Raw genomic sequence first — 72,089 nt, 5'->3', positions numbered from 1 at the left:
GTTCCAAACACACCCCATGCACAACTCCACCGGGGAAGGGACCAGAAAGGACTTCTGTTGGTACTTTTTACAATACCCTGGTAGGCAGCTGAAAGGCACCACGACAGTTCTTCTACCTGCTTTCTGGGCTGAGATGGGGAAGCGCTGAATTTTGGACTCGGCTGGTGACAAAATGTTCCAAACACACCCCATGCACAACTCCACCGGGGAAGGTGTCAGAAAGGACGTCTGTTGGTAGTTCTTACATTGCTCCGGTAGGCAGTTGAAAGTCACCACAAAACTTGTTCTACCTGCTTTCTGGGCTGAGATGGGGAAGCGCTGAATTTTGGACTCGGCTGGTGACAAAATGTTCCAAACACACCCCATGCACAACTCCACCGGGGAAGGTGCCAGAAAGGAGGTCTGTTGTTAGTTTTTACACTACCCCGGTAGGCACCTGAAAGACACCAGCAAACTTGTTCTACCTGCTTTCTGGGCTAGAGATGGGGAAGCGCTGAATTTTGGACTCGGCTGGTGACAATATGTTCCAAACACACCCCCCATGCACAACTCCACCGGGAAAGGTGCCAGAAAGGACTTCTGTTGGTACTTTCTATACTACACCTGTAGGCACCTGAATGGCCCCACAGAACTTGTTCTACCTTCTTTCTGGGCTGAGATGGGGAAGCGCTGAATTTTGGACTCGGCTGGTGATAAAATGTTCCAAACACACCCCATGCACAACTCCACCGGGAAAGGTGCCAGAAAGGAGATCTGTTGGTACTTTTTAGATTGCTCGGGTAGGAAGCTGAATGGCCCCACAAAACCTGTTCTACCTGCTTTCTGGGCTGAGATGGGGAAGTGCTGAATTTTGGACTCGGCTGGCGACAAAATGTTCCAAACACACCCCATGCACAACTCCACCAAGGAAGGGGCCAGAAAGGACGTCTGTTAGTAGTTTTTACATTGCTCCGGTAGGCAGTTGAAAGTCACCACAAAACTTGTTCTACCTGCTTTCTGGGCTGAGATGGGGAAGCGCTGACTTTTGGACTCGGCTGGTGACAATATGTTCCAAACACACCCCATGCACAACTCCACCGTGGAAGGGGCCCGAAAGGACGTCTGTTGGTACTTTTTACATTGCTCCGGTAGGCACCTGAATGGCCCCACAGAACTTGTTCTACCTGCTTTCTGGGCTGAGATGGGGAAGCGCTGAATTTTGGACTCGGCTGGTGACAAAATGTTCCACACACACCCCATGCACAACTCCACCGGGGAAGGTGCCAGAAAGGAGGTCTGTTGGTAGTTTTTACACTACCCCAGTAGGCACCTGAAAGACACCAGAAAACTTGTCCTACCTGCTTTCTGGGCTGAGATGGGGAAGCGCTGAATTTTGGACTCGGCTGGTGACAAAACGTTCCACACACCCCCCATGCACAACTCCACCGGGGAAGGGGCCAGAAAGGACTACTCTTGGTACTTTTTACCTTTCTCCGGTAGGCACCTGAATGGCCCCACAGAACTTGTTCTACCTGCTTTCTGGGCTGAGATGGGGAAGCGCTGAATTTTGGACTCGGCTGGTGACAAAATGTTCCAAACACACCCCATGCACAACTCCACCGGGGAAGGGGCCAGAAAGGAGTTCTGTTGGTACTTTTTACAATACCCTGGTAGGCAGCTGAAAGGCACCACGACAGTTCTTCTACCTGCTTTCTGGGCTGAGATGGGGAAGCGCTGAATTTTGGACTCGGCTGGTGACAAAATGTTCCAAACACACCCCATGCACAACTCCACCGGGGAAGGTGTCAGAAAGGACGTCTGTTGGTAGTTCTTACATTGCTCCGGTAGGCAGTTGAAAGTCACCACAAAACTTGTTCTACCTGCTTTCTGGGCTGAGATGGGGAAGCGCTGAATTTTGGACTCGGCTGGTGACAAAATGTTCCAAACACACCCCATGCACAACTCCACCGGGGAAGGTGCCAGAAAGGAGGTCTGTTGTTAGTTTTTACACTACCCCGGTAGGCACCTGAAAGACACCAGCAAACTTGTTCTACCTGCTTTCTGGGCTAGAGATGGGGAAGCGCTGAATTTTGGACTCGGCTGGTGACAATATGTTCCAAACACACCCCCCATGCACAACTCCACCGGGAAAGGTGCCAGAAAGGACTTCTGTTGGTACTTTCTATACTACACCTGTAGGCACCTGAATGGCCCCACAGAACTTGTTCTACCTTCTTTCTGGGCTGAGATGGGGAAGCGCTGACTTTTGGACTCGGCTGGTGATAAAATGTTCCAAACACACCCCATGCACAACTCCACCGGGAAAGGTGCCAGAAAGGAGATCTGTTGGTACTTTTTAGATTGCTCGGGTAGGAAGCTGAATGGCCCCACAAAACCTGTTCTACCTGCTTTCTGGGCTGAGATGGGGAAGTGCTGAATTTTGGACTCGGCTGGCGACAAAATGTTCCAAACACACCCCATGCACAACTCCACCAAGGAAGGGGCCAGAAAGGACGTCTGTTAGTAGTTTTTACATTGCTCCGGTAGGCAGTTGAAAGTCACCACAAAACTTGTTCTACCTGCTTTCTGGGCTGAGATGGGGAAGCGCTGACTTTTGGACTCGGCTGGTGACAATATGTTCCAAACACACCCCATGCACAACTCCACCGGGGAAGGGGCCCGAAAGGAGTTCTGTTGGTACTTTTTACAATACCCTGGTAGGCAGCTGAAAGGCACCACGACAGTTCTTCTACCTGCTTTCTGGGCTGAGATGGGGAAGCGCTGAATTTTGGACTCGGCTGGTGACAAAATGTTCCAAACACACCCCATGCACAACTCCACCGGGGAAGGTGTCAGAAAGGACGTCTGTTGGTAGTTCTTACATTGCTCCGGTAGGCAGTTGAAAGTCACCACAAAACTTGTTCTACCTGCTTTCTGGGCTGAGATGGGGAAGCGCTGAATTTTGGACTCGGCTGGTGACAATATGTTCCAAACACACCCGATGCACAACTCCACCGGGGAAGGTGCCAGAAAGGACTTCTGCTGGTACTTTCTATACTACATCGGTAGGCACCTGAATGGCCCCAGAGAACTTGTTCTACCTGCTTTCTGGGCTGAGATGGGGAAGCGCTGAATTTTGGACTCGGCTGGTGACAAAATGTTCCACACACCCCCCATGCACAACTCCACCGGGGAAGGTGCCAGAAAGGAGTTCTCTTGGTACTTTTTACATTGCTCGGGTAGGAATCTGAATGGCCCCACAAAACCTGTTCTACCTGCTTTCTGGGCTGAGATGGGGAAGCGCTGAATTTTGGACTCGGCTGGTGACAAAATGTTCCAAACACACCCCATGCACAACTCCATCGGGGAAGGGGCCAGAAAGGAGTTCTGTTGGTACTTTTTACAATACCCTGGTAGGCAGCTGAAAGGCACCACGACAGTTCTTCTACCTGCTTTCTGGGCTGAGATGGGGAAGCGCTGAATTTTGGACTCGGCTGGTGACAAAATGTTCCAAACACACCCCATGCACAACCCCACCGGGGAAGGTGCCAGAAAGGAGGTCTGTTGGTAGTTTTTACACTACCCCAGTGGGCACCTGAAAGACACCAGAAAACTTGTTCTACCTGCTTTCTGGGCTGAGATGGGGAAGCGCTGAATTTTGGACTCGGCTGGTGACAAAATGTTCCAAACACACCCCATGCACAACTCCACCGGGGAAGGGGCCAGAAAGGACGTCTGTTGGTAGTTTTTACATTGCTCTGGTAGGCAGTTGAAAGTCACCACAAAACTTGTTCTACCTGCTTTCTGGGCTGAGATGGGGAAGCGCTGAATTTTGGACTCGGCTGGTGACAATATGTTCCAAACACACCCCATGCACAACTCCACCGGGAAAGGTGCCAGAAAGGACGTCTGTTGGTAGTTTTTACATTGCTCCGGTAGGCAGTTGAAAGTCACCACAAAACTTGTTCTACCTGCTTTCTCGGCTGAGATGGGGAAGCGCTGAATTTTGGACTCGGCTGGTGACAAAATGTTCCAAACACACCCCATGCACAACTCCACCGGGGAAGGGGCCAGAAAGGACGTCTGTTGGTACTTTTTACACTACCCCGGTAGGCAGTTGAAAGTCACCACAAAACTTGTTCTACCTGCTTTCTGGGCTGAGATGGGGAAGCGCTGAATTTTGGACTCGGCTGGTGACAATATGTTCCAAACACACCCCATGCACAACTCCACCGGGAAAGGTGCCAGAAAGGACTTCTGTTGGTACTTTCTATACTACATCCGTAGGCACCTGAATGGCCCCACAGAACTTGTTCTACCTGCTTTCTGGGCTGAGATGGGGAAGCGCTGAATTTTGGACTCGGCTGGTGACAAAATGTTCCAAACACACCCCATGCGCAACTCCACCGGGGAAGGTGTCAGAAAGGACGTCTGTTGGTAGTTTTTACATTGCTCCGGTAGGCAGTTGAAAGTCACCACAAAACTTGTTCTACCTGCTTTCTGGGCTGAGATGGGGAAGCGCTGAATTTTGGACTCGGCTGGTGACAAAATGTTCCAAACACACCCCATGCACAACTCCACCGGGGAAGGGGCCAGAAAGGACGTCTGTTGGTAGTTTTTACACTACCCCAGTAGGCACGTGAAAGACACCAGAAAACTTGTTCTACCTGCTTTCTGGGCTGAGATGGGGAAGCGCTGAATTTTGGACTCGGCTGGTGACAATATGTTCCAAACACACCCCATGCACAACTCCACCGGGAAAGGGGCCAGAAAGGACTTCTGTTGGTACTTTCTATACTACATCGGTAGGCACCTGAATGGCCCCACAGAACTTGTTCTACCTGCTTTCTGGGCTGAGATGGGGAAGCGCTGAATTTTGGACTCGGCTGGTGACAAAATGTTCCACACACACCCCCCATGCACCACCCCACCGGGGAAGGTGCCAGAAAGGAGTTCTCTTGGTACTTTTTACATTGCTCGGGTAGGAATCTGAATGGCCCCACAAAACTTGTTCTACCTGCTTTCTGGGCTGAGATGGGGAAGCGCTGAATTTTGGACTCGGCTGGTGACAAAATGTTCCAAACACACCCCATGCGCAACTCCACCGGGGAAGGTGCTAGAAAGGAGTTCTGTTGGTACTTTTTACAATACCCTGGTAGGCAGCTGAAAGGCACCACAAAACTTGTTCTACCTGCTTTCTGGGCTGAGATGGGGAAGCGCTGAATTTTGGACTCGGCTGGTGACAAAATGTTCCAAACACACCCCATGCACAACTCCACCGGGGAAGGTGTCAGAAAGGACGTCTGTTGGTAGTTTTTACATTGCTCCGGTAGGCAGTTGAAAGTCACCACAAAACTTGTTCTACCTGCTTTCTGGGCTGAGATGGGGAAGCGCTGAATTTTGGACTCGGCTGGTGACAAAATGTTCCAAACACACCCCATGCACAACTCCACCGGGGAAGGGGCCAGAAAGGACGTCTGTTGGTAGTTTTTACACTACCCCAGTAGGCACCTGAAAGACACCAGAAAACTTGTTCTACCTGCTTTCTGGGCTGAGATGGGGAAGCGCTGAATTTTGGACTCGGCTGGTGACAATATGTTCCAAACACACCCCATGCACAACTCCACCGGGAAAGGTGCCAGAAAGGACTTCTGTTGGTACTTTCTATACTACATCGGTAGGCACCTGAATGGCCCCACAGAACTTGTTCTACCTGCTTTCTGGGCTGAGATGGGGAAGCGCTGAATTTTGGACTCGGCTGGTGACAAAATGTTCCAAACACACCCCATGCGCAACTCCACCGGGGAAGGGGCCAGAAAGGAGTTCTGTTGGTACTTTTTACAATACCCTGGTAGGCAGCTGAAAGGCACCACGACAGTTCTTCTACCTGCTTTCTGGGCTGAGATGGGGAAGCGCTGAATTTTGGACTCGGCTGGTGACAAAATGTTCCAAACACACCCCATGCACAACCCCACCGGGGAAGGTGTCAAAAAGGACGTCTGTTGGTAGTTTTTACATTGCTCCGGTAGGCAGTTGAAAGGCACCACGACAGTTCTTGTACCTGCTTTCTGGGCTGAGATGGGGAAGCGCTGAATTTTGGACTCGGCTGGTGACAAAATGTTCCAAACACACCCCATGCACAACTCCACCGGGGAAGGTGTCAGAAAGGACGTCTGTTGGTAGTTTTTACATTGCTCCGGTAGGCAGTTGAAAGTCACCACAAAACTTGTTCTACCTGCTTTCTGGGCTGAGATGGGGAAGCGCTGAATTTTGGACTCGGCTGGTGACAAAATGTTCCAAACACACCCCATGCACAACTCCACCGGGGAAGGTGCCAGAAAGGAGGTCTGTTGGTAGTTTTTACACTACCCTGGTAGGCACCTTAAAGACACCAGAAACCTGTTCTACCTGCTTTCTGGGCTGAGATGGGGAAGTGCTGAATTTTGGACTCGGTTGGTGACAAAATGTTCCAAACACACCCCATGCACAACTCCACCGGGGAAGGGGCCAGAAAGGACGTCTGTTGGTACTTTTTAGATTGCTCGGGTAGGAAGCTGAATGGCCCCACAAAACCTGTTCTACCTGCTTTCTGGGCTGAGATGGGGAAGTGCTGAATTTTGGACTCGGCTGGCGACAAAATGTTCCAAACACACCCCATGCACAACTCCACCAAGGAAGGGGCCAGAAAGGACGTCTGTTAGTAGTTTTTACATTGCTCCGGTAGGCAGTTGAAAGTCACCACAAAACTTGTTCTACCTGCTTTCTGGGCTGAGATGGGGAAGCGCTGAATTTTGGACTCGGCTGGTGACAAAATGTTCCAAACACACCCCATGCACAACTCCACCGGGGAAGGTGCCAGAAAGGAGGTCTGTTGGTAGTTTTTACACTACCCTGGTAGGCACCTTAAAGACACCAGAAACCTGTTCTACCTGCTTTCTGGGCTAAGATGGGGAAGTGCTGAATTTTGGACTCGGTTGGTGACAAAATGTTCCAAACACACCCCATGCACAACTCCACCGGGGAAGGGGCCAGAAAGGACGTCTGTTGGTACTTTTTAGATTGCTCGGGTAGGAAGCTGAATGGCCCCACAAAACCTGTTCTACCTGCTTTCTGGGCTGAGATGGGGAAGTGCTGAATTTTGGACTCGGCTGGCGACAAAATGTTCCAAACACACCCCATGCACAACTCCACCAAGGAAGGGGCCAGAAAGGACGTCTGTTAGTAGTTTTTACATTGCTCCGGTAGGCAGTTGAAAGTCACCACAAAACTTGTTCTACCTGCTTTCTGGGCTGAGATGGGGAAGCGCTGACTTTTGGACTCGGCTGGTGACAATATGTTCCAAACACACCCCATGCACAACTCCACCGTGGAAGGGGCCCGAAAGGACGTCTGTTGGTACTTTTTACATTGCTCCGGTAGGCACCTGAATGGCCCCACAGAACTTGTTCTACCTGCTTTCTGGGCTGAGATGGGGAAGCGCTGAATTTTGGACTCGGCTGGTGACAAAATGTTCCACACACACCCCATGCACAACTCCACCGGGGAAGGTGCCAGAAAGGAGGTCTGTTGGTAGTTTTTACACTACCCCAGTAGGCACCTGAAAGACACCAGAAAACTTGTCCTACCTGCTTTCTGGGCTGAGATGGGGAAGCGCTGAATTTTGGACTCGGCTGGTGACAATATGTTCCAAACACACCCCATGCACAACTCCACCGGGGAAGGTGCCAGAAAGGACTTCTGCTGGTACTTTCTATACTACATCGGTAGGCACCTGAATGGCCCCAGAGAACTTGTTCTACCTGCTTTCTGGGCTGAGATGGGGAAGCGCTGAATTTTGGACTCGGCTGGTGACAAAATGTTCCACACACCCCCCATGCACAACTCCACCGGGGAAGGTGCCAGAAAGGAGTTCTCTTGGTACTTTTTACATTGCTCGGGTAGGAATCTGAATGGCCCCACAAAACCTGTTCTACCTGCTTTCTGGGCTGAGATGGGGAAGCGCTGAATTTTGGACTCGGCTGGTGACAAAATGTTCCAAACACACCCCATGCACAACCCCACCGGGGAAGGTGCCAGAAAGGAGTTCTGTTGGTACTTTTTACAATACCCTGGTAGGCAGCTGAAAGGCACCACGACAGTTCTTCTACCTGCTTTCTGGGCTGAGATGGGGAAGCGCTGAATTTTGGACTCGGCTGGTGACAAAATGTTCCAAACACACCCCATGCACAACCCCACCGGGGAAGGTGCCAGAAAGGAGGTCTGTTGGTAGTTTTTACACTACCCCAGTGGGCACCTGAAAGACACCAGAAAACTTGTTCTACCTGCTTTCTGGGCTGAGATGGGGAAGCGCTGAATTTTGGACTCGGCTGGTGACAAAATGTTCCAAACACACCCCATGCACAACTCCACCGGGGAAGGGGCCAGAAAGGACGTCTGTTGGTAGTTTTTACATTGCTCCGGTAGGCAGTTGAAAGTCACCACAAAACTTGTTCTACCTGCTTTCTGGGCTGAGATGGGGAAGCGCTGAATTTTGGACTCGGCTGGTGACAATATGTTCCAAACACACCCCATGCACAACTCCACCGGGAAAGGTGCCAGAAAGGACGTCTGTTGGTAGTTTTTACATTGCTCCGGTAGGCAGTTGAAAGTCACCACAAAACTTGTTCTACCTGCTTTCTCGGCTGAGATGGGGAAGCGCTGAATTTTGGACTCGGCTGGTGACAAAATGTTCCAAACACACCCCATGCACAACTCCACCGGGGAAGGGGCCAGAAAGGACGTCTGTTGGTACTTTTTACACTACCCCGGTAGGCAGTTGAAAGTCACCACAAAACTTGTTCTACCTGCTTTCTGGGCTGAGATGGGGAAGCGCTGAATTTTGGACTCGGCTGGTGACAATATGTTCCAAACACACCCCATGCACAACTCCACCGGGAAAGGTGCCAGAAAGGACTTCTGTTGGTACTTTCTATACTACATCGGTAGGCACCTGAATGGCCCCACAGAACTTGTTCTACCTGCTTTCTGGGCTGAGATGGGGAAGCGCTGAATTTTGGACTCGGCTGGTGACAAAATGTTCCAAACACACCCCATGCGCAACTCCACCGGGGAAGGGGCCAGAAAGGACGTCTGTTGGTACTTTTTACAATACCCTGGTAGGCAGCTGAAAGGCACCACGACAGTTCTTCTACCTGCTTTCTGGGCTGAGATGGGGAAGCGCTGAATTTTGGACTCGGCTGGTGACAAAATGTTCCAAACACACCCCATGCACAACCCCACCGGGGAAGGTGTCAAAAAGGACGTCTGTTGGTAGTTTTTACATTGCTCCGGTAGGCAGTTGAAAGTCACCACAAAACTTGTTCTACCTGCTTTCTGGGCTGAGATGGGGAAGCGCTGAATTTTGGACTCGGCTGGTGACAAAATGTTCCAAACACACCCCATGCACAACTCCACCGGGGAAGGTGTCAGAAAGGACGTCTGTTGGTAGTTTTTACATTGCTCCAGTAGGCAGTTGAAAGTCACCACAAAACTTGTTCTACCTGCTTTCTGGGCTGAGATGGGGAAGCGCTGAATTTTGGACTCGGCTGGTGACAAAATGTTCCAAACACACCCCATGCACAACTCCACCGGGGAAGGTGCCAGAAAGGACGTCTGTTGGTAGTTTTTACATTGCTCCAGTAGGCAGTTGAAAGTCACCACAAAACTTGTTCTACCTGCTTTCTGGGCTGAGATGGGGAAGCGCTGAATTTTGGACTCGGCTGGTGACAAAATGTTCCAAACACACCCCATGCACAACTCCACCGGGGAAGGTGCCAGAAAGGACGTCTGTTGGTAGTTTTTACACTACCCCAGTAGGCACCTGAAAGACACCAGAAAACTTGTTCTACCTGCTTTCTGGGCTGAGATGGGGAAGCGCTGAATTTTGGACTCGGCTGGTGACAATATGTTCCAAACACACCCCATGCACAACTCCACCGGGAAAGGGGCCAGAAAGGACTTCTGTTGGTACTTTCTATACTACATCGGTAGGCACCTGAATGGCCCCACAGAACTTGTTCTACCTGCTTTCTGGGCTGAGATGGGGAAGCGCTGAATTTTGGACTCGGCTGGTGACAAAATGTTCCACACACACCCCCCATGCACCACCCCACCGGGGAAGGTGCCAGAAAGGAGTTCTCTTGGTACTTTTTACATTGCTCGGGTAGGAATCTGAATGGCCCCACAAAACTTGTTCTACCTGCTTTCTGGGCTGAGATGGGGAAGCGCTGAATTTTGGACTCGGCTGGTGACAAAATGTTCCAAACACACCCCATGCACAACTCCATCGGGGAAGGGGCCAGAAAGGAGTTCTGTTGGTACTTTTTACAATACCCTGGTAGGCAGCTGAAAGGCACCACGACAGTTCTTCTACCTGCTTTCTGGGCTGAGATGGGGAAGCGCTGAATTTTGGACTCGGCTGGTGACAAAATGTTCCAAACACACCCCATGCACAACCCCACCGGGGAAGGTGCCAGAAAGGAGGTCTGTTGGTAGTTTTTACACTACCCCAGTGGGCACCTGAAAGACACCAGAAAACTTGTTCTACCTGCTTTCTGGGCTGAGATGGGGAAGCGCTGAATTTTGGACTCGGCTGGTGACAAAATGTTCCAAACACACCCCATGCACAACTCCACCGGGGAAGGGGCCAGAAAGGACGTCTGTTGGTAGTTTTTACATTGCTCCGGTAGGCAGTTGAAAGTCACCACAAAACTTGTTCTACCTGCTTTCTGGGCTGAGATGGGGAAGCGCTGAATTTTGGACTCGGCTGGTGACAATATGTTCCAAACACACCCCATGCACAACTCCACCGGGAAAGGTGCCAGAAAGGACGTCTGTTGGTAGTTTTTACATTGCTCCGGTAGGCAGTTGAAAGTCACCACAAAACTTGTTCTACCTGCTTTCTCGGCTGAGATGGGGAAGCGCTGAATTTTGGACTCGGCTGGTGACAAAATGTTCCAAACACACCCCATGCACAACTCCACCGGGGAAGGGGCCAGAAAGGACGTCTGTTGGTACTTTTTACACTACCCCGGTAGGCAGTTGAAAGTCACCACAAAACTTGTTCTACCTGCTTTCTGGGCTGAGATGGGGAAGCGCTGAATTTTGGACTCGGCTGGTGACAATATGTTCCAAACACACCCCATGCACAACTCCACCGGGAAAGGTGCCAGAAAGGACTTCTGTTGGTACTTTCTATACTACATCCGTAGGCACCTGAATGGCCCCACAGAACTTGTTCTACCTGCTTTCTGGGCTGAGATGGGGAAGCGCTGAATTTTGGACTCGGCTGGTGACAAAATGTTCCAAACACACCCCATGCGCAACTCCACCGGGGAAGGGGCCAGAAAGGACGTCTGTTGGTACTTTTTACAATACCCTGGTAGGCAGCTGAAAGGCACCACGACAGTTCTTCTACCTGCTTTCTGGGCTGAGATGGGGAAGCGCTGAATTTTGGACTCGGCTGGTGACAAAATGTTCCAAACACACCCCATGCACAACCCCACCGGGGAAGGTGTCAAAAAGGACGTCTGTTGGTAGTTTTTACATTGCTCCGGTAGGCAGTTGAAAGTCACCACAAAACTTGTTCTACCTGCTTTCTGGGCTGAGATGGGGAAGCGCTGAATTTTGGACTCGGCTGGTGACAAAATGTTCCAAACACACCCCATGCACAACTCCACCGGGGAAGGTGTCAGAAAGGACGTCTGTTGGTAGTTTTTACATTGCTCCGGTAGGCAGTTGAAAGTCACCACAAAACTTGTTCTACCTGCTTTCTGGGCTGAGATGGGGAAGCGCTGAATTTTGGACTCGGCTGGTGACAAAATGTTCCACACACACCCCATGCACAACTCCACCGGGGAAGGTGCCAGAAAGGAGGTCTGTTGGTAGTTTTTACACTACCCCAGTAGGCACCTGAAAGACACCAGAAAACTTGTCCTACCTGCTTTCTGGGCTGAGATGGGGAAGCGCTGAATTTTGGACTCGGCTGGTGACAATATGTTCCAAACACACCCCATGCACAACTCCACCGGGGAAGGTGCCAGAAAGGACTTCTGCTGGTACTTTCTATACTACATCGGTAGGCACCTGAATGGCCCCAGAGAACTTGTTCTACCTGCTTTCTGGGCTGAGATGGGGAAGCGCTGAATTTTGGACTCGGCTGGTGACAAAATGTTCCACACACCCCCCATGCACAACTCCACCGGGGAAGGTGCCAGAAAGGAGTTCTCTTGGTACTTTTTACATTGCTCGGGTAGGAATCTGAATGGCCCCACAAAACCTGTTCTACCTGCTTTCTGGGCTGAGATGGGGAAGCGCTGAATTTTGGACTCGGCTGGTGACAAAATGTTCCAAACACACCCCATGCACAACCCCACCGGGGAAGGTGCCAGAAAGGAGTTCTGTTGGTACTTTTTACAATACCCTGGTAGGCAGCTGAAAGGCACCACGACAGTTCTTCTACCTGCTTTCTGGGCTGAGATGGGGAAGCGCTGAATTTTGGACTCGGCTGGTGACAAAATGTTCCAAACACACCCCATGCACAACCCCACCGGGGAAGGTGCCAGAAAGGAGGTCTGTTGGTAGTTTTTACACTACCCCAGTGGGCACCTGAAAGACACCAGAAAACTTGTTCTACCTGCTTTCTGGGCTGAGATGGGGAAGCGCTGAATTTTGGACTCGGCTGGTGACAAAATGTTCCAAACACACCCCATGCACAACTCCACCGGGGAAGGGGCCAGAAAGGACGTCTGTTGGTAGTTTTTACATTGCTCCGGTAGGCAGTTGAAAGTCACCACAAAACTTGTTCTACCTGCTTTCTGGGCTGAGATGGGGAAGCGCTGAATTTTGGACTCGGCTGGTGACAATATGTTCCAAACACACCCCATGCACAACTCCACCGGGAAAGGTGCCAGAAAGGACGTCTGTTGGTAGTTTTTACATTGCTCCGGTAGGCAGTTGAAAGTCACCACAAAACTTGTTCTACCTGCTTTCTCGGCTGAGATGGGGAAGCGCTGAATTTTGGACTCGGCTGGTGACAAAATGTTCCAAACACACCCCATGCACAACTCCACCGGGGAAGGGGCCAGAAAGGACGTCTGTTGGTACTTTTTACACTACCCCGGTAGGCAGTTGAAAGTCACCACAAAACTTGTTCTACCTGCTTTCTGGGCTGAGATGGGGAAGCGCTGAATTTTGGACTCGGCTGGTGACAATATGTTCCAAACACACCCCATGCACAACTCCACCGGGAAAGGTGCCAGAAAGGACTTCTGTTGGTACTTTCTATACTACATCGGTAGGCACCTGAATGGCCCCACAGAACTTGTTCTACCTGCTTTCTGGGCTGAGATGGGGAAGCGCTGAATTTTGGACTCGGCTGGTGACAAAATGTTCCAAACACACCCCATGCGCAACTCCACCGGGGAAGGGGCCAGAAAGGACGTCTGTTGGTACTTTTTACAATACCCTGGTAGGCAGCTGAAAGGCACCACGACAGTTCTTCTACCTGCTTTCTGGGCTGAGATGGGGAAGCGCTGAATTTTGGACTCGGCTGGTGACAAAATGTTCCAAACACACCCCATGCACAACCCCACCGGGGAAGGTGTCAAAAAGGACGTCTGTTGGTAGTTTTTACATTGCTCCGGTAGGCAGTTGAAAGTCACCACAAAACTTGTTCTACCTGCTTTCTGGGCTGAGATGGGGAAGCGCTGAATTTTGGACTCGGCTGGTGACAAAATGTTCCAAACACACCCCATGCACAACTCCACCGGGGAAGGTGTCAGAAAGGACGTCTGTTGGTAGTTTTTACATTGCTCCAGTAGGCAGTTGAAAGTCACCACAAAACTTGTTCTACCTGCTTTCTGGGCTGAGATGGGGAAGCGCTGAATTTTGGACTCGGCTGGTGACAAAATGTTCCAAACACACCCCATGCACAACTCCACCGGGGAAGGTGCCAGAAAGGACGTCTGTTGGTAGTTTTTACACTACCCCAGTAGGCACCTGAAAGACACCAGAAAACTTGTTCTACCTGCTTTCTGGGCTGAGATGGGGAAGCGCTGAATTTTGGACTCGGCTGGTGACAATATGTTCCAAACACACCCCATGCACAACTCCACCGGGAAAGGGGCCAGAAAGGACTTCTGTTGGTACTTTCTATACTACATCGGTAGGCACCTGAATGGCCCCACAGAACTTGTTCTACCTGCTTTCTGGGCTGAGATGGGGAAGCGCTGAATTTTGGACTCGGCTGGTGACAAAATGTTCCACACACACCCCCCATGCACCACCCCACCGGGGAAGGTGCCAGAAAGGAGTTCTCTTGGTACTTTTTACATTGCTCGGGTAGGAATCTGAATGGCCCCACAAAACTTGTTCTACCTGCTTTCTGGGCTGAGATGGGGAAGCGCTGAATTTTGGACTCGGCTGGTGACAAAATGTTCCAAACACACCCCATGCACAACTCCATCGGGGAAGGGGCCAGAAAGGAGTTCTGTTGGTACTTTTTACAATACCCTGGTAGGCAGCTGAAAGGCACCACGACAGTTCTTCTACCTGCTTTCTGGGCTGAGATGGGGAAGCGCTGAATTTTGGACTCGGCTGGTGACAAAATGTTCCAAACACACCCCATGCACAACCCCACCGGGGAAGGTGCCAGAAAGGAGGTCTGTTGGTAGTTTTTACACTACCCCAGTGGGCACCTGAAAGACACCAGAAAACTTGTTCTACCTGCTTTCTGGGCTGAGATGGGGAAGCGCTGAATTTTGGACTCGGCTGGTGACAAAATGTTCCAAACACACCCCATGCACAACTCCACCGGGGAAGGGGCCAGAAAGGACGTCTGTTGGTAGTTTTTACATTGCTCCGGTAGGCAGTTGAAAGTCACCACAAAACTTGTTCTACCTGCTTTCTGGGCTGAGATGGGGAAGCGCTGAATTTTGGACTCGGCTGGTGACAATATGTTCCAAACACACCCCATGCACAACTCCACCGGGAAAGGTGCCAGAAAGGACGTCTGTTGGTAGTTTTTACATTGCTCCGGTAGGCAGTTGAAAGTCACCACAAAACTTGTTCTACCTGCTTTCTCGGCTGAGATGGGGAAGCGCTGAATTTTGGACTCGGCTGGTGACAAAATGTTCCAAACACACCCCATGCACAACTCCACCGGGGAAGGGGCCAGAAAGGACGTCTGTTGGTACTTTTTACACTACCCCGGTAGGCAGTTGAAAGTCACCACAAAACTTGTTCTACCTGCTTTCTGGGCTGAGATGGGGAAGCGCTGAATTTTGGACTCGGCTGGTGACAATATGTTCCAAACACACCCCATGCACAACTCCACCGGGAAAGGTGCCAGAAAGGACTTCTGTTGGTACTTTCTATACTACATCCGTAGGCACCTGAATGGCCCCACAGAACTTGTTCTACCTGCTTTCTGGGCTGAGATGGGGAAGCGCTGAATTTTGGACTCGGCTGGTGACAAAATGTTCCAAACACACCCCATGCGCAACTCCACCGGGGAAGGGGCCAGAAAGGACGTCTGTTGGTACTTTTTACAATACCCTGGTAGGCAGCTGAAAGGCACCACGACAGTTCTTCTACCTGCTTTCTGGGCTGAGATGGGGAAGCGCTGAATTTTGGACTCGGCTGGTGACAAAATGTTCCAAACACACCCCATGCACAACCCCACCGGGGAAGGTGTCAAAAAGGACGTCTGTTGGTAGTTTTTACATTGCTCCGGTAGGCAGTTGAAAGTCACCACAAAACTTGTTCTACCTGCTTTCTGGGCTGAGATGGGGAAGCGCTGAATTTTGGACTCGGCTGGTGACAAAATGTTCCAAACACACCCCATGCACAACTCCACCGGGGAAGGTGTCAGAAAGGACGTCTGTTGGTAGTTTTTACATTGCTCCGGTAGGCAGTTGAAAGTCACCACAAAACTTGTTCTACCTGCTTTCTGGGCTGAGATGGGGAAGCGCTGAATTTTGGACTCGGCTGGTGACAAAATGTTCCAAACACACCCCATGCACAACTCCACCGGGGAAGGGGCCAGAAAGGACGTCTGTTGGTAGTTTTTACACTACCCCAGTAGGCACGTGAAAGACACCAGAAAACTTGTTCTACCTGCTTTCTGGGCTGAGATGGGGAAGCGCTGAATTTTGGACTCGGCTGGTGACAATATGTTCCAAACACACCCCATGCACAACTCCACCGGGAAAGGGGCCAGAAAGGACTTCTGTTGGTACTTTCTATACTACATCGGTAGGCACCTGAATGGCCCCACAGAACTTGTTCTACCTGCTTTCTGGGCTGAGATGGGGAAGCGCTGAATTTTGGACTCGGCTGGTGACAAAATGTTCCACACACACCCCCCATGCACCACCCCACCGGGGAAGGTGCCAGAAAGGAGTTCTCTTGGTACTTTTTACATTGCTCGGGTAGGAATCTGAATGGCCCCACAAAACTTGTTCTACCTGCTTTCTGGGCTGAGATGGGTGAATTTTGGACTCGGCTGGTGACAAAATGTTCCAAACACACCCCATGCGCAACTCCACCGGGGAAGGTGCTAGAAAGGAGTTCTGTTGGTACTTTTTACAATACCCTGGTAGGCAGCTGAAAGGCACCACAAACTTGTTCTACCTGCTTTCTGGGCTGAGATGGGGAAGCGCTGAATTTTGGACTCGGCTGGTGACAAAATGTTCCAAACACACCCATGCACAACTCCACCGGGGAAGGTGTCAGAAAGGACGTCTGTTGGTAGTTTTTACATTGCTCCGGTAGGCAGTTGAAAGTCACCACAAAACTTGTTCTACCTGCTTTCTGGGCTGAGATGGGGAAGCGCTGAATTTTGGACTCGGCTGGTGACAAAATGTTCCAAACACACCCCATGCACAACTCCACCGGGGAAGGGGCCAGAAAGGACGTCTGTTGGTAGTTTTTACACTACCCCAGTAGGCACCTGAAAGACACCAGAAAACTTGTTCTACCTGCTTTCTGGGCTGAGATGGGGAAGCGCTGAATTTTGGACTCGGCTGGTGACAATATGTTCCAAACACACCCCATGCACAACTCCACCGGGAAAGGTGCCAGAAAGGGACTTCTGTTGGTACTTTCTATACTACATCGGTAGGCACCTGAATGGCCCCACAGAACTTGTTTCTACCTGCTTTCTGGGCTGAGATGGGGAAGCGCTGAATTTTGGACTCGGCTGGTGACAAAAATGTTCCAAACACACCCCATGCGCAACTCCACCGGGGAAGGGGGCCAGAAAGGAGTTCTGTTGGTACTTTTTACAATACCCTGGTAGGCAGCTGAAAGGCACCACGACAGTTCTTCTACCTGCTTTCTGGGCTGAGATGGGGAAGCGCTGAATTTTGGACTCGGCTGGTGACAAAATTGTTCCAAACACACCCCATGCACAACCCCACCGGGGAAGGTGTCAAAAAGTGACGTCTGGTTGGTAGTTTTTACATTGCTCCGGTAGGCAGTTGAAAGGCACCACGACAGTTCTTGTACCTGCTTTCTGGGCTGAGATGGGGAAGCGCTGAATTTTGGACTCGGCTGGTGACAAAATGTTCCAAACACACCCCATGCACAACTCCACCGGGGAAGGTGTCAGAAAGGACGTCTGTTGGTAGTTTTTTACATTGCTCCGGTAGGCAGTTGAAAGTCACCACAAAACTTGTTCTACCTGCTTTCTTGGGCTGAGATGGGGAAGCGCTGAATTTTGGACTCGGCTGGTGACAAAATGTTCCAAACACACCCCATGCACAACTCCACCGGGGAAGGTGCCAGAAAGGAGGTCTGTTGGTAGTTTTTACACTACCCTGGTAGGCACCTTAAAGACACCAGAAACCTGTTCTACCTGCTTTCTGGGCTGAGATGGGGAAGTGCTGAATTTTGGACTCGGTTGGTGACAAAATGTTCCAAACACACCCCATGCACAACTCCACCGGGGAAGGGGCCAGAAAGGACGTCTGTTGGTACTTTTTAGATTGCTCGGGTAGGAAGCTGAATGGCCCCACAAAACCTGTTCTACCTGCTTTCTGGGCTGAGATGGGGAAGTGCTGAATTTTGGACTCGGCTGGCGACAAATGTTCCAAACACACCCCATGCACAACTCCACCGGGAAAGGGGCCAGAAAGGACGTCTGTTAGTAGTTTTTACATTGCTCCGGTAGGCAGTTGAAAGTCACCACAAAACTTGTTCTACCTGCTTTCTGGGCTGAGATGGGGAAGCGCTGAATTTTGGACTCGGCTGGTGACAAAATGTTCCAAACACACCCCATGCACAACTCCACCGGGGAAGGTGCCAGAAAGGAGGTCTGTTGGTAGTTTTACACTACCCTGGTAGGCACCTTAAAGACACCAGAAACCTGTTCTACCTGCTTTCTGGGCTAAGATGGGGGAAGTGCTGAATTTTGGACTCGGTTGGTGACAAAATGTTCCAAACACACCCCATGCACAACTCCACCGGGGAAGGGGCCAGAAAGGACGTCTGTTGGTACTTTTTAGATTGCTCGGGTAGGAAGCTGAATGGCCCCACAAAACCTGTTCTACCTGCTTTCTGGGCTGAGATGGGGAAGTGCTGAATTTTGGACTCGGCTGGCGACAAAATGTTCCAAACACACCCCATGCACAACTCCACCAAGGAAGGGGCCAGAAAGGACGTCTGTTAGTAGTTTTTACATTGCTCCGGTAGGCAGTTGAAAGTCACCACAAAACTTGTTCTACCTGCTTTCTGGGCTGAGATGGGGAAGCGCTGACTTTTGGACTCGGCTGGTGACAATATGTTCCAAACACACCCCATGCACAACTCCACCGTGGAAGGGGCCCGAAAGGACGTCTGTTGGTACTTTTTACATTGCTCCGGTAGGCACCTGAATGGCCCCACAGAACTTGTTCTACCTGCTTTCTGGGCTGAGATGGGGAAGCGCTGAATTTTGGACTCGGCTGGTGACAAAATGTTCCACACACACCCCATGCACAACTCCACCGGGGAAGGTGCCAGAAAGGAGGTCTGTTGGTAGTTTTTACACTACCCCAGTAGGCACCTGAAAGACACCAGAAAACTTGTCCTACCTGCTTTCTGGGCTGAGATGGGGAAGCGCTGAATTTTGGACTCGGCTGGTGACAATATGTTCCAAACACACCCCATGCACAACTCCACCGGGGAAGGTGCCAGAAAGGACTTCTGCTGGTACTTTCTATACTACATCGGTAGGCACCTGAATGGCCCCAGAGAACTTGTTCTACCTGCTTTCTGGGCTGAGATGGGGAAGCGCTGAATTTTGGACTCGGCTGGTGACAAAATGTTCCACACACCCCCCATGCACAACTCCACCGGGGAAGGTGCCAGAAAGGAGTTCTCTTGGTACTTTTTACATTGCTCGGGTAGGAATCTGAATGGCCCCACAAAACCTGTTCTACCTGCTTTCTGGGCTGAGATGGGGAAGCGCTGAATTTTGGACTCGGCTGGTGACAAAATGTTCCAAACACACCCCATGCACAACCCCACCGGGGAAGGTGCCAGAAAGGAGTTCTGTTGGTACTTTTTACAATACCCTGGTAGGCAGCTGAAAGGCACCACGACAGTTCTTCTACCTGCTTTCTGGGCTGAGATGGGGAAGCGCTGAATTTTGGACTCGGCTGGTGACAAAATGTTCCAAACACACCCCATGCACAACCCCACCGGGGAAGGTGCCAGAAAGGAGGTCTGTTGGTAGTTTTTACACTACCCCAGTGGGCACCTGAAAGACACCAGAAAACTTGTTCTACCTGCTTTCTGGGCTGAGATGGGGAAGCGCTGAATTTTGGACTCTGCTGGTGACAAAATGTTCCAAACACACCCCATGCACAACTCCACCGGGGAAGGGGCCAGAAAGGACGTCTGTTGGTAGTTTTTACATTGCTCCGGTAGGCAGTTGAAAGTCACCACAAAACTTGTTCTACCTGCTTTCTGGGCTGAGATGGGGAAGCGCTGAATTTTGGACTCGGCTGGTGACAATATGTTCCAAACACACCCCATGCACAACTCCACCGGGAAAGGTGCCAGAAAGGACGTCTGTTGGTAGTTTTTACATTGCTCCGGTAGGCAGTTGAAAGTCACCACAAAACTTGTTCTACCTGCTTTCTCGGCTGAGATGGGGAAGCGCTGAATTTTGGACTCGGCTGGTGACAAAATGTTCCAAACACACCCCATGCACAACTCCACCGGGGAAGGGGCCAGAAAGGACGTCTGTTGGTACTTTTTACACTACCCCGGTAGGCAGTTGAAAGTCACCACAAAACTTGTTCTACCTGCTTCCTGGGCTGAGATGGGGAAGCGCTGAATTTTGGACTCGGCTGGTGACAATATGTTCCAAACACACCCCATGCACAACTCCACCGGGAAAGGTGCCAGAAAGGACTTCTGTTGGTACTTTCTATACTACATCGGTAGGCACCTGAATGGCCCCACAGAACTTGTTCTACCTGCTTTCTGGGCTGAGATGGGGAAGCGCTGAATTTTGGACTCGGCTGGTGACAAAATGTTCCAAACACACCCCATGCGCAACTCCACCGGGGAAGGGGCCAGAAAGGACGTCTGTTGGTACTTTTTACAATACCCTGGTAGGCAGCTGAAAGGCACCACGACAGTTCTTCTACCTGCTTTCTGGGCTGAGATGGGGAAGCGCTGAATTTTGGACTCGGCTGGTGACAAAATGTTCCAAACACACCCCATGCACAACCCCACCGGGGAAGGTGTCAAAAAGGACGTCTGTTGGTAGTTTTTACATTGCTCCGGTAGGCAGTTGAAAGTCACCACAAAACTTGTTCTACCTGCTTTGTGGGCTGAGATGGGGAAGCGCTGAATTTTGGACTCGGCTGGTGACAAAATGTTCCAAACACACCCCATGCACAACTCCACCGGGGAAGGGGCCAGAAAGGACGTCTGTTGGTAGTTTTTACACTACCCCAGTAGGCACCTGAAAGACACCAGAAAACTTGTTCTACCTGCTTTCTGGGCTGAGATGGGGAAGCGCTGAATTTTGGACTCGGCTGGTGACAATATGTTCCAAACACACCCCATGCACAACTCCACCGGGAAAGGGGCCAGAAAGGACTTCTGTTGGTACTTTCTATACTACATCGGTAGGCACCTGAATGGCCCCACAGAACTTGTTCTACCTGCTTTCTGGGCTGAGATGGGGAAGCGCTGAATTTTGGACTCGGCTGGTGACAAAATGTTCCACACACACCCCCCATGCACCACCCCACCGGGGAAGGTGCCAGAAAGGAGTTCTCTTGGTACTTTTTACATTGCTCGGGTAGGAATCTGAATGGCCCCACAAAACTTGTTCTACCTGCTTTCTGGGCTGAGATGGGGAAGCGCTGAATTTTGGACTCGGCTGGTGACAAAATGTTCCAAACACACCCCGATGCGCAACTCCACCGGGGAAGGTGCTAGAAAGGAGTTCTGTTGGTACTTTTTACAATACCCTGGTAGGCAGCTGAAAGGCACCACAAAACTTGTTCTACCTGCTTTCTGGGCTGAGATGGGGAAGCGCTGAATTTTTGGACTCGGCTGGTGACAAAATGTTCCAAACACACCCCATGCACAACTCCACCGGGGAAGGTGTCAGAAAGGACGTCTGTTGGTAGTTTTTTACATTGCTCCGGTAGGCAGTTGAAAGTCACCACACAACTTGTTCTACCTGCTTTCTGGGCTGAGATGGGGGAAGCGCTGAATTTTGGACTCGGCTGGTGACAAAATGTTCCAAACACACCCCATGCACAACTCCACCGGGGAAGGGGCCAGAAAGGACGTCTGTTGGTAGTTTTTACACTACCCCAGTAGGCACCTGAAAGACACCAGAAAACTTGTTCTACCTGCTTTCTGGGCTGAGATGGGGAAGCGCTGAATTTTGGACTCGGCTGGTGACAATATGTTCCAAACACACCCCATGCACAACTCCACCGGGAAAGGTGCCAGAAAGGACTTCTGTGGTACTTTCTATACTACATCGGTAGGCACCTGAATGGCCCCACAGAACTTGTTCTACCTGCTTTCTGGGCTGAGATGGGGAAGCGCTGAATTTTGGACTCGGCTGGTGACAAAATGTTCCAACACACCCCATGCGCAACTCCACCGGGGAAGGGGCCAGAAAGGAGTTCTGTTGGTACTTTTTACAATACCCTGGTAGGCAGCTGAAAGGCACCACGACAGTTCTTCTACCTGCTTTCTGGGCTGAGATGGGGAAGCGCTGAATTTGGACTCGGCTGGTGACAAAATGTTCCAAACACACCCCATGCACAACCCCACCGGGGAAGGTGTCAAAAGGGACGTCTGTTGGTAGTTTTTACATTGCTCCGGTAGGCAGTTGAAAGGCACCACGACAGTTCTTGTACCTGCTTTCTGGGCTGAGATGGGGAAGCGCTGAATTTTGGACTCGGCTGGTGACAAAATGTTCCAAACACACCCCATGCACAACTCCACCGGGGAAGGTGTCAGAAAGGACGTCTGTTGGTAGTTTTTACATTGCTCCGGTAGGCAGTTGAAAGTCACCACAAAAACTTGTTCTACCTGCTTTCTGGGCTGAGATGGGGAAGCGCTGAATTTTGGACTCGGCTGGTGACAAAATGTTCCAAACACACCCCATGCACAACTCCACCGGGGGAAGGTGCCAGAAAGGAGGTCTGTTGGTAGTTTTTACACTACCCTGGTAGGCACCTTAAAGACACCAGAAACCTGTTCTACCTGCTTTCTGGGCTGAGATGGGGAAGTGCTGAATTTTGGACTCGGTTTGGTGACAAAATGTTCCACACACCTCCCATGCACAACTCCACCGGGGAAGGGGCCAGAAAGGACGTCTGTTAGTAGTTTTTACATTGCTCCGGTAGGCAGTTGAAAGTCACCACAAAACTTGTTCTACCTGCTTTCTGGGCTGAGATGGGGAAGCGCTGAATTTTGGACCTCGTCTGGTGACAATATGTTCCAAACACACGCCATGCACCACTCCACCGGGAAGGGGCCAGAAAGGACTTCTGTTGGTACCTTCTATATTACAATCGGTAGGCAGTTGAAAGTCACCACAAAACTTGTTCTACCTGCTTTCTGGGCTGAGATGGGGAAGCGCTGAATTTTGGACTCGGCTGGTGACAAAATAATCCACACACACGCCATGCACAACCCCACCGGGGAAGGTGCCAGAATGGAGTTCTCTTGGTACTTTTTACATTGCTCGGGGTAGGAATCTGAATGGCCCCACAAAAACCTGTTCTACCTGCTTTCTGGGCTGAGATGGGGAAGCGCTGAATTTTGGACTCGGGCTGGTGACAAAATGTTCCAAACACACCCCATGCACAACTCCACCGGGGAAGGGGCCAGAAAGGACGTCTGTTGGTAGTTTTTACATTGCTCCGGTAGGCAGTTGAAAGTCACCACAAAACTTGTTCTACCTGCTTTCTGGGCTGAGATGGGGAAGCGCTGAATTTTGGACTCGGCTGGTGACAATATGTTCCAAACACACCCCATGCACAACTCCACCGGGAAAGATGCCAGAAAGGACTTCTGTTGGTACTTTCTATACTACATCGGTAGGCACCTGAATGGCCCCACAGAACTTGTTCTACCTGCTTTCTGGGCTGAGATGGGGAAGCGCTGAATTTTGGACTCGGCTGGTGACAAAATGTTCCAAACACACCCCATGCGCAACTCCACCGGGGAAGGGGCCAGAAAGGAGTTCTGTTGGTACTTTTTACAATACCCTGGTAGGCAGCTGAAAGGCACCACGACAGTTCTTCTACCTGCTTTCTGGGCTGAGATGGGGAAGCGCTGAATTTTGGACTCGGCTGGTGACAAAATGTTCCAAACACACCCCATGCACAACCCCACCGAGGAAGGTGTCAAAAAGGACGTCTGTTGGTAGTTTTTACATTGCTCCGGTAGGCAGTTGAAAGTCACCACAAAACTTGTTCTACCTGCTTTCTGGGCTGAGATGGGGAAGCGCTGAATTTTGGACTCGGCTGGTGACAAAATGTTCCAAACACACCCCATGCACACTCCACCGTGGAAGGGGCCAGAAAGGACGTCTGTTGGTAGTTTTTACATTGCTCCGGTAGGCAGTTGAAAAGTCACCACAAAACTTGTTCTACCTGCTTTCTGGGGCTGAGATGGGGAAGCGCTGAATGTTGGACTCGGCTGGTGACAAAATGTTCCAAACACACCCCATGCACAACTCCACCGGGGAAGGGGCCAGAAAGGAGTTCTGCTGGTAGTTTTTACAATACCCTGGTAGGCAGCTGAAAGGCACCACGACAGTCCTTCTACCTGCTTTCTGGGCTGAGATGGGGGAAGCGCTGAATTTTGGACTCGGCTGGTGACAATATGTTCCCAAACACACCCCATGCACAACTCCACCGGGGAAAGGTGCCAGAAAGGACTTCTTTTGGTACTTTCTATACTACATCGGTAGGCACCTGAATGGCCCCACAGAACTTGTTCTACCTGCTTTCTGGGCTGAGATGGGGAAGCGCTGAATGTTGGACTCGGCTGGTGACAAAATGTTCCAAACACACCCCATGCACAACTCCACCGGGGAAGGTGCCAGAAAGGAGGTCTGTTGGTAGTTTTTACACTACCCTGGTAGGCACCTTAAAGACACCAGAAACCTGTTCTACCTGCTTTCTGGGCTGAGATGGGGAAGCTCTGAATTTTGGACTCGGCTGGTGACAAAATGTTCCATACACACCCCATGCACAACTCCACCGGGGAAGGGGCCAGAAAGGACGTCTGGTTAGTAGTTTTTACATTGCTCCGGTAGGCAGTTGAAAGTCACCACAAAACTTGTTCTACCTGCTTTCTGGGCTGAGATGGGGAAGCGCTGAATTTTGGACTCGGCTGGTGACAATATGTTCCAAACACACGCCATGCACCACTCCACCGGGAAAGGGGCCAGAAAGGACTTCTGTTGGTACTTTCTATTCTACATCGGTAGGCACCTGAATGGCCCCACAGAACTTGTTCTACCTGCTTTCTGGGCTGAGATGGGGAAGCGCTGAATTTTGGACTCGGCTGGTGACAAAATAATCCACACACACGCCATGCACAACCCCACCGGGGAAGGTGCCAGAATGGAGTTCTCTTGGTACTTTTTACATTGCTCGGGTAGGAATCTGAATGGCCCCACAAAACCTGTTCTACCTGCTTTCTGGGCTGAGATGGGGAAGCGCTGAATTTTGGACTCGGCTGGTGACAAAATGTTCCAAACACACCCCATGCACAACTCCACCGGGGAAGGGGCCAGAAAGGAGTTCTGTTGGTACTTTTTACAATACCCTGGTAGGCAGCTGAAAGGCACCACGACAGTTCTTCTACCTGCTTTCTGGGCTGAGATGGGGAAGCGCTGAATTTTAGACTCGGCTGGTGACAAAATGTTCCAAACACACCCCATGCACAACTCCACCGGGGAAGGTGCCAGAAAGGACGTCTGTTGGTAGTTTTTACATTGCTCCGGTAGGCAGTTGAAAGTCACCACAAAACTTGTTCTACCTGCTTTCTCGGCTGAGATGGGGAAGCGCTGAATTTTGGACTCGGCTGGTGACAAAATGTTCCACACACACCCCACATGCACCACCCCACCGGGGAAGGTGCCAGAAAGGAGGTCTGTTGGTAGTTTTTACACTACCCCGGTAGGCAGTTGAAAGTCACCACAAAACTTGTTCTACCTGCTTTCTGGGCTGAGATGGGGAAGCGCTGAATTTTGGACTCGGCTGGTGACAAAATGTTCCAAACACACCCCATGCGCAACTCCACCGGGGAAGGGGCCAGAAAGGAGTTCTGTTGGTACTTTTTACAATACCCTGGTAGGCAGCTGAAAGGCACCACGACAGTTCTTCTACCTGCTTTCTGGGCTGAGATGGGGAAGCGCTGAATTTTGGACTCGGCTGGTGACAAAATGTTCTAAACACACCCCATGCACAACTCCACCGGGGAAGGTGTCAAAAAGGACGTCTGTTGGTAGTTTTTACATTGCTCCGGTAGGCAGTTGAAAGGCACCACAAAACTTGTTCTACCTGCTTTCTGGGCTGAGATGGGGAAGCGCTGAATTTTGGACTCGGCTGGTGACAAAATGTTCCAAACACACCCCATGCACAACTCCACCGTGGAAGGGGCCAGAAAGGACGTCTGTTGGTAGTTTTTACATTGCTCCGGTAGGCAGTTGAAAGTCACCACAAAACTTGTTCTACCTGCTTTCTGGGCTGAGATGGGGAAGCGCTGAATGTTGGACTCGGCTGGTGACAAAATGTTCCAAACACACCCCATGCACAACTCCACCGGGGAAGGGGCCAGAAAGGAGTTCTGCTGGTAGTTTTTACAATACCCTGGTAGGCAGCTGAAAGGCACCACGACAGTCCTTCTACCTGCTTTCTGGGCTGAGATGGGGAAGCGCTGAATTTTGGACTCGGCTGGTGACAATATGTTCCAAACACACCCCATGCACAACTCCACCGGGAAAGGTGCCAGAAAGGACTTCTTTTGGTACTTTCTATACTACATAGGTAGGCACCTGAATGGCCCCACAAAACTTGTTCTACCTGCTTTCTGGGCTGAGATGGGGAAGCGCTGAATGTTGGACTCGGCTGGTGACAAAATGTTCCACACACCCCCCATGCACAACCCCACCGGGGAAGGTGCCAGAAAGGAGTTCTCTTGGTACTTTTTACATTGCTCCGGTAGGCAGTTGAAAGTCACCACAAAACTTGTTCTACCTGCTTTCTGGGCTGAGATGGGGAAGCGCTGAATTTTGGACTCGGCTGGTGACAAAATGTTCCAAACACACCCCATGCACAACTCCACCGGGGAAGGGGCCAGAAAGGAGTTCTGTTGGTAGTTTTTACAATACCCCGGTAGGCACCTGAAAGGCACCACGACAGTCCTTCTACCTGCTTTCTGGGCTGAGATGGGGAAGCGCTGAATTTTGGACTCGGCTGGTGACAAAATAATCCACACACACGCCATGCACAACCCCTCCGGGGAAGTTGCCAGAATGGAGTTCTCTTGGTACTTTTTACATTGCTCGGGTAGGAATCTGAATGGCCCCACAAAACCTGTTCTACCTGCTTTCTGGGCTGAGATGGGGAAGCGCTGAATTTTGGACTCGGCTGGTGACAAAATGTTCCAAACACACCCCATGCACAACTCCACCGGGGAAGGTGCCAGAAAGGACGTCTGTTGGTAGTTTTTACATTGCTCCGGTAGGCAGTTGAAAGTCACCACAAAACTTGTTCTACCTGCTTTCTGGGCTGAGATGGGGAAGCGCTGAATTTTGGACTCGGCTGGTGACAAAATGTTCCATACACCCCCCCCCATTTACAACCCCACCGGGGAAGGTGCCAGAAAGGACGTCTGTTGGTAGTTTTTACATTGCTCCGGTAGGCAGTTGAAAGTCACCACAAAACTTGTTCTACCTGCTTTCTGGGCTGAGATGGGGAAGCGCTGAATTTTGGACTCGGCTGGTGACAATATGTTCCAAACACACCCCATGCACAACTCCACCGGGAAAGGTGCCAGAAAGGACTTCTGTTGGTACTTTCTATACTACATCGGTAGGCACCTGAATGGCCCCACAAAACTTGTTCTACCTGCTTTCTGGGCTGAGATGGGGAAGCGCTGAATTTTGGACTCGGCTGGTGACAAAATGTTCCACACACACCCCCCATGCACCACCCCACCGGGGAAGGTGCCAGAAAGGAGGTCTGTTGGTAGTTTTTACACTACCCCGGTAGGCAGTTGAAAGTCACCACAAAACTTGTTCTACCTGCTTTCTGGGCTGAGATGGGGAAGCGCTGAATTTTGGACTCGGCTGGTGACAAAATGTTCCAAACACACCCCATGCGCAACTCCACCGGGGAAGGGGCCAGAAAGGAGTTCTGTTGGTACTTTTTACAATACCCTGGTAGGCAGCTGAAAGGCACCACGACAGTTCTTCTACCTGCTTTCTGGGCTGAGATGGGGAAGCGCTGAATTTTGGACTCGGCTGGTGACAAAATGTTCCAAACACACCCCATGCACAACTCCACCGGGGAAGGTGTCAAAAAGGACGTCTGTTGGTAGTTTTTACATTGCTCCGGTAGGCAGTTGAAAGGCACCACAAAACTTGTTCTACCTGCTTTCTGGGCTGAGATGGGGAAGCGCTGAATTTTGGAGTCGGCTGGTGACAAAATGTTCCAAACACACCCCATGCACAACTCCACCGGGGAAGGGGCCAGAAAGGACGTCTGTTGGTAGTTTTTACATTGCTCCGGTAGGCAGTTGAAAGTCACCACAAAACTTGTTCTACCTGCTTTCTGGGCTGAGATGGGGAAGCGCTGAATGTTGGACTCGGCTGGTGACAAAATGTTCCAAACACACCCCATGCACAACTCCACCGGGGAAGGGGCCAGAAAGGAGTTCTGCTGGTAGTTTTTACAATACCCTGGTAGGCAGCTGAAAGGCACCACGACAGTCCTTCTACCTGCTTTCTGGGCTGAGATGGGGAAGCGCTGAATTTTGGACTCGGCTGGTGACAATATGTTCCAAACACACCCCATGCACAACTCCACCGGGAAAGGGGCCAGAAAGGACTTCTTTTGGTACTTTCTATACTACATCGGTAGGCACCTGAATGGCCCCACAAAACTTGTTCTACCTGCTTTCTGGGCTGAGATGGGGAAGCGCTGAATGTTGGACTCGGCTGGTGACAAAATGTTCCACACACCCCCCATGCACAACCCCACCGGGGAAGGTGCCAGAAAGGAGTTCTCTTGGTACTTTTTACATTGCTCCGGTAGGCAGTTGAAAGTCACCACAAAACTTGTTCTACCTGCTTTCTGGGCTGAGATGGGGAAGCGCTGATTTTTGGACTCGGCTGGTGACAAAATGTTCCATACACACCCCATGCACAACTCCACCGGAGAAGGTGCCAGAAAGGAGTTCTGTTGGTAGTTCTTACACTACCCCGAAAGGCAGCTGAAGGACACCACAAAACTTGTTCTACCTGCTTTCTGGGCTGAGATGGGGAAGTGCTGAATTTTGGACTCGGTTGGTGACAAAATGTTCCAAACACACCCCATGCACAACTCCACCGGGGAAGGGGCCAGAAAGGAGTTCTCTTGGTACTTTTTACAATACCCTGGTAGGCAGCTGAAAGGCACCACGACAGCCCTTCTACCTGCTTTCTGGGCTGAGATGGGGAAGCGCTGAATTTTGGACTCGGCTGGTGACAAAATGTTCCAAACACACCCCATTTACAACCCCACCGGGGAAGGTGCCAGAAAGGACGTCTGTTGGTAGTTTTTACATTGCTCCAGTAGGCAGTTGAAAGTCACCACAAAACTTGTTCTACCTGCTTTCTGGGCTGAGATGGAGAAGCGCTGAATTTTGGACTCGGCTGGTGACAAAATGTTGCAAACACACACCATGCACAACCCCACCGGGGAAGGGGCCAGAAAGGACGTCTGTTGGTAGTTTTTTCATTGCTCCGGTAGGCAGTTGAAAGTCACCACAAAACTTGTTCTGCCTGCTTTCTGGGCTGAGATGGGGAAGCGCTGAATTTTGGACTCGGCTGGTGACAAAATGTTCCAAACACACCCCATGCACAACTCCACCGGGGAAGGGGCCAGAAAGTACGTCTGTTGGTAGTTTTTACATTGCTCCGGTAGGCAGTTGAAAGTCACCACAAAACTTGTTCTACCTGCTTTCTGGGCTGAGATGGGGAAGCGCTGATTGTTGGACTCGGCTGGTGACAAATATTCCAAACACACCCCATGCACAACTCCACCGGGGAAGGGGCCAGAAAGGAGTTCTGTTGGTAGTTCTTACACTACCCCGAAAGGCAGCTGAAGGACACCACAAAACTTGTTCTACCTGCTTTCTGGGCTGAGATGGGGAAGCGCTGAATTTTGGACTCGGCTGGTGACAAAATGTTCCAAACACACCCCATGCACAACTCCACCGGGGAAGGGGCCAGAAAGGAGTTCTGTTGGTAGTTTTTACAATACCCCGGTAGGCACCTGACAGGCACCACGACAGTCCTTCTACCTGCTTTCTGGGCTGAGATGGGGAAGCGCTGAATTTTGGACTCGGCTGGTGACAAAATAATCCACACACACGCCATGCACAACCCCTCCGGGGAAGGTGCCAGAATGGAGTTCTCTTGGTACTTTTTACATTGCTCGGGTAGGAATCTGAATGGCCCCACAAAACCTGTTCTACCTGCTTTCTGGGCTGAGATGGGGAAGCGCTGAATTTTGGACTCGGCTGGTGACAAAATGTTCCAAACACACCCCATGCACAACTCCACCGGGAAAGGTGCCAGAAAGGACTTCTGTTGGTACTTTCTATACTACATCGGTAGGCACCTGAATGGCCCCACAGAACTTGTTCTACCTGCTTTCTGGGCTGAGATGGGGAAGCGCTGAATTTTGGACTCGGCTGGTGACAAAATAATCCACACACACGCCATGCACAACCCCACCGGGGAAGGTGCCAGAATGGAGTTCTCTTGGTACTTTTTACATTGCTCGGGTAGGAATCTGAATGGCCCCACAAAACCTGTTCTACCTGCTTTCTGGGCTGAGATGGGGAAGCGCTGAATTTTGGACTCGGCTGGTGACAAAATGTTCCAAACACACCCCATGCACAACTCCACCGGGAAAGGTGCCAGAAAGGAGTTCTGTTGGTAGTTCTTACACTACCCCGGTAGGAATCTGAAGGACACCACAAAATTTGTTCTACCTGCTTTCTGGGCTGAGATGGGGAAGCGCTGAATTTTGGACTCGGCTGGTGACAAAATGTTCCAAACACACCCCATGCACAACTCCACCGGGGAAGGTGCCAGAAAGGACGTCTGTTGGTAGTTTTTACATTGCTCCGGTAGGCAGTTGAAGGACACCACAAAAGTTGTTCTACCTGCTTTCTGGGCTGAGATGGGGAAGCGCTGAATTTTGGACTCGGCTGGTGACAAAATGTTCCAAACACACCCCATGCACAACTCCACCGGGGAAGGTGCCAGAAAGGACTTCTGTTGGTAGTTTTTACACTACCCCGGTAGGCACCTGAAAGACACCAGAAAACTTGTTCTACCTGCTTTCTGGGCTGAGATGGGGAAGCGCTGAATTTTGGACTCGGCTGGTGACAATATGTTCCAAACACACCCCATGCACAACTCCACCGGGGAAGGGGCCAGAAAGGAGTTCTGTTGGTAGTTCTTACACTACCCCGAAAGGCAGCTGAAGGACACCACAAAACTTGTTCTACCTGCTTTCTGGGCTGAGATGGGGAAGCGCTGAATTTTGGACTCGGCTGGTGACAAAATGTTCCAAACACACCCCATGCACAACTCCACCGGGGAAGGGGCCAGAAAGGAGTTCTGTTCGTACTTTTTACAATACCCCGGTAGGCACCTGAAAGGCACCACGACAGTCCTTCTACCTGCTTTCTGGGCTGAGATGGGGAAGCGCTGAATTTTGGACTCGGCTGGTGACAATATGTTCCAAACACACCCCATGCACAACTCCACCGGGAAAGGTGCCAGAAAGGACTTCTTTTGGTACTTTCTATACTACATCGGTAGGCACCTGAATAGCCCCACAAAACTTGTTCTACCTGCTTTCTGGGCTGAGATGGGGAAGCGCTGAATGTTGGACTCGGCTGGTGACAAAATGTTCCACACACCCCCCATGCACAACCCCACCGGGGAAGGTGCCAGAAAGGAGTTCTCTTGGTACTTTTTACATTGCTCCGGTAGGCAGTTGAAAGTCACCACAAAACTTGTTCTACCTACTTTCTGGGCTGGGATGGGGAAGCGCTGAATTTTGGACTCGGCTGGTGACAAAATGTTCCAAACACACCCCATGCACAACTCCACCGGGGAAGGGGCCAGAAAGGACGTCTGTTGGTACTTTCTATACTACATCGGTAGGCACCTGAATGGCCCCAGATAACTTGTTCTACCTGCTTTCTGGGCTGAGATGGGGAAGCGCTGATTTTTGGACTCGGCTGGTGACAAAATGTTCCAAACACACCCCATGCACAACTCCACCGGGGAAGGGGCCAGAAAGGAGTTCTGTTGGTAGTTCTTACACTACCCCGAAAGGCAGCTGAAGGACACCACAAAACTTGTTCTACCTGCTTTCTGGGCTGAGATGGGGAAGCGCTGAATTTTGGACTCGGCTGGTGACAAAATGTTCCAAACACACCCCATGCACAACTCCACCGGGGAAGGGGCCAGAAAGGAGTTCTGTTCGTACTTTTTACAATACCCCGGTAGGCACCTGAAAGGCACCACGACAGTCCTTCTACCTGCTTTCTGGGCTGAGATGGGGAAGCGCTGAATTTTGGACTCGGCTGGTGACAATATGTTCCAAACACACCCCATGCACAACTCCACCGGGAAAGGTGCCAGAAAGGACTTCTTTTGGTACTTTCTATACTACATCGGTAGGCACCTGAATGGCCCCACAAAACTTGTTCTACCTGCTTTCTGGGCTGAGATGGGGAAGCGCTGAATGTTGGACTCGGCTGGTGACAAAATGTTCCACACACACCCCATGCACAACCCCACCGGGGAAGGTGCCAGAAAGGAGTTCTCTTGGTACTTTTTACATTGCTCCGGTAGGCAGTTGAAAGTCACCACAAAACTTGTTCTACCTGCTTTCTGGGCTGGGATGGGGAAGCGCTGAATTTTGGACTCGGCTGGTGACAAAATGTTCCATACACACCCCATGCACAACTCCACCGGAGAAGGTGCCAGAAAGGAGTTCTGTTGCTAGTTCTTACACTACCCCGAAAGGCAGCTGAAGGACACCACAAAACTTGTTCTACCTGCTTTCTGCGCTGAGATGGGGAAGCGCTGAATTTTGGACTCGGCTGGTGACAAAATGTTCCATACACCCCCCCCCATTTACAACCCCACCGGGGAAGGTGCCAGAAAGGACGTCTGTTGGTAGTTTTTACATTGCTCCAGTAGGCAGTTGAAAATCACCACAAAACTTGTTCTACCTGCTTTCTGGGCTGAGATGGGGAAGCGCTGAATTTTGGACTCGGCTGGTGACAATATGTTCCAAACACACCCCATGCACAACTCCACCGGGAAAGGTGCCAGAAAGGACTTCTGTTGGTACTTTCTATACTACATCGGTAGGCACCTGAATGGCCCCACAGAACTTGTTCTACCTGCTTTCTGGGCTGAGATGGGGAAGCGCTGAATTTTGGACTCGGCTGGTGACAAAATAATCCACACACACGCCATGCACAACCCCACCAGGGAAGGTGCCAGAATGGAGTTCTCTTGGTACTTTTTACATTGCTCGGGTAGGAATCTGAATGGCCCCACAAAACCTGTTCTACCTGCTTTCTGGGCTGAGATGGGGAAGCGCTGAATTTTGGACTCGGCTGGTGACAAAATGTTCCATACACACCCCATGCACAACTCCACCGGGGAAGGGGCCAGAAAGGAGTTCTCTTGGTACTTTTTACAATACCCTGGTAGGCAGCTGAAAGGCACCACGACAGTTCTTCTACCTGCTTTCTGGGCTGAGATGGGGAAGCGCTGAATTTTGGACTCGGATGGGGACAAAATGTTCCAAACACACCCCATGCACAACTCCACCGGGGAAGGTGCCAGAAAGGACTTCTGTTGGTAGTTTTTACACTACCCCGGTAGGCACCTGAAAGACACCAGAAAACTTGTTCTACCTGCTTTCTGGGCTGAGATGGGGAAGCGCTGAATTTTGGACTCGGCTGGTGACAATATGTTCCAAACACACCCCATGCACAACTCCACCGGGAAAGGTGCCAGAAAGGACTTCTGTTGGTACTTTCTATACTACATCGGTAGGCACCTGAATGGCCCCACAGAACTTGTTCTACCTGCTTTCTGGGCTGAGATGGGGAAGCGCTGAATTTTGGACTCGGCTGGTGACAAAATGTTCCACACACACCCCCCATGCACCACCCCACCGGGGAAGGTGCCAGAAAGGACTACTCTTGGTACTTTTTACATTGCTCGGGTAGGAAGCTGAATGGCCCCACAAAACCTGTTCTACCTGCTTTCTGGGCTGAGATGGGGAAGCGCTGAATTTTGGACTCGGCTGGTGACAAAATGTTCCAAACACACCCCATGCACAACTCCACCGGGGAAGGTGTCAGAAAGGAGGTCTGTTGGTAGTTTTTACATTGCTCCGGTAGGCAGTTGAAAGTCACCACAAAACTTGTTCTACCTGCTTTCTGGGCTGAGATGGGGAAGCGCTGAATTTTGGACTCGGCTGGTGACAAAATGTTCCAAACACACCCCATGCACAACTCCACCGGGGAAGGGGCCAGAAAGGACGTCTGTTGGTAGTTTTTACATTGCTCCGGTAGGCAGTTGCAGGACACCAGCAAACTTGTTCTACCTGCTTTCTGGGCTGAGATGGGGAAGCGCTGAGTTTTGGACTCGGCTGGTGACAAAATGTTCCAAACACACCCCATGCACAACTCCACCGGGGAAGGGGCCAGAAAGGACGTCTGTTAGTAGTTTTTACATTGCTCCGGTAGGCAGTTGAAAGTCACCACAAAACTTGTTCTACCTGCTTTCTGGGCTTAGATGGGGAAGCGCTGAATTTTGGACTCGGCTGGTGACAATATGTTCCAAACACACCCCATGCACAACTCCACCGGGAAAGGTGCCAGAAAGGACTTCTGTTGGTACTTTCTATACTACATCGGTAGGCACCTGAATGGCCCCAGATAACTTGTTCTACCTGCTTTCTGGGCTGAGATGGGGAAGCGCTGAATTTTGGACTCGGCTGGTGACAAAATGTTCCACACCCCCCCCCATGCACAACTCCACCGGGGAAGGTGCTAGAAAGGAGTTCTGTTGGTAGTTCTTACACTACCCCGGTAGGAATCTGAAGGATACCACAAAATTTGTTCTACCTGCTTTCTGGGCTGAGATTGGGAAGCGCTGAATTTTGGACTCGGCTGGTGACAAAATGTTCCATACACACCCCATGCACAACTCCACCGGAGAAGGTGCCAGAAAGGACGTCTGTTGGTAGTTTTTTCATTGCTCCGGTAGGCAGTTGAAAGTCACCACAAAACTTGTTCTACCTGCTTTCTGGGCTGAGATGGGGAAGCGCTGAATTTTGGACTCAGCTGGTGACAAAATGTTCCAAACACACCCCATGCACAACTCCATTGGGGAAGGTGCCAGAAAGGACGTCTGTTGGTAGTTTTTACATTGCTCCGGTAGGCAGTTGAAGGACACCACAAAAGCTGTTCTACCTGCTTTCTGGGCTGAGGTGGGGAAGCGCTGAATTTTGGACTCGGCTGGTGACAAAATGTTCCATACACACCCCATGCACAACTCCACCGGGGAAGGGGCCAGAAAGGACGTCTGTTGGTAGTTTTTACATTGCTCCGGTAGGCAGTTGAAAGTCACCACAAAACTTGTTCTACCTGCTTTCTGGGCTGAGATGGGGAAGCGCTGAATTTTGGACTCGGCTGGTGACAAATATTCCAAACACACCCCATGCACAACTCCACCGGGGAAGGGGCCAGAAAGGAGTTCTGTTGGTAGTTCTTACACTACCCCAAAAGGCAGCTGAAGGACACCACAAAACTTGTTCTACCTGCTTTCTGCGCTGAGATGGGGAAGCGCTGAATTTTGGACTCGGCTGGTGACAAAATGTTCCAAACACACCCCATGCACAACTCCACCGGGGAAGGGGCCAGAAAGGAGTTCTGCTGGTAGTTTTTACAATACCCTGGTAGGCAGCTGAAAGGCACCACGACAGTCCTTCTACCTGCTTTCTGGGCTGAGATGGGGAAGCGCTGAATTTTGGATTCGGCTGGCGACAAAATGTTCCAAACACACCCCATGCACAACCCCACCGGGGAAGGTGCCAGAAAGGACTACTCTTGGTACTTTTTACATTGCTCGGGTAGGAAGCTGTATGGCCCCAAAAAACCTGTTCTACCTGCTTTCTGGGCTGAGATGGGGAACAGCTGAATTTTGGACTCTGCTGGTGACAAAATGTTCCAAACAGACCCCATGCACAACTCCACCGGGGAAGGGGCCAGAAAGGAGTTCTGTTGGTAGTTTTTACACTACCCCAGTAGGCACCTGAAAGACACCACAAAACTTGTTCTACCTGCTTTCTGGGCTGAGATGGGGAAGCGCTGAATTTTGGACTCGGCTGGTGACAAAATGTTCCACACACACCCCATGCACAACTCCACCTGGAAAGGTGCCAGAAAGGACTTCTCTTGGTACTTTTTATACTACATCGGTAGGCACCTGAATGGCCCCACAAAACTTGTTCTACCTGCTTTCTGGGCTGAGATGGGGAAGCGCTGAATTTTGGACTCGGCTGGTGACAAAATGTTCCAAACACACCCCATGCACAACTGCACCGGGGAAGGTGCCAGAAAGGACGTCTGTTGGTAGTTTTTACATTGCTCCGGTAGGCAGTTGAAAGTCACCACAAAACTTGTTCTACCTGCTTTCTGGGCTGAGATGGGGAAGCGCTGAATTTTGGACTCGGCTGGTGACAAAATGTTCCATACACCCCCCATTTACAACCCCACCGGGGAAGGTGCCAGAAAGGATGTCTGTTGGTAGTTTTTACATTGCTCCAGTAGGCAGTTGAAAGTCACCACAAAACTTGTTCTACCTGCTTTCTGGGCTGAGATGGGGAAGCTCTGAATTTTGGACTCGGCTGGTGACAAAATGTTCCAAACACACCCCATGCACAACTCCACCGGGGAAGGGGCCAGAAAGGACGTCTGTTGGTAGTTTTTACATTGCTCCAGTAGGCAGTTGAAAGTCACCACAAAACTTGTTCTACCTGCTTTCTGGGCTGAGATGGGGAAGCGCTGAATTTTGGACTCGGCTGGTGACAAAATGTTCCAAACACACCCCATGCACAACTCCACCGGGAAAGGTGCCAGAAAGGACTTCTGTTGGTACTTTCTATACTACATCGGTAGGCACCTGAATGGCCCCACAGAACTTGTTCTACCTGCTTTCTGGGCTGAGATGGGGAAGCGCTGAATTTTGGACTCGGCTGGTGACAAAATGTTCCAAACACACCCCATGCACAACTCCACCGGGGAAGGGGCCAGAAAGGACGTCTGTTAGTAGTTTTTACATTGCTCCGGTAGGCAGTTGAAAGTCACCACAAAACTTGTTCTACCTGCTTTCTGGGCTGAGATGGGGAAGCGCTGAATTTTGGACTCGGCTGGTGACAAAATGTTCCACACACACCCCATGCACAACTCCACCTGGAAAGGTGCCAGAAAGGACTTCTCTTGGTACTTTTTATACTACATCGGTAGGCACCTGAATGGCCCCACAAAACTTGTTCTACCTGCTTTCTGGGCTGAGATGGGGAAGCGCTGAATTTTGGACTCGGCTGGTGACAAAATGTTCCAAACACACCCCATGCACAACTGCACCGGGGAAGGTGCCAGAAAGGACGTCTGTTGGTAGTTTTTACATTGCTCCGGTAGGCAGTTGAAAGTCACCACAAAACTTGTTCTACCTGCTTTCTGGGCTGAGATGGGGAAGCGCTGAATTTTGGACTCGGCTGGTGACAAAATGTTCCAAACACACCCCATGCACAACTCCACCGGGGAAGGGGCCAGAAAGGAGTTCTGTTGGTAGTTTTTACACTACCCCAGTAGGCACCTGAAAGACACCACAAAACTTGTTCTACCTGCTTTCTGGGCTGAGATGGGGAAGCGCTGAATTTTGGACTCGGCTGGTGACAAAATGTTCCACACTCACCCCATGCACAACTCCACCGGGAAAGGTGCCAGAAAGGACTTCTCTTGGTACTTTTTATACTACATCGGTAGGCACCTGAATGGCCCCACAAAACTTGTTCTACCTGCTTTCTGGGCTGAGATGGGGAAGCGCTGAATTTTGGACTCTGCTGGTGACAAAATGTTCCACACACACCCCATGCACAACTCCACCCGGGAAGGTGCCAGAAAGGACTACTCTTGGTACTTTTTACATTGCTCGGGTAGGAAGCTGAATGGCCCCAAAAAACCTGTTCTACCTGCTTTCTGGGCTGAGATGGGGAAGCGCTGAATTTTGGACTCGGCTGTTGACAAAATGTTCCAAACACACCCCATGCACAACTCCACCGGGGAAGGTGCCAGAAAGGAGTTCTGTTGCTAGTTCTTACACTACGTCGGTAGGCAGTTGAAAGTCACCACAAAACTTGTTCTACCTGCTTTCTGGGCTGAGATGGGGAAGCGCTGACTTTTGGAGTCGGCTGGTGACAACATTTTCCAAACACACCCCATGCACAACTCCACCGGGGAAGGTGCTAGAAAGGAGTTCTGTTGGTAGTTCTTACACTACCCCGGTAGGCAGCTGAAGGACACCACAAAATTTGTTCTACCTACTTTCTGGGCTGAGATGGGGAAGCGCTGAATTTTGGAATCGGCTGGTAACAAAACGTTCCATACACACCCCATGCACAATTCCACCGGATAAGGTGCTAGAAAGGATGTCTGTTGATAGTTTTTACATTGCTCCGGTAGGCAGTTGAAAGTCACCACAAAACTTGTTCTACCTGCTTTCTGGGCTGAGATGGGGAAGCGCTGAATTTTGGACTCGGCTGGTGACAAAATGTTCCAAACACACCCCATGCACAACTCCACCGGGGAAGGTGCCAGAAAGGACGTCTGTTGGTAGTTTTTACATTGCTCCGGTAGGCAGTTGAAGGACACGACAAAAGCTGTTCTACCTGCTTTCTGGGCTGAGATTGGGAAGCGCTGAATTTTGGACTCGGCTGGTGACAAAATGTTCCATACACACCCCATGCACAACTCCACCGGGGAAGGGGCCAGAAAGGACGTCTGTTGGTAGTTTTTACATTGCTCCGGTAGGCAGTTGAAAGTCACCACAAAACTTGTTCTACCTGCTTTCTGGGCTGAGATGGGGAAGCGCTGAATTTTGGACTCGGCTGGTGACAAATATTCCAAACACACCCCATGCACAACTCCACCGGGGAAGGGGCCAGAAAGGAGTTCTGTTGGTAGTTCTTACACTACCCCGAAAGGCAGCTGAAGGACACCACAAAACTTGTTCTACCTGCTTTCTGCGCTGAGATGGGGAAGCGCTGAATTTTGGACTCGGCTGGTGACAAAATGTTCCAAACACACCCCATGCACAACTCCACTGGGGAAGGGGCCAGAAAGGAGTTCTGCTGGTAGTTTTTACAATACCCTGGTAGGCAGCTGAAAGGCACCACGACAGTCCTTCTACCTGCTTTCTGGGCTGAGATGGGGAAGCGCTGAATTTTGGATTCGGCTGGCGACAAAATGTTCCAAACAGACCCCATGCACAACTCCACCGGGGAAGGGGCCAGAAAGGAGTTCTGTTGGTAGTTTTTACACTACCCCAGTAGGCACCTGAAAGACACCACAAAACTTGTTCTACCTGCTTTCTGGGCTGAGATGGGGAAGCGCTGAATTTTGGACTCGGCTGGTGACAAAATGTTCCAAACACACCCCATGCACAACTCCACCGGGGAAGGGGCCAGAAAGGACGTCTGTTGGTAGTTTTTACATTGCTCCGGTAGGCAGTTGAAAGTCACCACAAAACTTGTTCTACCTGCTTTCTGGGCTGAGATGGGGAAGCGCTGAATTTTGGACTCGGCTGGTGACAAAATGTTCCAAACACACCCCATGCACAACTCCACCGGGGAAGGGGCCAGAAAGGAGTTCTGTTGGTAGTTTTTACACTACATCGGTAGGCACCTGAATGGCCCCACAGAACTTGTTCTACCTGCTTTCTGGGCTGAGATGGGGAAGCGCTGAATTTTGGACTCGGCTGGTGACAAAATGTTCCACACACACCCCATGCACAACTCCACCGGGAAAGGTGCCAGAAAGGACTTCTCTTGGTACTTTTTATACTACATCGGTAGGCACCTGAATGGCCCCAGAGAACTTGTTCTACCTGCTTTCTGGGCTGAGATGGGGAAGCGCTGAATTTTGGACTCGGCTGGTGACAAAATGTTCCATACACACCCCATGCACAACTCCACCGGAGAAGGTGCCAGAAAGGAGTACTGTTGGTAGTTCTTACACTACCCCGAAAGGCAGCTGAAGGACACCACAAAACTTGTTCTACCTGCTTTCTGGGCTGAGATGGGGAAGCGCTGAATTTTGGACTCGGCTGGTGACAAAATGTTCCAAACACACCCCATGCACAACTCCACCGGATAAGGTGCCAGAAAGGACTTCTGTTGGTAGTTTTTACATTGCTCCGGTAGGCAGTTGAAAGTCACCACAAAACTTTTTCTACCTGCTTTCTGGGCTGAGATGGGGAAGCGCTGAATTTTGGACTCGGCTGGCGACAAAATGTTCCAAACACACCCCATGCACAACTCCACCGGGGAAGGGGCCAGAAAGGACGTCTGTTGGTAGTTTTTACATTGCTCCGGTAGGCAGTTGAAGGACACCACAAAACTTGTTCTACCTGCTTTCTGGGCTGAGATGGGGAAGCGCTGAATTTTGGACTCGGCTGGTGACAAAATGTTCCAAACACACCCCATGCACAACTCCACCGGGGAAGGTGCCAGATAGGACGTCTGTTGGTACTTTTTACATTGCTCCAGTAGGGAGTTGAAGGACACCACAGAACTTGTTCTACCTGCTTTCTGGGCTGAGATGGGGTAGCGCTGAATTTTGGACTCGGCTGGTGACAAAATGTTCCAAACACACCCCATGCACAACTCCACCGGGGAAGGTGCCAGAAAGGACGTCTGTTGGTAGTTTTATATTGCTCCGGTAGGCAGTTGAAAGTCACCACAAAACTTGTTCTACCTGCTTTCTGGGCTGAGATGGGGAAGCGCTGAATTTTGGACTCGGCTGGTGACAAAATGTTCCAAACACACCCCATGCACAACTCCACCGGGAAAGGTGCCAGAAAGGACTTCTGTTGGTACTTTCTATACTACATCGGTAGGCACCTGAATGGCCCCACAAATCTTGTTCTACCTGCTTTCTGGGCTGAGATGGGGAAGCGCTGAATGTTGGACTCGGCTGGTGACAAAATGTTCCACACACCCCCCCATGAACAACTCCACCGGGGAAGGTGCTAGAAAGGAGTTCTGTTGGTAGTTCTTACACTACCCCGGTAGGAATCTGAAGGACACCACAAAATTTGTTCTACCTGCTTTCTGGGTTGAGATTGGGAAGCGCTGAATTTTGGACTCGGCTGGTGACAAAATGTTCCATACACACCCCATGCACAACTCCACCGGAGAAGGTGCCAGAAAGGACGTCTGTTGGTAGTTTTTTCATTGCTCCGGTAGGCAGTTGAAAGTCACCACAAAACTTGTTCTACCTTCTTTCTGGACTGAAATGGGGAAGCGCTGAATTTTGGAGTCGGCTGGTGACAAAATGTTCCAAACACACCCCATGCACAACTCCACCGGGGAAGGGGCCAGAAAGGACGTCTGTTAGTAGTTTTTACATTGCTCCGGTAGGCAGTTGAAAGTCACCACAAAACTTGTTCTACCTGCTTTCTGGGCTGAGATGGGGAAGCGCTGAATTTTGGACTCGGCTGGTGACAATATGTTCCAAACACACCCCATGCACAACTCAACCGGGAAAGGTGCCAGAAAGGACTTCTGTTGGTACTTTCTATACTACATCGGTAGGCACCTGAATGGCCCCAGAGAACTTGTTCTACCTGCTTTCTGGGCTGAGATGGGGAAGCGCTGAATTTTGGACTCGGCTGGTGACAAAATGTTCCATACACACCCCATGCACAACTCCACCGGAGAAGGTGCCAGAAAGGAGTACTGTTGGTAGTTCTTACACTACCCCGAAAGGCAGCTGAAGGACACCACAAAACTTGTTCTACCTGCTTTCTGGGCTGAGATGGGGAAGCGCTGAATTTTGGACTCGGCTGGTGACAAAATGTTCCAAACACACCCCATGCACAACTCCACCGGATAAGGTGCCAGAAAGGACGTCTGTTGGTAGTTTTTACATTGCTCCGGTAGGCAGTTGAAAGTCACCACAAAACTTTTTCTACCTGCTTTCTGGGCTGAGATGGGGAAGCGCTGAATTTTGGACTCGGCTGGCGACAAAATGTTCCAAACACACCCCATGCACAACTCCACCGGGGAAGGGGCCAGAAAGGACGTCTGTTGGTAGTTTTTACATTGCTCCGGTAGGCAGTTGAAGGACACCACAAAACTTGTTCTACCTGCTTTCTGGGCTGAGATGGGGAAGCGCTGAATTTTGGACTCGGCTGGTGACAAAATGTTCCAAACACACCCCATGCACAACTCCACTGGGGAAGGGGCCAGAAAGGAGTTCTGTTGGTACTTTTTACACTACCCCAGTAGGAACCTGAAAGACACCACAAAACTTGTTCTACCTGCTTTCTGGGCTGAGATGGGGAAGCGCTGAATTTTGGACTCGGCTGGTAACAAAATGTTCCACACTCACCCCATGCACAACTCCACCGGGAAAGGTGCCAGAAAGGACTTCTCTTGGTACTTTTTATACTACATCGGTAGGCACCTGAATGGCCCCACAAAACTTGTTCTACCTGCTTTCTGGGCTGAGATGGGGAACAGCTGAATTTTGGACTCTGCTGGTGACAAAATGTTCCAAACACACCCCATGCGCAACTCCACCGGGGAAGGGGCCAGAAAGGAGTTCTGTTGGTACTTTTTACATTGCTCGGGTAGGAAGCTGAATGGCCCCAAAAAACCTGTTCTACCTGCTTTCTGGGCTGAGATGGGGAAGCGCTGAATTTTGGACTCGGCTGGCGACAAAATGTTCCAAACACACCCCATGCACAACTCCACCGGGGAAGGGGCCAGAAAGGACGTCTGTTGGTAGTTTTTACACTACGTTGGTAGGCAGTTGAAAGTCACCACAAAACTTGTTCTACCTGCTTTCTGGGCTGAGATGGGGAAGCGCTGAATTTTGGACTCGGCTGGTGACAAAATGTTCCAAACACACCCCATGCACAACTCCACCGGGAAAGGTGCCAGAAAGGACTTGTGTTGGTACTTTCTATACTACATCGGTAGGCACCTGAATGGCCCCACAAATCTTGTTCTACCTGCTTTCTGGGCTGAGATGGGGAAGCGCTGAATGTTGGACTCGGCTGGTGACAAAATGTTCCACACACCCCCCCATGAACAACTCCACCGGGGAAGGTGCTAGAAAGGAGTTCTGTTGGTAGTTCTTACACTACCCCGGTAGGAATCTGAAGGACACCACAAAATTTGTTCTACCTGCTTTCTGGGTTGAGATTGGGAAGCGCTGAATTTTGGACTCGGCTGGTGACAAAATGTTCCATACACACCCCATGCACAACTCCACCGGAGAAGGTGCCAGAAAGGACGTCTGTTGGTAGTTTTTTCATTGCTCCGGTAGGCAGTTGAAAGTCACCACAAAACTTGTTCTACCTTCTTTCTGGGCTGAGATGGGGAAGCGCTGAATTTTGGAGTCGGCTGGTGACAAAATGTTCCAAACACACCCCATGCACAACTCCACCGGGGAAGGGGCCAGAAAGGACGTCTGTTAGTAGTTTTTACATTGCTCCGGTAGGCAGTTGAAAGTCACCACAAAACTTGTTCTACCTGCTTTCTGGGCTGAGATGGGGAAGCGCTGAATTTTGGACTCGGCTGGTGACAATATGTTCCAAACACACCCCATGCACAACTCAACCGGGAAAGGTGCCAGAAAGGACTTCTGTTGGTACTTTCTATACTACATCGGTAGGCACCTGAATGGCCCCAGAGAACTTGTTCTACCTGCTTTCTGGGCTGAGATGGGGAAGCGCTGAATTTTGGACTCGGCTGGTGACAAAATGTTCCATACACACCCCATGCACAACTCCACCGGAGAAGGTGCCAGAAAGGAGTACTGTTGGTAGTTCTTACACTACCCCGAAAGGCAGCTGAAGGACACCACAAAACTTGTTCTACCTGCTTTCTGGGCTGAGATGGGGAAGCGCTGAATTTTGGACTCGGCTGGTGACAAAATGTTCCAAACACACCCCATGCACAACTCCACCGGATAAGGTGCCAGAAAGGACGTCTGTTGGTAGTTTTTACATTGCTCCGGTAGGCAGTTGAAAGTCACCACAAAACTTTTTCTACCTGCTTTCCGGGCTGAGATGGGGAAGCGCTGAATTTTGGACTCGGCTGGCGACAAAATGTTCCAAACACACCCCATGCACAACTCCACCGGGGAAGGGGCCAGAAAGGACGTCTGTTGGTAGTTTTTACATTGCTCCGGTAGGCAGTTGAAGGACACCACAAAACTTGTTCTACCTGCTTTCTGGGCTGAGATGGGGAAGCGCTGAATTTTGGACTCGGCTGGTGACAAAATGTTCCAAACACACCCCATGCACAACTCCACCGGGGAAGGTGCCAGATAGGACGTCTGTTGGTACTTTTTACATTGCTCCAGTAGGGAGTTGAAGGACACCACAGAACTTGTTCTACCTGCTTTCTGGGCTGAGATGGGGAAGCGCTGAATTTTGGACTCGGCTGGTGACAAAATGTTCCAAACACACCCCATGCACAACTCCACCGGGGAAGGGGCCAGAAAGGACGTCTGTTAGTAGTTTTTACATTGCTCCGGTAGGCAGTTGAAAGTCACCACAAAACTTGTTCTACCTGCTTTCTGGGCTGAGATGGGGAAGCACTGAATTTTGGACTCGGCTGGTGACAATATGTTCCAAACACACCCCATGCACAACTCCACCGGGAAAGGTGCCAGAAAGGACTTCTGTTGGTACTTTCTATACTACATCGGTAGGCACCTGAATGGCCCCACAAATCTTGTTCTACCTGCTTTGTGGGCTGAGATGGGGAAGCGCTGACTTTTGGACTCGGCTGGTGACAAACTGTTCCACACCCCCCCCCATGCACAACTCCACCGGGGAAGGTGCTAGAAAGGAGTTCTGTTGGTAGTTCTTACACTACCCCGGTAGGAATCTGAAGGACACCACAAAATTTGTTCTACCTGCTTTCTGGGCTGAGATTGGGAAGCGCTGAATTTTGGACTCTGCTGGTGACAAAATGTTCCATACACACCCCATGCACAACTCCACCGGGGAAGGGGCCAGAAAGGACGTCTGTTGGTAGTTTTTTCATTGCTCCGGTAGGCAGTTGAAAGTCACCACAAAACTTGTTCTACCTGCTTTCTGGGCTGAGATGGGGAAGCGCTGAATTTTGGACTCGGCTGGTGACAAAATGTTCCATACACACCCCATGCACAACTCCACCGGAGAAGGTGCCAGAAAGGACGTCTGTTGGTAGTTTTTTCATTGCTCCGGTAGGCAGTTGAAAGTCACCACAAAACTTGTTCTACCTGCTTTCTGGGCTGAGATGGGGAAGCGCTGAATTTTGGACTCGGCTGGTGACAATATGTTCCAAACACACCCCATGCACAACTCCACCGGGAAAGGTGCCAGAAAGGACTTCTGTTGGTACTTTCTATACTACATCGGTAGGCACCTGAATGGCCCCAGAGAACTTGTTCTACCTGCTTTCTGGGCTGAGATGGGGAAGCGCTGAATTTTGGACTCGGCTGGTGACAAAATGTTCCATACACACCCCATGCACAACTCCACCGGAGAAGGTGCCAGAAAGGAGTACTGTTGGTAGTTCTTACACTACCCCGAAAGGCAGCTGAAGGACACCACAAAACTTGTTCTACCTGCTTTCTGGGCTGAGATGGGGAAGCGCTGAATTTTGGACTCGGCTGGTGACAAAATGTTCCAAACACACCCCATGCACAACTCCACCGGATAAGGTGCCAGAAAGGACGTCTGTTGGTAGTTTTTACATTGCTCCGGTAGGCAGTTGAAAGTCACCACAAAACTTTTTCTACCTGCTTTCTGGGCTGAGATGGGGAAGCGCTGAATTTTGGACTCGGCTGGCGACAAAATGTTCCAAACACACCCCATGCACAACTCCACCGGGGAAGGGGCCAGAAAGGACGTCTGTTGGTAGTTTTTACATTGCTCCGGTAGGCAGTTGAAGGACACCACAAAACTTGTTCTACCTGCTTTCTGGGCTGAGATGGGGAAGCGCTGAATTTTGGACTCGGCTGGTGACAAAATGTTCCAAACACACCCCATGCACAACTCCACTGGGGAAGGGGCCAGAAAGGAGTTCTGTTGGTACTTTTTACACTACCCCAGTAGGAACCTGAAAGACACCACAAAACTTGTTCTACCTGCTTTCTGGGCTGAGATGGGGAAGCGCTGAATTTTGGACTCGGCTGGTAACAAAATGTTCCACACTCACCCCATGCACAACTCCACCGGGAAAGGTGCCAGAAAGGACTTCTCTTGGTACTTTTTATACTACATCGGTAGGCACCTGAATGGCCCCACAAAACTTGTTCTACCTGCTTTCTGGGCTGAGATGGGGAACAGCTGAATTTTGGACTCTGCTGGTGACAAAATGTTCCAAACACACCCCATGCGCAACTCCACCGGGGAAGGGGCCAGAAAGGAGTTCTGTTGGTACTTTTTACATTGCTCGGGTAGGAAGCTGAATGGCCCCAAAAAACCTGTTCTACCTGCTTTCTGGGCTGAGATGGGGAAGCGCTGAATTTTGGACTCGGCTGGCGACAAAATGTTCCAAACACACCCCATGCACAACTCCACCGGGGAAGGGGCCAGAAAGGAGTTCTGTTGGTACTTTTTACACTACGTCGGTAGGCAGTTGAAAGTCACCACAAAACATGTTCTACCTGCTTTCTGGGCTGAGATGGGGAAGCGCTGAATTTTGGACTCGGCTGGCGACAAAATGTTCCAAACACACCCCATGCACAACTCCACCGGGGAAGGGGCCAGAAAGGACGTCTGTTGGTAGTTTTTACACTACGTTGGTAGGCAGTTGAAAGTCACCACAAAACTTGTTCTACCTGCTTTCTGGGCTGAGATGGGGAAGCGCTGACTTTTGGAGTCGGCTGGTGACAACATGTTCCACACCCCCGCCCCTTGCACAACTCCACCGGGGAAGGTGCTAGAAAGGAGTTCTGTTGGTAGTTCTTACACTACCCCGGTAGGCAGCTGAAGGACACGACAAAATTTGTTCTACCTGCTTTCTGGGCTGAGATGGGGAAGCGCTGAATTTTGGACTCGGCTGGTGACAAAACGTTCCATACACACCCCATGCACAATTCCACCGGAGAAGGTGCTAGAAAGGATGTCTGTTGGTAGTTTTTACATTGCTCCGGTAGGCAGTTGAAGGACACCACAAAACTTGTTCTACCTGCTTTCTGGGCTGAGATGGGGAAGCGCTGAATTTTGGACTCGGCTGGTGACAAAATGTTCCAAACACACCCCATGCACAACTCCACCGGGGAAGGTGCCAGAAAGGACGTCTGTTGGTAGTTTTATATTGCTCCGGTAGGCAGTTGAAAGTCACCACAAAACTTGTTCTACCTGCTTTCTGGGCTGAGATGGGGAAGCGCTGAATTTTGGACTCGGCTGGTGACAAAATGTTCCAAACACACCCCATGCACAACTCCACCGAGGAAGGGGCCAGAAAGGACGTCTGTTGGTACTTTTTACATTGCTCCGGTAGGCAGTTGAAGGACACCACAGAACTTGTTCTACCTGCTTTCTGGGCTGAGATGGGGAAGCGCTGAATGTTTGAGTTGGCTGGTGACAAAATGTTCCAAACACACCCCATGCACAACTCCACCGGGGAAGGGGCCAGAAAGGACGTCTGTTAGTAGTTTTTACATTGCTCCGGTAGGCAGTTGAAAGTCACCACAAAACTTGTTCTACCTGCTTTCTGGGCTGAGATGGGGAAGCGCTGAATTTTGGACTCGGCTGGTGACAATATGTTCCAAACACACCCCATGCACAACTCCACCGGGAAAGGTGCCAGAAAGGACTTCTGTTGGTACTTTCTATACTACATCGGTAGGCACCTGAATGGCCCCAGAGAACTTGTTCTACCTGCTTTCTGGGCTGAGATGGGGAAGCGCTGAATTTTGGACTCGGCTGGTGACAAAATGTTCCATACACACCCCATGCACAACTCCACCGGAGAAGGTGCCAGAAAGGAGTACTGTTGGTAGTTCTTACACTACCCCGAAAGGCAGCTGAAGGACACCACAAAACTTGTTCTACCTGCTTTCTGGGCTGATATCGGGAAGCGCTGAATTTTGGACTCGGCTGGTGACAAAATGTTCCAAACACACCCCATGCACAACTCCACCGGGGAAGGGGCCAGAAAGGACGTCTGTTGGTAGTTTTTACATTGCTCCGGTAGGCAGTTGAAAGTCACCACAAAACTTGTTCTACCTGCTTTCTGGGCTGAGATGGGGAAGCGCTGAATTTTGGACTCGGCTGGCGACAAAATGTTCCAAACACACCCCATGCACAACTCCACCGGGGAAGGGGCCAGAAAGGACGTCTGTTGGTAGTTTTTACATTGCTCTGGTAGGCAGTTGAAGGACACCACAAAACTTGTTCTACCTGCTTTCTGGGCTGAGATGGGGAAGCGCTGAATTTTGGACTCGGCTGGTGACAAAATGTTCCAAACACACCCCATGCACAACTCCACCGGGGAAGGTGCCAGAAAGGACGTCTGTTGGTACTTTTTACATTGCTCCAGTAGGGAGTTGAAGGACACCACAGAACTTGTTCTACCTGCTTTCTGGGCTGAGATGGGGTAGCGCTGAATTTTGGACTCGGCTGGTGACAAAATGTTCCAAACACACCCCATGCACAACTCCACCGGGGAAGGTGCCAGAAAGGACGTCTGTTGGTAGTGTTTACATTGTTCCGGTAGGCAGTTGAAAGTCACCACAAAACTTGTTCTACCTGCTTTCTGGGCTGAGATGGGGAAGCGCTGAATTTTGGACTCGGCTGGTGACAAAATGTTCCAAACACACCCCATGCACAACTCCACCGGGAAAGGTGCCAGAAAGGACTTCTGTTGGTACTTTCTATACTACATCGGTAGGCACCTGAATGGCCCCACAAATCTTGTTCTACCTGCTTTCTGGGCTGACATGGGGAAGCGCTGAATGTTGGACTCGGCTGGTGACAAAATGTTCCACACACCCCCCCATGAACAACTCCACCGGGGAAGGTGCTAGAAAGGAGTTCTGTTGGTAGTTCTTACACTACCCCGGTAGGAATCTGAAGGACACCACAAAATTTGTTCTACCTGCTTTCTGGGTTGAGATTGGGAAGCGCTGAATTTTGGACTCGGCTGGTGACAAAATGTTCCATACACACCCCATGCACAACTCCACCGGAGAAGGTGCCAGAAAGGACGTCTGTTGGTAGTTTTTTCATTGCTCCGGTAGGCAGTTGAAAGTCACCACAAAACTTGTTCTACCTTCTTTCTGGGCTGAGATGGGGAAGCGCTGAATTTTGGAGTCGGCTGGTGACAAAATGTTCCAAACACACCCCATGCACAACTCCACCGGGGAAGGGGCCAGAAAGGACGTCTGTTAGTAGTTTTTACATTGCTCCGGTAGGCAGTTGAAAGTCACCACAAAACTTGTTCTACCTGCTTTCTGGGCTGAGATGGGGAAGCGCTGAATTTTGGACTCGGCTGGTGACAATATGTTCCAAACACACCCCATGCACAACTCAACCGGGAAAGGTGCCAGAAAGGACTTCTGTTGGTACTTTCTATACTACATCGGTAGGCACCTGAATGGCCCCAGAGAACTTGTTCTACCTGCTTTCTGGGCTGAGATGGGGAAGCGCTGAATTTTGGACTCGGCTGGTGACAAAATGTTCCATACACACCCCATGCACAACTCCACCGGAGAAGGTGCCAGAAAGGAGTACTGTTGGTAGTTCTTACACTACCCCGAAAGGCAGCTGAAGGACACCACAAAACTTGTTCTACCTGCTTTCTGGGCTGAGATGGGGAAGCGCTGAATTTTGGACTCGGCTGGTGACAAAATGTTCCAAACACACCCCATGCACAACTCCACCGGATAAGGTGCCAGAAAGGACGTCTGTTGGTAGTTTTTACATTGCTCCGGTAGGCAGTTGAAAGTCACCACAAAACTTTTTCTACCTGCTTTCCGGGCTGAGATGGGGAAGCGCTGAATTTTGGACTCGGCTGGCGACAAAATGTTCCAAACACACCCCATGCACAACTCCACCGGGGAAGGGGCCAGAAAGGACGTCTGTTGGTAGTTTTTACATTGCTCCGGTAGGCAGTTGAAGGACACCACAAAACTTGTTCTACCTGCTTTCTGGGCTGAGATGGGGAAGCGCTGAATTTTGGACTCGGCTGGTGACAAAATGTTCCAAACACACCCCATGCACAACTCCACCGGGGAAGGTGCCAGATAGGACGTCTGTTGGTACTTTTTACATTGCTCCAGTAGGGAGTTGAAGGACACCACAGAACTTGTTCTACCTGCTTTCTGGGCTGAGATGGGGAAGCGCTGAATTTTGGACTCGGCTGGTGACAAAATGTTCCAAACACACCCCATGCACAACTCCACCGGGGAAGGGGCCAGAAAGGACGTCTGTTAGTAGTTTTTACATTGCTCCGGTAGGCAGTTGAAAGTCACCACAAAACTTGTTCTACCTGCTTTCTGGGCTGAGATGGGGAAGCACTGAATTTTGGACTCGGCTGGTGACAATATGTTCCAAACACACCCCATGCACAACTCCACCGGGAAAGGTGCCAGAAAGGACTTCTGTTGGTACTTTCTATACTACATCGGTAGGCACCTGAATGGCCCCACAAATCTTGTTCTACCTGCTTTGTGGGCTGAGATGGGGAAGCGCTGACTTTTGGACTCGGCTGGTGACAAACTGTTCCACACCCCCCCCCATGCACAACTCCACCGGGGAAGGTGCTAGAAAGGAGTTCTGTTGGTAGTTCTTACACTACCCCGGTAGGAATCTGAAGGACACCACAAAATTTGTTCTACCTGCTTTCTGGGCTGAGATTGGGAAGCGCTGAATTTTGGACTCTGCTGGTGACAAAATGTTCCATACACACCCCATGCACAACTCCACCGGGGAAGGGGCCAGAAAGGACGTCTGTTGGTAGTTTTTTCATTGCTCCGGTAGGCAGTTGAAAGTCACCACAAAACTTGTTCTACCTGCTTTCTGGGCTGAGATGGGGAAGCGCTGAATTTTGGACTCGGCTGGTGACAAAATGTTCCATACACACCCCATGCACAACTCCACCGGAGAAGGTGCCAGAAAGGACGTCTGTTGGTAGTTTTTTCATTGCTCCGGTAGGCAGTTGAAAGTCACCACAAAACTTGTTCTACCTGCTTTCTGGGCTGAGATGGGGAAGCGCTGAATTTTGGACTCAGCTGGTGACAAAATGTTCCAAACACACCCCATGCACAACTCCACCGGGGAAGGGGCCAGAAAGGAGTTCTGTTGGTTGTTTTTACATTGCTCCGGTAGGCAGTTGAAGGACACCACAAAAGTTGTTCTACCTTCTTTCTGGGCTGATATGGGGAAGCGCTGAATTTTGGAGTCGGCTGGTGACAAAATGTTCCAAACACACCCCATGCACAACTCCACCGGGGAAGGGGCCAGAAAGGACGTCTGTTAGTAGTTTTTACATTGCTCCGGTAGGCAGTTGAAAGTCACCACAAAACTTGTTCTACCTGCTTTCTGGGCTGAGATGGGGAAGCGCTGAATTTTGGACTCGGCTGGTGACAATATGTTCCAAACACACCCCATGCACAACTCCACCGGGAAAGGTGCCAGAAAGGACTTCTGTTGGTACTTTCTATACTACATCGGTAGGCACCTGAATGGCCCCAGAGAACTTGTTCTACCTGCTTTCTGGGCTGAGATGGGGAAGCGCTGAATTTTGGACTCGGCTGGTGACAAAATGTTCCATACGCACCCCATGCACAACTCCACCGGAGAAGGTTCCAGAAAGGAGTTCTGTTGGTAGTTCTTACACTACCCCGAAAGGCAGCTGAAGGACACCACAAAACTTGTTCTACCTGCTTTCTGCGCTGAGATGGGGAAGCGCTGAATTTTGGACTCGGCTGGTGACAAAATGTTCCAAACACACCCCATGCACAACTCCACCGGGGAAGGGGCCAGAAAGGACGTCTGTTGGTAGTTTTTACATTACCCAGGTAGGCAGCTGAAAGGCACCACGACAGTCCTTCTACCTGCTTTCTGGGCTGAGATGGGGAAGCGCTGAATTTTGGACTCGGCTGGTGACAAAATGTTCCATACACCCCCCATTTACAACCCCACCGGGGAAGGTGCCAGAAAGGACGTCTGTTGGTAGTTTTTACATTGCTCCGGTAGGCAGTTGAAAGTCACCACAAAACTTGTTCTACCTGCTTTCTGGGCTGAGATGGGGAAGCGCTGACTTTTGGACTCGGCTGGTGACAAAATGTTCCACACCCCCGCCCCTTGCACAACTCAACCGGGGAAGGTGCTAGAAAGGAGTTCTGTTGGTAGTTCTTACACTACCCCGGTAGGCAGCTGAAGGACACCACAAAATTTGTTCTACCTGCTTTCTGGGCTGAGATGGGGAAGCGCTGAATTTTGGACTCGGCTGGTGACAAAATGTTCCAAACACACCCCATGCACAACTCCACCGGGGAAGGGGCCAGAAAGGACGTCTGTTGGTAGTTTTTACATTGCTCGGGTAGGATGCTCAATGGCCCCACAAAATTTGTTCTACCTGCTTTCTGGGCTGAGATGGGGAAGCGCTGAATTTTGGATTCGGCTGGCGACAAAATGTTCCAAACACACCCCATGCACAACTCCACCGGGAAAGGTGCCAGAAAGGAGTTCTTTTGGTACTTTTTATACTACGTCGGTAGGCACCTGAATGGCCCCACAAAACTTGTTCTACCTGCTTTCTGGGCTGAGATGGGGAAGCGCTGAATTTTGGAGTCGGCTGGTGACAAAATGTTCCAAACACACCCCATGCACAACTCCACCGGATAAGGTGCCAGAAAGGACGTCTGTTGGTACTTTTTACATTGCTCCGGTAGGCAGTTGAAAGTCACCACAAAACTTGTTCTACCTGCTTTCTGGGCTGAGATGGGGAAGCGCTGAATTTTGGACTCGGCTGGTGACAAAATGTTCCAAACACACCCCATGCACAACTCCACCGGGGAAGGGGCCAGAAAGGAGTTCTGTTGGTTGTTTTTACATTGCTCCGGTAGGCAGTTGAAGGACACCACAAAAGTTGTTCTACCTTCTTTCTGGGCTGATATGGGGAAGCGCTGAATTTTGGAGTCGGCTGGTGACAAAATGTTCCAAACACACCCCATGCACAACTCCACCCGGGAAGGGGCCAGAAAGGACGTCTGTTAGTAGTTTTTACATTGCTCCGGTAGGCAGTTGAAAGTCACCACAAAACTTGTTCTACCTGCTTTCTGGGCTGAGATGGGGAAGCGCTGAATTTTGGACTCGGCTGGTGACAATATGTTCCAAACACACCCCATGCACAACTCCACCGGGAAAGGTGCCAGAAAGGACTTCTGTTGGTACTTTCTATACTACATCGGTAGGCACCTGAATGGCCCCACAAAACTTGTTCTACCTGCTTTCTGGGCTGAGATGGGGAAGCGCTGAATTTTGGACTCGGCTGGTGACAAAATGTTCCATACGCACCCCATGCACAACTCCACCGGAGAAGGTTCCAGAAAGGAGTTCTGTTGGTAGTTCTTACACTACCCCGAAAGGCAGCTGAAGGACACCACAAAACTTGTTCTACCTGCTTTCTGCGCTGAGATGGGGAAGCGCTGAATTTTGGACTCGGGTGGTGACAAAATGTTCCAAACACACCCCATGCACAACTCCACTGGGGAAGGGGCCAGAAAGGACGTCTGTTGGTAGTTTTTACATTACCCAGGTAGGCAGCTGAAAGGCACCACGACAGTCCTTCTACCTGCTTTCTGGGCTGAGATGGGGAAGCGCTGAATTTTGGACTCGGCTGGTGACAAAATGTTCCATACACCCCCCATTTACAACCCCACCGGGGAAGGTGCCAGAAAGGACGTCTGTTGGTAGTTTTTACATTGCTCCGGTAGGCAGTTGAAAGTCACCACAAAACTTGTTCTACCTGCTTTCTGGGCTGAGATGGGGAAGCGCTGACTTTTGGACTCGGCTGGTGACAAAATGTTCCACACCCCCGCCCCTTGCACAACTCCACCGGGGAAGGTGCTAGAAAGGAGTTCTGTTGGTAGTTCTTACACTACCCCGGTAGGCAGCTGAAGGACACCACAAAATTTGTTCTACCTGCTTTCTGGGCTGAGATGGGGAAGCGCTGAATTTTGGACTCGGCTGGTGACAAAATGTTCCAAACACACCCCATGCACAACTCCACCGGGGAAGGGGCCAGAAAGGACGTCTGTTGGTAGTTTTTACATTGCTCGGGTAGGATGCTCAATGGCCCCACAAAATTTGTTCTACCTGCTTTCTGGGCTGAGATGGGGAAGCGCTGAATTTTGGATTCGGCTGGCGACAAAATGTTCCAAACACACCCCATGCACAACTCCACCGGGAAAGGTGCCAGAAAGGAGTTCTTTTGGTACTTTTTATACTACGTCGGTAGGCACCTGAATGGCCCCACAAAACTTGTTCTACCTGCTTTCTGGGCTGAGATGGGGAAGCGCTGAATTTTGGAGTCGGCTGGTGACAAAATGTTCCAAACACACCCCATGCACAACTCCACCGGATAAGGTGCCAGAAAGGACGTCTGTTGGTACTTTTTACATTGCTCCGGTAGGCAGTTGAAAGTCACCACAAAACTTGTTCTACCTGCTTTCTGGGCTGAGATGGGGAAGCGCTGAATTTTGGACTCGGCTGGTGACAAAATGTTCCAAACACACCCCATGCACAACTCCACCGGGGAAGGGGCCAGAAAGGAGTTCTGTTGGTTGTTTTTACATTGCTCCGGTAGGCAGTTGAAGGACACCACAAAAGTTGTTCTACCTTCTTTCTGGGCTGATATGGGGAAGCGCTGAATTTTGGAGTCGGCTGGTGACAAAATGTTCCAAACACACCCCATGCACAACTCCACCGGGGAAGGGGCCAGAAAGGACGTCTGTTAGTAGTTTTTACATTGCTCCGGTAGGCAGTTGAAAGTCACCACAAAACTTGTTCTACCTGCTTTCTGGGCTGAGATGGGGAAGCGCTGAATTTTGGACTCGGCTGGTGACAATATGTTCCAAACACACCCCATGCACAACTCCACCGGGAAAGGTGCCAGAAAGGACTTCTGTTGGTACTTTCTATACTACATCGGTAGGCACCTGAATGGCCCCACAAAACTTGTTCTACCTGCTTTCTGGGCTGAGATGGGGAAGCGCTGAATTTTGGACTCGGCTGGTGACAAAATGTTCCATACGCACCCCATGCACAACTCCACCGGAGAAGGTTCCAGAAAGGAGTTCTGTTGGTAGTTCTTACACTACCCCGAAAGGCAGCTGAAGGACACCACAAAACTTGTTCTACCTGCTTTCTGCGCTGAGATGGGGAAGCGCTGAATTTTGGACTCGGGTGGTGACAAAATGTTCCAAACACACCCCATGCACAACTCCACTGGGGAAGGGGCCAGAAAGGACGTCTGTTGGTAGTTTTTACATTACCCAGGTAGGCAGCTGAAAGGCACCACGACAGTCCTTCTACCTGCTTTCTGGGCTGAGATGGGGAAGCGCTGAATTTTGGACTCGGCTGGTGACAAAATGTTCCATACACCCCCCATTTACAACCCCACCGGGGAAGGTGCCAGAAAGGACGTCTGTTGGTAGTTTTTACATTGCTCCGGTAGGCAGTTGAAAGTCACCACAAAACTTGTTCTACCTGCTTTCTGGGCTGAGATGGGGAAGCGCTGACTTTTGGACTCGGCTGGTGACAAAATGTTCCACACCCCCGCCCCTTGCACAACTCCACCGGGGAAGGTGCTAGAAAGGAGTTCTGTTGGTAGTTCTTACACTACCCCGGTAGGCAGCTGAAGGACACCACAAAATTTGTTCTACCTGCTTTCTGGGCTGAGATGGGGAAGCGCTGAATTTTGGACTCGGCTGGTGACAAAATGTTCCAAACACACCCCATGCACAACTCCACCGGGGAAGGGGCCAGAAAGGACGTCTGTTGGTAGTTTTTACATTGCTCGGGTAGGATGCTCAATGGCCCCACAAAATTTGTTCTACCTGCTTTCTGGGCTGAGATGGGGAAGCGCTGAATTTTGGATTCGGCTAGCGACAAAATGTTCCAAACACACCCCATGCACAACTCCACCGGGAAAGGTGCCAGAAAGGAGTTCTTTTGGTACTTTTTATACTACGTCGGTAGGCACCTGAATGGCCCCACAAAACTTGTTCTACCTGCTTTCTGGGCTGAGATGGGGAAGCGCTGAATTTTGGAGTCGGCTGGTGACAAAATGTTCCAAACACACCCCATGCACAACTCCACCGGATAAGGTGCCAGAAAGGACGTCTGTTGGTACTTTTTACATTGCTCCGGTAGGCAGTTGAAAGTCACCACAAAACTTGTTCTACCTGCTTACTGGGCTGAGATGGGGAAGCGCTGAATTTTGGACTCGGCTGGTGACAAAATGTTCCATACACACCCCATGTACAACTCCACCGGGAAAGGTGCCAGAAAGGACTTCTGTTGGTACTTTTTATACTACATCGGTAGGCACCTGAATGGCCCCACAAAACATGTTCTACCTGCTTTCTGGGCTGAGATGGGGAAGCGCTGAATTTTGGACTCGGCTGGTGACAAAATGTTCCACACACACCCCATGCACAACCCCACCGGGGAAGGTGCCAGAAAGGACTACTCTTGGTACTTTTTACATTGCTCGGGTAGGAAGCTGAATGGCCCCAAAAAAACTGTTCTACCTGCTTTCTGGGCTGAGATGGGGAAGCGCTGAATTTTGGACTCGGCTGGTGACAAAATGTTCCAAACACACCCCATGCACAACTCCACCGGGGAAGGGGCCAGAAAGGACGTCTGTTGGTAGTTTTTACATTGCTCCGGTAGGCAGTTGAAAGTCACCACAAAACTTGTTCTACCTGCTTTCTGGGCTGAGATGGGGAAGCGCTGAATTTTGGACTCGGCTGGCGACAAAATGTTCCAAACACACCCCATGCACAACTCCACCGGGGAAGGTGCCAGAAAGGAGTTCTGTTGGTACTTTTTACACTACGTCGGTAGGCAGTTGAAAGTCACCACAAAACATGTTCTACCTGCTTTCTGGGCTGAGATGGGGAAGCGCTGAATTTTGGACTCGGCTGGTGACAAAATGTTCCACACCCCCGCCCCTTGCACAACTCCACCGGGGAAGGTGCTAGAAAGGAGTTCTGTTGGTAGTTCTTACACTACCCCGGTAGGCAGCTGAAGGACACCACAAAATTTGTTCTACCTGCTTTCTGGGCTGAGATGGGGAAGCGCTGAATTTTGGACTCGGCTGGTAACAAAACGTTCCATACACACCCCATGCACAATTCCACCGGAGAAGGTGCTAGAAAGGATGTCTGTTGGTAGTTTTTACATTGCTCCGGTAGGCAGTTGAAAAACACCACAAAACTTGTTCTACCTGCTTTCTGGGCTGAGATGGGGAAGCGCTGAATTTTGGACTTGGCTGGTGACAAAATGTTCCAAACACACCCCATGCGCAACTCCACCGGGGAAGGGGCCAGAAAGGAGTTCTGTTGGTAGTTTTTACAATACCCTGGTAGGCAGCTGAAAGGCACCACGACAGTCCTTCTACCTGCTTTCTGGGCTGAGATGGGGAAGCGCTGAATTTTGGACTCGGCTGGCGACAAAATGTTCCAAACACACCCCATGCACAACTCCACCGGGGAAGGGGCCAGAAAGGACTTCTGTTGGTACTTTTTACATTGCTCGGGTAGGATGCTGAATGGCCCCACAAAATTTGTTCTACCTGCTTTCTGGGCTGAGATGGGGAAGCGCTGAATTTTGGAATCGGCTGGTGACAAAATGTTCCAAACACACCCCATGCACAACTCCACCGGGGAAGGGGCCAGAAAGGACGTCTGTTGGTACTTTTTACAATACCCTCGTAGGCAGCTGAAAGGCACCACAAAACTTGTTCTACCTGCTTTCTGGGCTGAGATGGGGAAGCGCTGAATTTTGGATTCGGCTGGCGACAAAATGTTCCAAACACACCCCATGCACAACTCCATCGGGAAAGGTGCCAGAAAGGACTTCTGTTGGTACTTTTTATACTACGTCGGTAGGCACCTGAATGGCCCCACAAAACTTGTTCTACCTGCTTTCTGGGCTGAGATGGGGAAGCGCTGAATTTTGGACTCGGCTGGTGACAAAATGTTCCAAACACACCCCATGCACAACTCCACCGGGGAAGGTGCCAGAAAGGACGTCTGTTGGTACTTTCTATACTACATCGGTAGGCACCTGAATGGCCCCACAGAACTTGTTCTACCTGCTTTCTGGGCTGAGATGGGGAAGCGCTGAATTTTGGACTCGGCTGGTGACAAAATAATCCACACACCCCCCATGCACAACTCCACCGGGGAAGGTGCCAGAAAGGAGTTCTCTTGGTACTTTTTACATTGCTCGGGTAGGAATCTGAATGGCCCCACAAAACCTGTTCTACCTGCTTTCTGGGCTGAGATGGGGAAGCGCTGAATTTTGGACTTGGCTGGTGACAAAATGTTCCAAACACACCCCATGCACAACTCCACCGAGGAAGGTGCCAGAAAGGAGTTCTGTTGGTACTTTTTACAATACCCTGGTAGGCAGCTGAAAGGCACCACGACAGTTCTTCTACCTGCTTTCTGGGCTGAGATGGGGAAGCGCTGAATTTTGGACTCGGCTGGTGACAAAATGTTCCAAACACCCCCCATGCACAACTCCACCGGGGAAGGTGCCAGAAAGGACGTCTGTTGGTAGTTTTTACATTGCTCCGGTAGGCACCTGAATGGCCCCACAAAACTTGTTCTACCTGCTTTCTGGGCTGAGATGGGGAAGCGCTGAATTTTGGACTCGGCTGGTGACAAAATGTTCCAAACACACCCCATGCACAACTCCACCGGGGAAGGTGCCAGAAAGGAGTTCTGTTGGTACTTTTTACACTACGTCGGTAGGCAGTTGAAAGTCACCACAAAACATGTTATACCTGCTTTCTGGGCTGAGATGGGGAAGCGCTGAATTTTGGACTCGGCTGGTGACAAAATGTTCCACACCCCCGCCCCTTGCACAACTCCACCGGGGAAGGTGCTAGAAAGGAGTTCTGTTGGTAGTTCTTACACTACCCCGGTAGGCAGCTGAAGGACACCACAAAATTTGTTCTACCTGCTTTCTGGGCTGAGATGGGGGAAGCGCTGAATTTTGGACTCGGCTGGTAACAAAACGTTCCATACACACCCCATGCACAATTCCACCGGAGAAGGTGCTAGAAAGGATGTCTGTTGGTAGTTTTTACATTGCTCCGGTAGGCAGTTGAAAAACACCACAAAACTTGTTCTACCTGCTTTCTGGGCTGAGATGGGGAAGCGCTGAATTTTGGACTTGGCTGGTGACAAAATGTTCCAAACACACCCCATGCGCAACTCCACCGGGGAAGGGGCCAGAAAGGAGTTCTGTTGGTAGTTTTTACAATACCCTGGTAGGCAGCTGAAAGGCACCACGACAGTCCTTCTACCTGCTTTCTGGGCTGAGATGGGGAAGCGCTGAATTTTGGACTCGGCTGGCGACAAAATGTTCCAAACACACCCCATGCACAACTCCACCGGGGAAGGGGCCAGAAAGGACTTCTGTTGGTACTTTTTACATTGCTCGGGTAGGATGCTGAATGGCCCCACAAAATTTGTTCTACCTGCTTTCTGGGCTGAGATGGGGAAGCGCTGAATTTTGGAATCGGCTGGTGACAAAATGTTCCAAACACACCCCATGCACAACTCCACCGGGGAAGGGGCCAGAAAGGACGTCTGTTGGTACTTTTTACAATACCCTCGTAGGCAGCTGAAAGGCACCACAAAACTTGTTCTACCTGCTTTCTGGGCTGAGATGGGGAAGCGCTGAATTTTGGATTCGGCTGGCGACAAAATGTTCCAAACACACCCCATGCACAACTCCATCGGGAAAGGTGCCAGAAAGGACTTCTGTTGGTACTTTTTATACTACGTCGGTAGGCACCTGAATGGCCCCACAAAACTTGTTCTACCTGCTTTCTGGGCTGAGATGGGGAAGCGCTGACTTTTGGAGTCGGCTGGTGACAAAATGTTCCAAACACACCCCATGCACAACTCCACCGGATAAGGTGCCAGAAAGGACGTCTGTTGGAAGTTTTTACATTTCTCCGGTAGGCAGTTTAAGGACACCACAAAACTTGTTCTACCTGCTTTCTGGGCTGAGATGGGGAAGCGCTGAATTTTGGACTTGGGTGGTGACAAAATGTTCCAAACACACCCCATGCACAACTCCACCGGGGAAGGGGCCAGAAAGGACGTCTGTTGGTACTTTTTGCATTGCTCCGGTAGGCAGTTGAAAGTCACCACAAAACTTGTTCTACCTGCTTTTTGGGCTGAGATGGGGGAAGCGCTGAATTTTGGACTCGGCTGGTGACAAAATGTTCCATACACACCCCATGCACAACTCCTCCGGGAAAGGTGCCAGAAAGGACTTCTGTTGGTACTTTTTATACTACATCGGTAGGCACCTGAATGGCCCCACAAAACTTGTTCTACCTGCTTTCTGGGTTGAGATGGGGAACAGCTGAATTTTGGATTCGGCTGGTGACAAAATGTTCCACACACACCCCATGCACAACCCCACCAGGGAAGGTGCCAGAAAGGACGTCTGTTGGTAGTTTTTTCATTGCTCCGGTAGGCAGTTGAAGGACACCACAAAACTTGTTCTACCTGCTTTCTGGGCTGAGATGGGGAAGCGCTGAATTTTGGACTCGGCTGGTGACAAAATGTTCCAAACACACCCCATGCACAACTCCACCGGGGAAGGTGCCAGAAAGGACTTCTGTTGTTAGTTTTTACATTGCTCGGGAAGGAATCTGAATGGCCCCACAAAACCTGTTCTACCTGCTTTCTGGGCTGAGATGGGGAAGCGCTGAATTTTGGACTCGGCTGGTGACAAAATGTTCCATACACACCCCATGCACAACTCCACCGGAGAAGGTTCCAGAAAGGAGTTCTGTTGGTAGTTCTTACACTACCCCGAAAGGCAGCTGAAGGACACCACAAAACTTGTTCTACCTGCTTTCTGGGCTGAGATGGGGAAGCGCTGAATTTTGGACTCGGCTGGTGACAAAATGTTCCAAACACACCCCATGCACAACTCCACCGGGGAAGGGGCCAGAAAGGACGTCTGTTGGTAGTTTTTACATTGCTCCGGTAGGCAGTTGAAAGTCACCACAAAACTTGTTCTACCTGCTTTCTGGGCTGAGATGGGGAAGCGCTGAATTTTGGACTCGGCTGGTGACAAAATGTTCCAAACACACCCCATGCACAACTCCACCGGGGAAGGTGCCAGAAAGGACGTCTGTTGGTAGTTTTTAAATTGCTCGGGTAGGATGCTCAATGGCCCCACAAAATTTGTTCTACCTGCTTTCTGGGCTGAGATGGGGAAGCGCTGAATTTTGGACTCGGCTGGTGACAAAATGTTCCAAACACACCCCATGCACAACTCCACCGGGGAAGGTGCCAGAAAGGACGTCTGTTGGTAGTTTTTACATTGCTCCGGTAGGCAGTTGAAGGACACCACAAAAGTTGTTCTACCTGCTTTCTGGGCTGAGATGGGGAAGTGCTGAATTTTGGAGTCGGCTGGTGACAAAATGTTCCAAACACACCCCATGCACAACTCCACCGGGGAAGGGGCCAGAAAGGAGTTCTGTTGCTAGTTCTTACACTACCCCGGTAGGAAGCTGAAGGACACCACAAAACTTGTTCTACCTGCTTTCTGGGCTGAGATGGGGAAGCGCTGAATTTTGGACTCGGCTGGTGACAAAATGTTCCACACCCCCGCCCCTTGCACAACTCCACCGGGGAAGGTGCTAGAAAGGAGTTCTGTTGGTAGTTCTTACACTACCCCGGTAGGCAGCTGAAGGACACCACAAAATTTGTTCTACCTGCTTTCTGGGCTGAGATGGGGAAGCGCTGAATTTTGGACTCGGCTGGTAACAAAACGTTCCATACACACCCCATGCACAATTCCACCGGAGAAGGTGCTAGAAAGGATGTCTGTTGGTAGTTTTTACATTGCTCCGGTAGGCAGTTGAAAAACACCTCAAAACTTGTTCTACCTGCTTTCTGGGCTCGAGATGGGGAAGCACTGAATTTTGGACTCGGCTGGTGACAAAATGTTCCAAACACACCCCATGCACAACTCCACCGGGGAAGGTGCCAGAAAGGACGTCTGTTGGTAGTTTTTACATTGCTCCGGTAGGCAGTTGAAAGTCACCACAAAACTTGTTCTACCTGCTTTCTGGGCTGAGATGGGGAAGCGCTGAATTTTGGACTCGGCTGGTTACAAAATGTTCCAAACACACCCCATGCACAACTCCACCGGGGAAGGTGCCAGAAAGGACGTCTGTTGGTAGTTTTTAAATTGCTCGGGTAGGATGCTCAATGGCCCCACAAAATTTGTTCTACCTGCTTTCTGGGCTGAGATGGGGAAGCGCTGAATTTTGGACTCGGCTGGTGACAAAATGTTCCAAACACACCCCATGCACAACTCCACCGGGGAAGGTGCCAGAAAGGACGTCTGTTGGTAGTTTTTACATTGCTCCGGTAGGCAGTTGAAGGACACCACAAAACTTGTTCTACCTGCTTTCTGGGCTGAGATGGGGAAGTGCTGAATTTTGGAGTCGGCTGGTGACAAAATGTTCCAAACACACCCCATGCACAACTCCACCGGGGAAGGGGCCAGAAAGGAGTTCTGTTGCTAGTTCTTACACTACCCCGGTAGGAAGCTGAAGGACACCACAAAACTTGTTCTACCTGCTTTCTGGGCTGAGATGGGGAAGCGCTGAATTTTGGACTCGGCTGGTGACAAAATGTTCCACACCCCCGCCCCTTGCACAACTCCACCGGGGAAGGTGCTAGAAAGGAGTTCTGTTGGTAGTTCTTACACTACCCCGGTAGGCAGCTGAAGGACACCACAAAATTTGTTCTACCTGCTTTCTGGGCTGAGATGGGGAAGCGCTGAATTTTGGACTCGGCTGGTAACAAAACGTTCCATACACACCCCATGCACAATTCCACCGGAGAAGGTGCTAGAAAGGATGTCTGTTGGTAGTTTTTACATTGCTCCGGTAGGCAGTTGAAAAACACCTCAAAACTTGTTCTACCTGCTTTCTGGGCTCGAGATGGGGAAGCACTGAATTTTGGACTCGGCTGGTGACAAAATGTTCCAAACACACCCCATGCACAACTCCACCGGGGAAGGTGCCAGAAAGGACGTCTGTTGGTACTTTTTACATTGCTCCGGTAGGCAGTTGAAAGTCACCACAAAACTTGTTCTACCTGCTTTCTGGGCTGAGATGGGGAAGCGCTGAATTTTGGACTCGGCTGGTGACAAAATTTTCCAACCACACCCCATGCACAACTCCACCGGGGAAGGGGCCAGAAAGGACGTCTGTTGGTACTTTTTACATTGCTCCGGTAGGCAGTTGAAGGACACCACAAAACTTGTTCTACCTGCTTTCTGGGCTGAGATGGGGAAGCGCTGAATTTTGGACTCGGCTGGTGACAAAATGTTCCAAACACACCCCATGCACAACTCCACCGGGGAAGGTGCCAGAAAGGACGTCTGTTGGTAGTTTTTTCATTGCTCCGGTAGGCAGTTGAAGGACACCACAAAACTTGTTCTACCTGCTTTCTGGGCTGAGATGGGGAAGCGCTGAATTTTGGACTCGGCTGGTGACAAAATGTTCCAAACACACCCCATGCACAACTCCACCGGGGAAGGGGCCAGAAAGGACGTCTGTTAGTAGTTTTTACATTGCTCCGGTAGGCAGTTGAAAGTCACCACAAAACTTGTTCTACCTGCTTTCTGGGCTGAGATGGGGAAGCGCTGAATTTTGGACTCGGCTGGTGACAAAATGTTCCAAACACACCCCATGCACAACTCCACCGGGAAAGGTGCCAGAAAGGAGTTCTGTTGGTAGTTCTTACACTACCCCGGTAGGAATCTGAAGGACACCACAAAATTTGTTCTACCTGCTTTCTGGGCTGAGATGGGGAAGCGCTGAATTTTGGACTCGGCTGGTGACAAAATGTTCCAAACACACCCCATGCACAACTCCACCGGAGAAGGTGCCAGAAAGGACGTCTGTTGGTAGTTTTTTCATTGCTCCGGTAGGCAGTTGAAAGTCACCACAAAACTTGTTCTACCTGCTTTCTGGGCTGAGATGGGGAAGCGCTGAATTTTGGACTCGGCTGGTGACAAAATGTTCCAAACACACCCCATGCACAACTCCACCGGGGAAGGTGCCAGAAAGGACGTCTGTTGGTATTTTTTACATTGCTCCGGTAGGCAGTTGAAGGACACCACAAAAGTTGTTCTACCTGCTTTCTGGGCTGAGATGGGGAAGTGCTGAATTTTGGAGTCGGCTGGTGACAAAATGTTCCAAACACACCCCATGCACAACTCCACCGGGGAAGGGGCCAGAAAGGAGTTCCGTTGCTAGTTCTTACACTACATCGGTAGGAAGCTGAAGGACACCACAAAACTTGTTCTACCTGCTTTCTGGGCTGAGATGGGGAAGCGCTGAATTTTGGACTCGGCTGGTGACAAAATTTTCCAACCACACCCCATGCACAACTCCACCGGGGAAGGGGCCAGAAAGGACGTCTGTTGGTACTTTTTACATTGCTCCGGTAGGCAGTTGAAGGACACCACAAAACTTGTTCTACCTGCTTTCTGGGCTGAGATGGGGAAGCGCTGAATTTTGGACTCGGCTGGTGACAAAATGTTCCAAACACACCCCATGCACAACTCCACCGGGGAAGGTGCCAGAAAGGACGTCTGTTGGTAGTTTTTTCATTGCTCCGGTAGGCAGTTGAAGGACACCACAAAACTTGTTCTACCTGCTTTCTGGGCTGAGATGGGGAAGCGCTGAATTTTGGACTCGGCTGGTGACAAAATGTTCCAAACACACCCCATGCACAACTCCACCGGGGAAGGGGCCAGAAAGGACGTCTGTTAGTAGTTTTTACATTGCTCCGGTAGGCAGTTGAAAGTCACCACAAAACTTGTTCTACCTGCTTTCTGGGCTGAGATGGGGAAGCGCTGAATTTTGGACTCGGCTGGTGACAAAATGTTCCAAACACACCCCATGCACAACTCCACCGGGAAAGGTGCCAGAAAGGAGTTCTGTTGGTAGTTCTTACACTACCCCGGTAGGAATCTGAAGGACACCACAAAATTTGTTCTACCTGCTTTCTGGGCTGAGATGGGGAAGCGCTGAATTTTGGACTCAGCTGGTGACAAAATGTTCCAAACACACCCCATGCACAACTCCACCGGAGAAGGTGCCAGAAAGGACGTCTGTTGGTAGTTTTTTCATTGCTCCGGTAGGCAGTTGAAAGTCACCACAAAACTTGTTCTACCTGCTTTCTGGGCTGAGATGGGGAAGCGCTGAATTTTGGACTCGGCTGGTGACAAAATGTTCCAAACACACCCCATGCACAACTCCACCGGATAAGGTGCCAGAAAGGACGTCTGTTGGTATTTTTTACATTGCTCCGGTAGGCAGTTGAAGGACACCACAAAAGTTGTTCTACCTGCTTTCTGGGCTGAGATGGGGAAGTGCTGAATTTTGGAGTCGGCTGGTGACAAAATGTTCCAAACACACCCCATGCACAACTCCACCGGGGAAGGGGCCAGAAAGGAGTTCCGTTGCTAGTTCTTACACTACCCCGGTAGGAAGCTGAAGGACACCACAAAACTTGTTCTACCTGCTTTCTGGGCTGAGATGGGGAAGCGCTGAATTTTGGACTCGGCTGGTGACAAAACGTTCCAAACACACCCCATGCACAACTCCACCGGGGAAGGGGCCAGAAAGGACGTCTGTTGGTACTTTCTATACTACATCGGTAGGCACCTGAATGGCCCCACAGAACTTGTTCTACCTGCTTTCTGGGCTGAGATGGGGAAGCGCTGAATTTTGGACTCGGCTGGTGACAAAATAATCCACACACCCCCCATGCACAACTCCACCGGGGAAGGTGCCAGAAAGGAGTTCTCTTGGTACTTTTTACATTGCTCGGGTAGGAATCTGAATGGCCCCACAAAACCTGTTCTACCTGCTTTCTGGGCTGAGATGGGGAAGCGCTGAATTTTGGACTTGGCTGGTGACAAAATGTTCCAAACACACCCCATGCACAACTCCACCGGGGAAGGTGCCAGAAAGGACTTCTGTTGGTACTTTTTACAATACCCTGGTAGGCAGCTGAAAGGCACCACGACAGTTCTTCTACCTGCTTTCTGGGCTGAGATGGGGAAGCGCTGAATTTTGGACTCGGCTGGTGACAAAATGTTCCAAACACACCCCATGCACAACTCCACCGGGGAAGGTGCCAGAAAGGACTACTCTTGGTACTTTTTACATTGCTCGGGAAGGAATCTGAATGGCCCCACAAAACCTGTTCTACCTGCTTTCTGGGCTGAGATGGGGAAGCGCTGAATTTTGGACTCGGCTGGTGACAAAATGTTCCATACACACCCCATGCACAACTCCACCGGAGAAGGTTCCAGAAAGGAGTTCTGTTGGTAGTTCTTACACTACCCCGAAAGGCAGCTGAAGGACACCACAAAACTTGTTCTACCTGCTTTCTGCGCTGAGATGGGGAAGCGCTGAATTTTGGACTCGGGTGGTGACAAAATGTTCCAAACACACCCCATGCACAACTCCACCGGGGAAGGTGTCAGAAAGGACGTCTGTTGGTAGTTTTTACATTGCTCCGGTAGGCAGTTGAAAGTCACCACAAAACTTGTTCTACCTGCTTTCTGGGCTGAGATGGGGAAGCGCTGAATTTTGGACTCGGCTGGTGACAAAATGTTCCAAACACACCCCATGCACAACTCCACCGGGGAAGGTGCCAGAAAGGACGTCTGTTGGTAGTTTTTAAATTGGTCGGGTAGGATGCTCAATGGCCCCACAAAATTTGTTCTACCTGCTTTCTGGGCTGAGATGGGGAAGCGCTGAATTTTGGACTCGGCTGGTGACAAAATGTTCCAAACACACCCCATGCACAACTCCACCGGGGAAGGTGCCAGAAAGGACGTCTGTTGGTAGTTTTTACATTGCTCCGGTAGGCAGTTGAAGGACACCACAAAAGTTGTTCTACCTGCTTTCTGGGCTGAGATGGGGAAGTGCTGAATTTTGGAGTCGGCTGGTGACAAAATGTTCCAAACACACCCCATGCACAACTCCACCGGGGAAGGGGCCAGAAAGGAGTTCCGTTGCTAGTTCTTACACTACCCCGGTAGGAAGCTGAAGGACACCACAAAACTTGTTCTACCTGCTTTCTGGGCTGAGATGGGGAAGCGCTGAATTTTGGACTCGGCTGGTGACAAAATGTTCCAAACACACCCCATGCACAACTCCACCGGGGAAGGTGCCAGAAAGGACGTCTGTTGGTAGTTTTTTCATTGCTCCGGTAGGCAGTTGAAGGACACCACAAAACTTGTTCTACCTGCTTTCTGGGCTGAGATGGGGAAGCGCTGAATTTTGGACTCGGCTGGTGACAAAATGTTCCAAACACACCGCATGCACAACTCCACCGGGGAAGGGGCCAGAAAGGACGTCTGTTGGTAGTTTTTACATTGCTCCGGTAGGCAGTTGAAAGTCACCACAAAACTTGTTCTACCTGCTTTCTGGGCTGAGATGGGGAAGCGCTGAATTTTGGACTCGGCTGGTGACAAAATGTTCCAAACACACCCCATGCACAACTCCACCGGGAAAGGTGCCAGAAAGGAGTTCTGTTGGTAGTTCTTACACTACCCCGGTAGGAATCTGAAGGACACCACAAAATTTGTTCTACCTGCTTTCTGGGCTGAGATGGGGAAGCGCTGAATTTTGGACTCGGCTGGTGACAAAATGTTCCAAACACACCCCATGCACAACTCCACCGGAGAAGGTGCCAGAAAGGACGTCTGTTGGTAGTTTTTTCATTGCTCCGGTAGGCAGTTGAAAGTCACCACAAAACTTGTTCTACCTGCTTTCTGGGCTGAGATGGGGAAGCGCTGAATTTTGGACTCGGCTGGTGACAAAATGTTCCAAACACACCCCATGCACAACTCCACCGGGGAAGGTGCCAGAAAGGACGTCTGTTGGTATTTTTTACATTGCTCCGGTAGGCAGTTGAAGGACACCACAAAAGTTGTTCTACCTGCTTTCTGGGCTGAGATGGGGAAGTGCTGAATTTTGGAGTCGGCTGGTGACAAAATGTTCCAAACACACCCCATGCACAACTCCACCGGGGAAGGGGCCAGAAAGGAGTTCCGTTGCTAGTTCTTACACTACATCGGTAGGAAGCTGAAGGACACCACAAAACTTGTTCTACCTGCTTTCTGGGCTGAGATGGGGAAGCGCTGAATTTTGGACTCGGCTGGTGACAAAATTTTCCAACCACACCCCATGCACAACTCCACCGGGGAAGGGGCCAGAAAGGACGTCTGTTGGTACTTTTTACATTGCTCCGGTAGGCAGTTGAAGGACACCACAAAACTTGTTCTACCTGCTTTCTGGGCTGAGATGGGGAAGCGCTGAATTTTGGACTCGGCTGGTGACAAAATGTTCCAAACACACCCCATGCACAACTCCACCGGGGAAGGTGCCAGAAAGGACGTCTGTTGGTAGTTTTTTCATTGCTCCGGTAGGCAGTTGAAGGACACCACAAAACTTGTTCTACCTGCTTTCTGGGCTGAGATGGGGAAGCGCTGAATTTTGGACTCGGCTGGTGACAAAATGTTCCAAACACACCCCATGCACAACTCCACCGGGGAAGGGGCCAGAAAGGACGTCTGTTAGTAGTTTTTACATTGCTCCGGTAGGCAGTTGAAAGTCACCACAAAACTTGTTCTACCTGCTTTCTGGGCTGAGATGGGGAAGCGCTGAATTTTGGACTCGGCTGGTGACAAAATGTTCCAAACACACCCCATGCACAACTCCACCGGGAAAGGTGCCAGAAAGGAGTTCTGTTGGTAGTTCTTACACTACCCCGGTAGGAATCTGAAGGACACCACAAAATTTGTTCTACCTGCTTTCTGGGCTGAGATGGGGAAGCGCTGAATTTTGGACTCGGCTGGTGACAAAATGTTCCAAACACACCCCATGCACAACTCCACCGGAGAAGGTGCCAGAAAGGACGTCTGTTGGTAGTTTTTTCATTGCTCCGGTAGGCAGTTGAAAGTCACCACAAAACTTGTTCTACCTGCTTTCTGGGCTGAGATGGGGAAGCGCTGAATTTTGGACTCGGCTGGTGACAAAATGTTCCAAACACACCCCATGCACAACTCCACCGGGGAAGGTGCCAGAAAGGACGTCTGTTGGTATTTTTTACATTGCTCCGGTAGGCAGTTGAAGGACACCACAAAAGTTGTTCTACCTGCTTTCTGGGCTGAGATGGGGAAGTGCTGAATTTTGGAGTCGGCTGGTGACAAAATGTTCCAAACACACCCCATGCACAACTCCACCGGGGAAGGGGCCAGAAAGGAGTTCCGTTGCTAGTTCTTACACTACCTTGGTAGGAAGCTGAAGGACACCACAAAACTTGTTCTACCTGCTTTCTGGGCTGAGATGGGGAAGCGCTGAATTTTGGACTCGGCTGGTGACAAAACGTTCCAAACACACCCCATGCACAACTCCACCGGGGAAGGGGCCAGAAAGGACGTCTGTTGGTACTTTCTATACTACATCGGTAGGCACCTGAATGGCCCCACAGAACTTGTTCTACCTGCTTTCTGGGCTGAGATGGGGAAGCGCTGAATTTTGGACTCGGCTGGTGACAAAATAATCCACACACCCCCCATGCACAACTCCACCGGGGAAGGTGCCAGAAAGGAGTTCTCTTGGTACTTTTTACATTGCTCGGGTAGGAATCTGAATGGCCCCACAAAACCTGTTCTACCTGCTTTCTGGGCTGAGATGGGGAAGCGCTGAATTTTGGACTTGGCTGGTGACAAAATGTTCCAAACACACCCCATGCACAACTCCACCGGGGAAGGTGCCAGAAAGGACTTCTGTTGGTACTTTTTACAATACCCTGGTAGGCAGCTGAAAGGCACCACGACAGTTCTTCTACCTGCTTTCTGGGCTGAGATGGGGAAGCGCTGAATTTTGGACTCGGCTGGTGACAAAATGTTCCAAACACACCCCATGCACAACTCCACCGGGGAAGGTGCCAGAAAGGACTACTCTTGGTACTTTTTACATTGCTCGGGAAGGAATCTGAATGGCCCCACAAAACCTGTTCTACCTGCTTTCTGGGCTGAGATGGGGAAGCGCTGAATTTTGGACTCGGCTGGTGACAAAATGTTCCATACACACCCCATGCACAACTCCACCGGAGAAGGTTCCAGAAAGGAGTTCTGTTGGTAGTTCTTACACTACCCCGAAAGGCAGCTGAAGGACACCACAAAACTTGTTCTACCTGCTTTCTGCGCTGAGATGGGGAAGCGCTGAATTTTGGACTCGGGTGGTGACAAAATGTTCCAAACACACCCCATGCACAACTCCACCGGGGAAGGTGTCAGAAAGGACGTCTGTTGGTAGTTTTTACATTGCTCCGGTAGGCAGTTGAAAGTCACCACAAAACTTGTTCTACCTGCTTTCTGGGCTGAGATGGGGAAGCGCTGAATTTTGGACTCGGCTGGTGACAAAATGTTCCAAACACACCCCATGCACAACTCCACCGGGGAAGGTGCCAGAAAGGACGTCTGTTGGTAGTTTTTAAATTGCTCGGGTAGGATGCTCAATGGCCCCACAAAATTTGTTCTACCTGCTTTCTGGGCTGAGATGGGGAAGCGCTGAATTTTGGACTCGGCTGGTGACAAAATGTTCCAAACACACCCCATGCACAACTCCACCGGGGAAGGTGCCAGAAAGGACGTCTGTTGGTAGTTTTTACATTGCTCCGGTAGGCAGTTGAAGGACACCACAAAAGTTGTTCTACCTGCTTTCTGGGCTGAGATGGGGAAGTGCTGAATTTTGGAGTCGGCTGGTGACAAAATGTTCCAAACACACCCCATGCACAACTCCACCGGGGAAGGGGCCAGAAAGGAGTTCCGTTGCTAGTTCTTACACTACCCCGGTAGGAAGCTGAAGGACACCACAAAACTTGTTCTACCTGCTTTCTGGGCTGAGATGGGGAAGCGCTGAATTTTGGACTCGGCTGGTGACAAAATGTTCCAAACACACCCCATGCACAACTCCACCGGGGAAGGGGCCAGAAAGGACGTCTGTTGGTACTTTCTATACTACATCGGTAGGCACCTGAATGGCCCCAGAGAACTTGTTCTACCTGCTTTCTGGGCTGAGATGGGGAAGCGCTGAATTTTGGACTCGGCTGGTGACAAAATAATCCACACACCCCCCATGCACAACTCCACCGGGGAAGGTGCCAGAAAGGAGTTCTCTTGGTACTTTTTACATTGCTCGGGTAGGAATCTGAATGGCCCCACAAAACCTGTTCTACCTGCTTTCTGGGCTGAGATGGGGAAGCGCTGAATTTTGGACTTGGCTGGTGACAAAATGTTCCAAACACACCCCATGCACAACTCCACCGGGGAAGGTGCCAGAAAGGACTTCTGTTGGTACTTTTTACAATACCCTGGTAGGCAGCTGAAAGGCACCACGACAGTTCTTCTACCTGCTTTCTGGGCTGAGATGGGGAAGCGCTGAATTTTGGACTCGGCTGGTGACAAAATGTTCCAAACACACCCCATGCACAACTCCACCGGGGAAGGTGCCAGAAAGGACTACTCTTGGTACTTTTTACATTGCTCGGGAAGGAATCTGAATGGCCCCACAAAACCTGTTCTACCTGCTTTCTGGGCTGAGATGGGGAAGCGCTGAATTTTGGACTCGGCTGGTGACAAA

Source organism: Falco cherrug, chromosome 9 (assembly GCF_023634085.1).
Source record: "Falco cherrug isolate bFalChe1 chromosome 9, bFalChe1.pri, whole genome shotgun sequence".
NCBI lineage: Eukaryota > Metazoa > Chordata > Aves > Falconiformes > Falconidae > Falco > Falco cherrug.
Note: the sequence above shows the minus strand (reverse complement) of the source record.